This window comes from Mercenaria mercenaria, unplaced genomic scaffold, assembly GCF_021730395.1.
Source record: "Mercenaria mercenaria strain notata unplaced genomic scaffold, MADL_Memer_1 contig_3632, whole genome shotgun sequence".
Taxonomy (NCBI): domain Eukaryota; kingdom Metazoa; phylum Mollusca; class Bivalvia; order Venerida; family Veneridae; genus Mercenaria; species Mercenaria mercenaria.
Window position 1 is genome coordinate 1 of NW_026461790.1, and position 67355 is coordinate 67355.

Sequence of the window (67355 nt, forward strand, 5' to 3'; positions counted from 1 at the left end):
GGACGATTTTTTTATATTGGAATAATTATAGAACATATATACATTTAAAGTTGAAAGTTGATTGTTTTCTACAGGACGTTAAGCTGAAACAAGTAAGCACTTTTACTTTTTCAGCAATGTTCCTCAGGTGAACTTTGACATTGTTTACGAAGAGAAATCAGTTTTGTGTCATCTTGAAATGCGTTGCTCGGCTAAAATTTATAGTTCCCGGAAAAGTTCTAAAATGGTTTATTTTGGGGATTTTTGTTTTATTTATAAATTCAACACAATGTGCAATATTTCCAGTTTTTGAAAATGATTGAAATTCAACTTTATTTTAGAAAAAGTTCCGATCTTTCATTAGTATTTTGCAAGCGGATGCTTACAAAATTTAAATGAAACGGCTTCCTTGTCCAAGAGAGGTGTTTAAAGCGAAAAACTATCATTACACATTGCGTTTATTCTTTAAATGTGAAGGATCGGTAACAGATTAAGGAGATCGGACAGTGAAAAACTATACTAAATGGATATCTCTAACCATGAATAAGGAGACATACATATTTCAGTAAGGAAATCTGAGGTAAAAGAACAAACATATATTTTATTCCTTGAAATAAACATGGCGGCGAAATATTTTAGAAAAACTGTGCATGTGTTTTGTGCATTAGAATGTTTAACGACATTTTCTTGAAAAAGTAACGCTCGTGAGCACTATTTTGGCATTTCTTTGATTTAAAAATAAATATCTTATAGCAATTTAGGTTGCATGCGATACCAAAATATTGCACCAAAAATGTTCACTCATTTTTTCCCAAAGCACTGTGGAGATAGGGTTCAGCGTAGCTTTCATGCTCTCAAGTTTACCTACAGATATATCTTTTCAACTTTTGTCATATATATTTTATGTCTTTGCATTTCGAAAGCTGTTTCGAGGAATCTGATTTTTCACATGGATTTCTAATTTCATTTGCGGAAATACTTTAAGGTTTTCTTTATAGTCAATACGATTCAAAAGTAGTACAACTATTTTGTCAAGGATAATGGTTTCACTATCCGATTCCCCTTTTCTCAATAGTAACAATTAACATGTTATTGTTACAAATACCGTGCGAGAGTAGTATTAGGTTATGACGCCGGTGTCCGTCCGTCTGCCTGTCTGTCTGTCCGTCTGTCCATTAGCAATTTCGTGTCCGCTCTGTAACTCTTGAACCCCTTGAAGGATTTCGAAGAAACTTAACACAAATGTTCACCCCATCGAGACAACGTGCGGAGCGCATGTTCTGGACGGCTCGCTTCAAGGTCAAAGTCACACTTAGGGGTCAAAGGTCATATGACTTTGTTTCGTGTCCGTTCAGTAACTCTTGAACTGCTTGAAAGATTTTAAAGAAACTTGGCAACAATGTTCACCACATCAAGACGACGTGTAGAGCGCATGTTCTGGATGGCTCGCTTCAAGGTCAAGGTCGGTCCCTTGTGAACCCCCTTAAAGATTTCAAAGAAACTTGACACAAAAGTTCACCACACCAAGACAACGTACAGAGCGCATGTTCTCAGCGGCTCGATTTGAGGTCTAGGTCACACTTAGGGATCAAAGGTCATATGACTATGTTTCGTGTCCGCCTGTAACTCTTGAACTGCTTGAAGGAACTTGGCACAAATGTTCACCAGATCGAGACGACGTGTAGAGCGCATGTTCTGGATAGCTCTTTGCAAGGTTATTGTCACACTTAGGGGTCAAAGGTCATGCCTTCGGACGTATATTGCTTCGCATTGCGGTGCTTTAGTTTTATATATTTTTATGCAATGTATTTAAGAATGTAATCTGTCTGTGCAAAATTAGTATGCAAATAATTTGAGGGATGTATATGAAAAACAAAATATTGCTATGTATGCATTTATGTGATGCATGGGAAAACAAATAATATCCTCGTGATCTATGCTTTTGTGTAACCTATGTTTTTATGTGAAAAGCGTAAACAAATTTATACATGTCCCGCTTTGAATGAGAGTTGTACATTGTTTCTTTTTCTTTTGTAAGTTACTCGGTCTGTCAGTTTTCATGTGATTTTCTGTGGTCAGTAAATGGGCTGTTTTTAGTGTCAGTGTATGAGGGATCTAGTTTACAGTAACATCGGGTCTGGAAATTGTTTCTTATCAATATCTGATATAAACCTACATAGAAAGTACTTCCTTATTATGTTGGGAGAAAAAGTCACAGTGGAACTACAGCTTCAGACCTACAGCTGTCAATTGTTATGTGTTGACTGCCTGTAGCCAGTGCATGATCATTATTGTATTTTGCTTTAAGGTCATGGTCACATTGACCTTCATACTAAAACGTTTGTTTGACGTGGGGAAGGATTAGATCCATGGGAGCCACTCTTCTTAACATGACATTCAATTGTCAGTAGATGGCTCCTTTTTAATGCCGGGTGTATATAGTCGCCACCTTGTCCGTCCGTCACACTTCTTGTTGGTTTGGTTTGTGACCTGTAATTTTAAAAACCAAGAACAGAGTAATATCGAGACCGAAAATGAATTCCGGTTAATAACTAGATTGAATTTTGGGCTTAGACCCCAATCAATATTCATCGGATTGACTCTGGTCAGTAGAATGACCCCTTACATTTAACGGTCAATGTATCAAATGTCAAGGTAACAGTGAACAACAGTCTAGAAACCAATCACTAACAATAGAATACCTTCAAACTTTGTAGGATGATTTACTGTGTACAGTAGAAGATCACTGTTGATTCGGAGTCAGTATGTGAAAGTCCAGAGTCTTAAAGAACTTAAAACTGATAAAAGATTACATTATAAAATCCCCTATAAGCCATTTTGTGAGAGTGTATAAATTTTACAAACGACTCTTGTTATGTATGTTCTTGTACTGTATGCTAAATGCACAAACTTGTCTCTTATATAGTAATAAAATAGTAAAAAAGATGCGCAAGCTGGTCTGGATCCATGCTGGTTGCAAACGCACTATGTTGGTTTTCTCATGACGCGGCTCATATTATATGTGTCAACAAAGCATTTGTTGTATGCTTAGGGTCCACTGTCACAACAATCACAATAATGAAGCTGACTTGAATTAGAAGTACAAATGTTGTTTGATTTTCCCATACTGTAATTGGCGTGTATGGCCCAAAAGTACAATTGATTTCCAATAGAGTTACATAGAAATACGTGACAGAATTTTCTGGAGACAAAAGCAGAATATCTTCTCTTTTAAGGTACTTGCTTATTTGTGGACCGGTTACCTGAAGCCTGTTGTTCATACTGCCTCTAAGCGTATTGATTTCAATTTAATTGAACTTCTAATTCCCATTTTACTGATACGAGTACCTGTACGCTACACTGAAGGAGTTAAACAGTCGAATGAGTGTACTTCAAAATTAAAAACTGAGACAAAAAGTATCCTTTTATATGTCCACTCTAAGAAGGCCTAACATCATTGCCTAAAACAAGTAGAAAATATGTCCATGATAAATAACATTGATACTTTATGTGAATGATACTGTACTGTAAATGTTTGAATGTGTTTGAAAGTTTTCATTGTTTATAATACACCAACCTAATGCTAAAAAATAAAGACGTGCTTTATAAATAGGCATACATTATCAGAAAGAATGCTACAAGTACAAATATTTACATGTTGAATAGAGAAAAATGACTTAAGGATTACTATAGACTAGTATTTGTTTTGTCTGTTTACCTGGACAGCGACATTTTAATACATTTTTCATAGCTAATCATGAATTATTCAAAAAGATATGGAAACTACAAAGGTACCAAAACAGCAAGATGAAAGGGTTTAAAACATTTGTTAAAAGCTTTTGTAGACATAACACTAGCCTACAGACGATCCAGAAACCTAAGCCTCTCTGTTTTCTTCTAAGTATTTATTGATTATACATGAATGTAAAAGCTACCCATGGGTTATGAAGAATTCTAACACGACCAGTAAATAACTTATATACATGTAGAGCAAAATCTATCTCGGGTTATTCTGCAATATACCACGCACGGTCGTAAAAAGTAGTTACCATTTTTTTCTAACACTGTTGATACTAGTATGTCGTGTTAGAATCGACATAATAAGTTCCCAAGTGTGATTTATCATAGAATTACCCGAGTTTTTCGTTCTTATGCGAAACAATATATCACTTAGGCCTACGGCCTTCGTGATATATTCTTACGTATAACTCAAAACTCGGGTTATTCTACGATAAACCACGTTTGGGAACTTATCATTTCTTAAATAAAACTGAATGCATGATTCAAGTGTCTAACGTGGTTACTGAGCAGTGTTCCAGAAAGGGTGACTGTGCATAATATTCTAGACATAATGACTGAGCACGCGTTCCAGACAAGGTGACTGAGCATAGTGGTCAAGGAAAGGTGTCAGTACGTAGTGTTTCCGACAAACTGACGGAGCATAATGTTCCGGACAGGGTGGCTGAGCACAGTGTTCCCGAAGGCCTAATTGAGCATAATGTTCCGGACAGGGTGACTGAGCACAGTGTTCCCAAAGGCCTAATTTAGCATAATGTTCCAGACAGGGTGACTGAGTGTTGTGTACTGGAAGGGGTTGATGAGCATTGTGTTCTGGTAAAGGTGACTAGGCAGTGTTTCAGAAAGGATGACTAAACATTGTGTTCCAGAAGGGGTTACTGAGCATAGTGGCCTGGAAGGGGTGACTGGAGTAAAGTGTTCTGAAAGAGTTGACTAAGCATAGTGATCCGGTAAAGGTGACTAAGAATAGTGTTCAGGTAAGGATGACTGAGCATAGTGTTCTGGAAAGAATGACTGAGTAGTGTTCTAGAAAATGTGTATGGGCATAGTGTTCCAGACAAGTGTTCCGGAAAGGGTGACTGAGCAATGTGTTTAACAAAGGGTGACTTTGCAGTGTTCTGGAAAAGGTTACTCAGCATAGTGCTCAGGTAGGGATGACATGAGTATAGTGTTCTGGAAGGGGTAACTCAGAATAGTGTTCCGATAGGGTTGACTTGTATAAAGTGTTCTGGAAAGTGTGAATGATCAAATTTTTCTGGAAAGGGTAACTGAGCAAAGTGTTCAGGAAAAGATGACTGAGTACAGTGTTCGGAAAGGGTGACGGAGCATAATGTTCAGGAAAGGGTGACTAAGCATAGTGTTCTAGAAGGGGTGGCTTTAGTATAGTATTCTGGAAGGGATGAATGAGCAGTGTTCAGGAAATGGTAGCTATGCTTAGTGTTCTAGAAACGGTGACCGAGCAGTGTTCAGTAAAGGATCACTGAGCAGTGTTCAGTAAAAGATGGCTGAGAAAACCTTGGAAAGTGTGACTGAGCAGTGTACTGAAAAATGTGACCGAGCAAAGACTTCAGGAAAGGTTTCTTAGCATAGCGTTTTGGAAATGTTAACTTAGCATAGTGTTTCGGAAAGGGTTTTTGAACATAGTGTTCAGTAAAGGATGACTGGGCAGTGTTCCGGAAAGTGTGACTGGGTAAATTCTGGAACGTTTGACTAAGCATAGTGTTTTGGAAAGGGTGACTGAGCAAAGTGTTCCAGAAAGGATGACTGAGCAGTGGTCCGGAAAGTGCGACTGAGCAAAGTGTTCCAGAAAGGGTGACTGAGTAAAGTGTTCCGGGAAAGATTTATTGAGCAGTGTATCAGAAATGATGACTAAGCATAGTATTCTGGAAAAAGGTGTCTGAGTATAGTGTTATGGAAAGTGTGACTGAGCATAGTAAACAGGAAAGGATGAATGCGCAGTGTTTTGGAAAGTGTAACTGAGCATAGTGTACAGGAAAAAATGAGTGCGCAGTGTTCTAGAAATGCTGTCAAGGCATAGTGTTCCAAAAAGGATGACTGAGCGATGTTCTGGAAATGTGACTGAGCATAGTGTTCCAGAAAGTGTGACTGAGCTTAGTATTCAAGAAAGGGTAACTGAGCATAGTGTTATGAAAAGGGTGACTGTACAGTGTTCTTGAAAGGATGACGGAGCATACTATTCCGGTAGGGGTGACTTGAGTATAGTGTTCTGGAAGGGGTGACTGATCATAGTGTTCTGAAAAGAGTGATTGAGCATTGTGTCCTGGTAGGGGTGACTTAAGTATAGTGTACTTGAAAGGGTGACTGAGCATTGTGTTCCGGGAAGGGTGTCAGGGCATAGTGTTCCAGAAAGTCTGACTGAGCATAGTGTTCCAGAAAGTGTGACTGAGCATTGTGTTCCAAAAAGTGTGACTGAGCATAGTGTTCCAGAAAGTGTGACTGAGCACAGTGTTCCAGAAAGTGTGACTGAGCATAGTGTTCCAGAAAGTGTGACTGAGCATAGTGTCCAAGAAAGGGTAACTGAGCATAGTGTTATGAAAAGGGTGACTGGGCAGTGTTCCGGAAAGGGTGACTGAGCATATTGTTCCGGTAAGGGTAACTTGAGTATAGTATTCCGGAAGGAGTGACTGGCCGCAGTGTTCCGGAAAGGGTGACTGAGCATAGTGTTCCGGTAGGGGTGACTTGAATATAGTGTTCTGGAAGGTGTGATTGATCACAGTGTTCAGAAAGAGTGATTGAGCAATGTGTTACAGAAAGGACAACTGAGCAATGTTAAAGGTTGATGGAACATAATATTCCGGACAGGGTGACCAAGCAAAGTGTTCCTGACTGGGTGACTGAACATAGTGGTCTGCAAAAATTAGTGATCAGACGGAACAAGCCCGACTTTTAGATTATATCCGAGGAGTAGACGATAGAAGAAAGAGATACACAACAAGTGCAAATCGACCATACGAAACAGGTAACAGCTCCCCTGCAGTAATTAAAAGCTGTTCAATGCTCATCCCCGCAAGTAATCTTTGCAAGAAAAACTGATGGAACAGATCGTTACTTACTCAAGGCCTTATGTATCTTCGACGTGTACAAGGCCCGTGAACTCGCGGAGGATCTTATACAGTTCTTGAAGGAGTATTTTTTTATTGTTGCCTAGAGATCGAACAGACTCGCGTCAATGAAATATACGCGTTAGCTGGAGAAATTAAGAAGTTGACGTATTTTTCACATATACAGCCCATTACCTGTGCACTGACTATTGAAAAACATAAACAATGGAAAATAAATTTAAACCTTGGTTCAATGTTTACATGTACTATGTTTTCTTGTTCGCACCTATACATGTACATTTTCATGTTCGTACCTATCCATGTACATTTACATGTTCGTACCTATTCATGTTGTAAAGAAATTGATATAATTTCTTTTTGTTAAAAGAAAACACACTCTCTCCTTATATCTTTTCGTAAGTCAAGAAGCACTTTTCTTACAAAAAGGCGAAACTAAACAGGTTAAGATCTGGGTTAATTAATAAGTGCGTCACTATAGAAAAACATGTTGTTGCTTTTTTTCTCACGAAGTACACATAAAATGCATCTAAAGTTATTAGTCAGGTTATATAAGTACTATATTGCAGTAAAATGATGGACACTGGGTGTAACTTGAATGGCAATTTATCTATATTTTACGAGAACTATTTTTATTGTTTATTACTTTGGATTGACCAATCTGTATAAATATGGAGACAAAATGTGTATTGTCGGACTAAGCTGAAAGGGGACACCTGCTCACACAGCAACCACGTGGTGGCTCGGAAGCTTAAATGCCTTGCGATGCGCGCAGCCTGAAAACGTTTGCAGACGGAGATCTTGAGTTATGAAATGCTTGAAGGCTTATTTGTGCTAGATGGAACTTTGTTAGCTCTGTCAGTTAGAAGTTATACTATTGGTGACGGGAAATAAACTAGATAGAAACAGAAACAGTGTATCTAGTTATTAATGCAGAGAGGAGCGGCTACACTACAATATACATTTACATTAACTAGTAGCCTCCGATAGACGGGGCAAACTTTCGCTGGCCAGTTCGGACTATTCATTGGTATTTCACTATTTAAATTACAACCAAACCAGTGCAAGTTTTTATGCATGCTCTTTATAGTTTAGCGCCATTATTGTTTTCAACCTTGTTTCAGCTATGTAACGTCGGGCAGTTAACCTTGATGATCAAAACTTAGTTGTCGACAAAATGAATTCCTTTTATGTAAATATTGCACAAAAAAAAAAGAAAGAAAAAGAAAAATCATTGGTAGTGACTGGAGTTGATGGCATTTCCCTTCAAAATAACAAAGGCCGATAGTCCTAGTCTTACCTCCTCACTCATTTACTTCTATTGCAAACACAAGGGGATAATAAGGGGATAATTCGCGCTAAATAAAATTAAAAGACAAAGTTATGGACTGGACAGGAAAGCCTATTGACCTTTGAACTCCAATTGTGACATTGACCTTTGAGCTAGGTTTCTGGGTTTGCGCATGACACATCGCCTCCCTACAAAAATAAAGCAAGCTGTGACCCTATTTCTAAAAAAGATGACCCTTTTGTTGAAAAGAAAACTACAGACCCGTCAGCATCCTACCCACACTTTCAAATTTGAATGAAAGATTATAATCATAAGTAACCCACTCAACGAACAATTCAGCTTCGTTTCTCCACTTTTTCTATTTTACTAAATTTTGGCCAATGTTAATTCAGCTTCGTTTCTCCACTTTTTCTGTTTTATTAAATTTTGGCCAATGTTAAAGCAGCATGCCTCCAGATCGTTCGACAAAAAAAAAATATTTTTTTTAGATATCTTGAAATAAATGCTATATTTCTTAAGAAGGATTTAAAAGTTAATTACTGACAAACTTTATGTTACGGAAACACATGAGAATTTGCTGTTTTTACTACTTTGTACGATGAAAATTTACTTCAAGTAAACTGTCTCGACTATCAATATCTATAGTTTGAAGTCATTATTCACTAGTATTGGTCACGACGACGGGAAAATGTCTTTATTACCGCGGCGGTCCGAGGTTCGATTCCCGGCGCGGTCATATATTTTTTCTTGATTTGGAACTTTTAAAAAATTTTAGAAACAAAAATTCATATCCTAATGTTCATAATACGACCAAACTTCAATTTGAAAGAAAGACTATTTCTAGCCACATCTCGAGGAATGCTGCTTTAAAATAAAACTTACAAAAGCTCCCATTGTAGTTTACAATCCCTTTTATTGTGTGTTTACGTCTTACATTACATACGATCATTGCACAAGTTAATATCGAGTTTCTTTACCTGTGTATTTTTAAACCCTCTTTCAAAGGTATGAATAAAATATTGGAGCGTGTGTTGATACTTAGATATTTCATATACAGACGTAGTTAAACTGCGTGTCTTAACTGTTATTGAACGGAAGCTATGCAAGTCGGAGGGAAGACAGTTTCTGACAAATTTTCATGTTTCCTTTGCAAAGATCATGGAAAAGACACGCCAGCTGTCGGATTTTGCATTCAGTGTGGTGATTTTATTTGTCATAAGTGCTTTGATAATCATAAAAAATGGAAGCTCGCTAGAAAGCATATTCTTACAGACAGTGACAAACATAAACAAACGAAAGGAAATTATGAATGTAGTGATGACTTCGACGTATGTGCTAAACATGACAACGAAACCATAAAGTTTTATTGCCCATCTCACGAATTTGTCGGCTGTGGAGATTGCATGGTTTTAGAACACAAACCATGTGCAGTGGAGTACGTACGTAATAAAGCAAAAGTATTCAAGGACAGTCAAGAATTTAAGCAGCTAGTTGAAGGTATCAGTAAAAATCTAGAAGATGTAAACTTGCTTGAATCTTCTGTCAAACTTAATAAGACACAAATTAAAGACATAAATGACAAGTTCATTGAGGATGTGGAGACGTTTAAAGATGAAATCATTGCGAATGTTAAGAAACAATCTGATGAAATAATTAAAGAGGCAGAAAATATAAAGGCGGAGAACACGAAACAAATGGATGTTCTTGAGGAAAAATGTGGACGTGTTTCAAAAGACTTAGCTTCTCTGACACAGAAAGTAGATCTGTTGAGTGATAAACCAAATAAGTTGTTTGTAAGTTCTTTACAACTTAAGGAAACAATGAAGGACATTGATGATCAACTGGAAGAAATGAATAAAAGGAATGTAATTGAAAATTATCACTTCATACGAGACGGTCAGATAGAATGCACAAAACTTGGAAGTTTGCATAAAGATGACAAATTAGGTATTAAATTTATCTTAACATGATAAAAATTGATTGTCTCGTATTGCAGATATTTACCTAAATGCGAGTAGATAAATATTACCCTATAGAACATATTTTTCGACTGCATATGGTCTTTTGTCAGTCCATTGCTGGCTGAAGCTACTGGTTAAAGGATTGCGCTTTTCCGTCCGTCCGCAATTTCGTGTCCGATCCATCACTTTTACATTAATCAGGGGATTTTATTATAACATGGCAAAAATGTTACTCATGATGAGACGACGTTTTTATGTGCAAATCATTGACCCTCTAGCTCAAAGGTCACGGTCAAACTTGGAAGGTCAAATGTCAACAAGGCTTTGTCCTGTCCGGTCTGTAACTCAGGGATTTTGATATTACTTGGCACTAATGTACCCAGTAAGAAGATGACGTTAAAGGTCAAGGTCACACTTGGCAGTCAAATGTTAACATGGCATATACAGTGTCTGTTTCGTGTCCAGTCAATAACTCTGACATTCATCAAGGAATTTTATTAATACTTGGCACAAATATTTCCCATGATGAGGCGATGTGTCATGCGCAACACCCAGAAACCTAGCTCAAAGGTCAATGTCACAATTGGAGTTCAAAGGTCAATAGGCTTTTTTCCTGTCCAGTCCAAAACTTTGTCTTTAAATGTTATTTGGCGCGAATTATCCCCTGTATAAGACGACGTGTCATGCACAAAACCCAGGACCCTAACTGAAATGTCAAGGTCGCACTTGGAGGTCAAAAATCGGCAAAACTTTTCCTGTCCGATCTGCAACCCAACAATCCATAAAGGGATTTTTATATTACTTGGCCCAAATGTTCCCTAAATTAAGATGATGTGTCATGCGCAACACCCAGACCCCTTTCTCAAAGGTCAACGTCACACAGTTAAAATGTCAATAGAAAATCGAAATCTTTTGGGCACACATTTATACCAATTTCAGTTTCGTAACGTGATTAAATCTAGCATTGAATTCTGATTCAGGTAAAGAAGAGGCATGCAAGAATGAACAAATTATCCAAGAGGCAGACGTCATGGAAAATATGTGCAATGATATGTCCGAGGTAATACATGTATAAATTTATACATAAAGTTCAATATGCAAAAATATAATTTTATTTAGAAAGACGCATGTTTATGTTACAAATGAAGTTTTAAGATAAACAATGAGCATATTTTACTAAAATAGCTTATTTTATTTGCTATTACTTTAAATGTAAACGATCAAAAGATAAATTTGTCTTCACTAAATATAAAAACTAACTATTTGTAGTGCTATATTTTCACGTAAATAATATGAAGTAATTTTTAGCTCGACTATTCGAAGAAGAATAGTCTGGCTTTTCTACTCACCCTGGCGTCAGCGTCGGCGTCCTACTTTGGTTAAAGTTTTGCATGCAAGTACACATGGCTATCATGTAAAGGCATATAGCTTTGAACTTAAGTTTTCTTTTTCTAGGCCAAATACCAACCTCAATGTTTCAAGCCCCAGAACTATCAGCCACACCCATATGGAAGTCAGTATGGAGGCAGAGGTGGCTATGGAGTTTACGGTGGTTACGACTATTACCAACAATGGCCTGGTTACTCCAGTGGTGATGGCCGTGGCGGCCCATACAGAGGGGGGAAACATTAGAATCTTGCGCCCAGATAAAGGTTTTGCTAACACGTGGTCAAATTATTGTTAAATAGTTAAAATCCTGGTTATAGTTTTACATGCAAGTTACTATCTCCAAAACTAATGCAGACATTAAATTGAAACTTCACATGCGTCTTCAGGGTTATAAAACTAGTTGATAGCATCAAATCCCATAATTCTGACCTGCATTTTGGCCTACTAGTATTATGTCCTCTTTAAGACTTAGAAAATTCTGGTTTAAGTTTTGCGTGCAAGTGCATACAGCTTTTACTTGAAGGCATAAAAGTTTGAAACTTATTTTTTATTTTTCTAAATCAATTGCAAACCTCTCTGGGTCAAGTCCCATAACTCTGTGTCACTCTGTTAGTTCGTACTGTGTTGCCGTAATAATTGGCAGTATAACTAATAAGTGTTTATGGGGATGGGTTCTTCTTCTTATTCTTTTGTGGGTCAATGAGCCATACAATTGTATACAGTTTTCTATTTTAATATTGGTAGATCTATCTCCATAATGTATGGTAAAAACACATCCTGAAAATACATAATATGAACAATACTTACAATAAGCTATAAATACTTACAATCATGTAAAACACATAATTGTTGCACAAAATACCGTACAGTTCATATTAAGCATATCTCTTTAAATCAAATAATAACATTTCCGGATCAAACATATACATGTGTGTGTGTAGTGGCATATTACAGCTAAAATACCTATACTTAGGTAGTGTATAAACATAAATATACACAATTATACAATTAATTACAGGTTACAAATACAAATTATGCTTACCAGGTTGTGGACCTAAATGCACCATATGTTACAGTAGTACTCAGTCCAGCAAACACACACACACACAAACACACTGTGATCTGTTTAGGTCTGTAAATGATTAAATGGTTTATAGTGCAAATAGAGAATAAGACAGTGATGTAAGAAAGACTGCCCTTTAAGAAACATGGACTTTACTCAATATATAAACAAACTGTCTAAACAGAATGAGCCAAAAGCATAAAAGATAAAATCATTACTGAGCACTTTATGAGACCTTTGAATTGATAAGTACAAACTGTAATGAGTGAAATCAACAAACCTGTAATAATCCAATATAAATTAAACTATTCTTAAAATAAAAGCTCAATACATGTTTTCAGATACATGACAATCTAAACAATGACCAGATATCTTATCAGAGGCTAATCCAATGAAATTAAAGCATTTCAGAGGGAAAAATAGTGACCTAGGGTCAATGCACATGAATGCACACAAAACACAATAAAACTGTCAAAGGGAGGTAACTCTTGATTTTTAGATACTGCTATCCAAACCCTTAAAATCAGGACTGCCATACATGTATTTTGGGCAAATTATTAGAACAAATGCAGATATTTAATTGAAACTTCACATGTGCCTTCGGGGTTATAAAACTAGTTAATTGCTTCAAGTTCCATAACTTTAACATGCATTTTGGTACAATTATGTCTCCTTTTGATCTTAAAACTTTTGGTTAAAATTTTACATGCAAGTTACTAACTCCAAAACTAATGTAGATACTGGATTGAAACTCTGTTGATATTTTAACATTTAGGGTAATATTTTCCTGCTTTGGGGACAATAATTCGAGCATTGGCTGTGTTACGGATAGGTTTTTTGGGGTAGTAATACTGTGCTTATCTATACATCGTTACATGTGTATTATGTATATACTTTTTAAGACCTAACACACAGCTGTTTAAACACATAAACATGTAAACTTTATGTTTAGAAAATAAATTTTCCACGTTTTCAAATATGAATTTGTGTCAAAAGAAATATCTAATATATTATATATATAGATTATCTCTATGAATAATTGAAAGTTTGACAGGAAGAAAATTGGAAGTTCTTACATATATTAATTAATTAAAGCATGGTTCTGCTATATATTATTAAGTTGGGCCGGTGGTCTAGTACACGCTTGAGTGGCATTCCAGAGGTTCGGGATTCGAATCCCATTCCATTACTGGAAATTTCTGAGATGCTCTTGGGTGTCTCCAACCTAAGTGAGAGGCCTGTACAGGTTCTTCCAAAGAAAGACGGCTTCGCTTGTTTTGGTGCTATACATCGGGCACGTTTGAGAACCAGACTGTCTAATTTAATAATAATAATAATAATAATAATAATAACTTCTTAAATAAAAGGGGTAACCCTTCTTTGGGCCTCAGAAAATATAAAGTTGTTCGTATACGATTGAAAATTGTTATGAATTGATTATTGAATTTCTATTAAGAGAAGATGCAATGTCATGGCATTCAAATTGATTTAACTCATCCCAACAGCTCCATTTGTGCCATACAGTTTTATGAACCGTCCGAATTAAGTTGTTCAATTAGATTTCAATTTAAACAACAGGTCCAGAAAATGTTTTAACTTAAGATTTTTAACTTTCCCGTTTTCCTTTTGCATTTTTAACTATAATATTGATATTTGTCATTACTCATAATTAAGTAAATACACAAATGATGAAATTAATACATAAATTGTGAAACAATCACTTTGTGTTTACGAATGACATTCATTTTATTGTAGAATAGATTATACTGTCTCTTTTATCTGTCCATATACTTGTATTATGTTTCCCATTTGATTGCAGACAACGCTATCAAGTATGTCAGAACTGCATACTAACCCGAAGTGCTGTGTTTGCCATTTGGAACTAAATCAGTGGTCGTCTGGATATCAGCAGTATCAATATCAGGAGGGATGGCTCTCATGCAGTAACTGCAGTTCCACAGTTCATGTCCATTGTGTCACTAACTTGAACTACGATCGCTTTTGTCCAGTGTGCTTACATTTCTTGTAAAAGTATGTGTGGAAATTATTCAGAATAGAATATTCCGAAAGTCTTTAATGTCGCATTTTATCATAATTTGTTCATTTATTGGATATTGTGACTTGTTATTGTCAATAAAAACGTTATCCCATACTTTGACTTGGTTTCATTATACATGTATTTATTACATTAGTATATATTATTGTGACCATGAAGCCCGTTCAATATTTCTGCATGTAGCTACAGCCAATGCTACGTTCCTTGAGAGATGTCAACCATTTCATTACCGCTGACGAAGGTGAGACAACATCTTCCAACTTACAGGTCGTTTATGAAGCGACGAATATTCACCTCCACGACGAGGGCTCCATAACGAAACGAATTAGTCTCAGTTGAAGTGTCTTACTGTACAGTGGATCGGCTTTAATTACTTTGAGGGCCGCAACAGAATTAATGCAGAATACAAATTTTACTCGTTAAAATCTTCAAAGACTTACATATTTTTGTCATATTAAAGAATCAAATAAACATAAACATTTTTAAAAATGTCTTTATTTTCGCAAACCTATAACCTACTAACCTACTTTTCAGATTATATTATCTATACATACAGCCACATGATAACAAATTTGTATATATTGATATGATCATATCAAGTCTCTTTACTTGTGTACTTTAAACCCTATTTGAATGATAACAATGTGTCCGAGTGTAATAATCAACTTAACACTGCGTTATCTCATACATTCTTGAACCGTGTGTCTAAACTGCTTTTAAATTAATAGGTAAACGAAAATTATGCAAGTCGGAGGGAAGACAGTTTCTGACAAATTTTTTTATGTTTTCTTTGCAAAGATCATGGAAAAGACACGCCAGCTGTCGGATTTTGCATTCAGTGTGATGATTTTATTTGCCATAGGTGCTTTGAAAATCATAAAAAATGGAAGGTCGCTAGACAGCATACTCTTACAGAGAGTGACAAACACAAAAAAACGAGGTGACTGAGCATAATATTCCGGACAAGGTGACCAAAAGTGTTTCGGACAAGGTGACTGAACATAGTGCTTTACAAAAATTAATGACCAAATGGAACAAGTCCGACAGTTAGATTATATCCCAGGAGTGGACGAAAGAGTAGAGAGATACACAACAAGTGCCAATAAGTGAGTTTGACCATACGAGACAGGTAACAGTTCCTCTTGCCGGTGTAATGAAATATTTCGACCCCCATAGAATAATGACCCCATGGTCATTATTCTATAGAAAAAGTGACCCCCCGGTCATAGTATTATGACCTCCAGATCATAGTACTATGACTCCCCCAACGTGAAGTAAACTGAACCTCACGAAGAATATTGACTCCCATAAAAAAAACGACCCCCGGTCATTTGGTCAAATTTAGTGATAACTCGTGTATCTAAGGCCTAATTGCTGCATTTTATGCCCCCACTCGGGGGAGGGGGGCATATAGATTTGCCCTTGTCCGTCCGTCCGTCCGTCCTTCCGTTCGACCATTAGCCCCAGATACCATCGCTTGACACAGAAATCAGAGCATTCCGCAACGGGAAAAGGGATTCTATTTCTAGACGCTGTATCTTGGTGTATACATTTTTTTCAGGAAAATAACAATTCACAAAACGTTCACAAAACACACCAGTGTCAATAATCCCTGCAAACTTCGGTATGAAGTAATTCTTCAGAAGAAAACTGCACAAGAAACTGCTAGCATAGAACTTAGAATTAATAGAAGTTGCAATACTTAGCAGTGGCAGTAAAGTACGGTAGCGGCAACAATAGAAAGTAGTAGTAGTAGTAGTAGTAGTAGTGGCAGTGGTAGTGGCAGTTGCAGTAGCAGCAGCAGCAGCAGAGGAATAAGTGACAGCAACAACAGCAACAGGAGAAGAAGAGGTAGATGTACAAGACGTATTAGTGGAAGCAGGTATAGTAGTAGCAGTAGTAGCAGTTGGAGTAGTAGTAGAAGTAGTAGTAGTAGTAGTAGTAGAAGAAGAAGTGCATGTAGTAATAGCAATAGAAGTAGCGGCACCAGTAGTAGTACTACAATCAAAATGTTAATTATTGGCAATGGAGGGTATTAGAGTTGCAGATCTATTAAAATTGTCCGTTAGGTTTGGTGGGGATCACTTTTTAATAGATATTATCGTCGAAATTCTTTTTAGGAGCCGGTGTTTTACACGGAAAGAGTAACATTTTTAAATAGAATAATGTCCGGGAATCGATATTGTATGAGAGTTCGAATGTAGTAATTTCGGCAGTGAGAATTTTACATGGAAGGAGTCACTTTTTCTATAGAATAATAACCGGGGTCGTTATTCTATGAGATTCGAAGGGAGTCATCTTTAGGGAGTCAGTATTTTACTTGGAGGGGTCAGTTTTTCTATAGAATAATGACCGGGGTCGTTATTCTATAGAGTTTTCAAAGGGAGTCAGTTTTTTATAAGGGGAGTCAATATTTTACTGGAAAGGAGTCACATTTTCTATAAAATAATGACCGTGGGGGGCGGGGGTGTCGTTATTCTATGAGGGTCGAAATACCAAAAGCTGTCCAATGCTCATCCCCGCAAGTAATCTACGCAAGAAAATACAGCCAATGTCAATACCAGTGCATTTTCATTTTAACGACACTAACAATTGAAAAAAATAAACAATGGAAAATCTTGATTCACTGTTTACATGTACTATGTTTTCATGTTCGTACCTATTCACGTACATTTACATTAACACATAGCCTCCTATAGACATGACAAACTTTCACTGGCTGATTTCATCGTTAATGGTCGTTTAGGATGATTCATTGGTATTGGTAAATTGTTGGAGAAAATGCCCATATACTTAATGTTAAACATCTATTTTTGACAGTCTGAGCCTTTAAATAAAAATAACTAGTTTATATCCCAGTATAACTGTTAACATCCCTCCCCAATCACCCACCTCCTACACCCTAAACCTGATTCTTACGGGTCTTTAATGAGGATCACGCAGGAGGGATATCGTTAAGGAATAGTGTCTCAATCCAGTAACCGGAATCTTCTGGGAACAAGGTAGAAAAACATATATTCCTATACTGTAGACTCCTCTCAGTTGTCTCAGACACGTAAGCACACACACCACTTTTTGTCACGAGTTACCTTACGATACGTTAAACCTCGCAAGAGAAGACTGTACTGTATCCTCGCTTTCTTGCAGCCATCAGTTTCAGATATGATTAAATTTTCAAAGTTTTTGACAGAAGTTACTACTAAAATTGTATTCGTCATACATAGACACGTACAATACAACTACAAATTCAACGATACAATATGTAATGCCTAATCTGACAGTGGATAAAGCTACAACATCTTTCGAGAGTTTCTTCGTGCGTATAATGTTATCATTGCATCAATGTCAATAGCTATATCCTTATGGACATACTGCAGGGCGAGAACATTAAATCGTCATCTCCCATTGTGCTCCTTAATTTGTTCTTGATTAACTTTTGGGAAGAGTTTTCTCTCTCGACTGAGCTTGACGTAACTGATGTAAGCATCAGGATGTGCAAAATCGTGTAGATGGTGTGATATATCAGCTTGCACACACTCTCATCCACTAGTGTTGCTTGCAAGGAGTCTGTCTTCACTTCATTGTTTGACAAAAGCCGTTGCCACAACATTACCTCCTGGCGATGGCAAGTTCTCTATGAAATACTCATAGATAGCATCGCAGGTTTCTTCATTCATCAAATGGTGATACTTTAGGAATGAGAAATAGGGCCTGCACTGCTTGTTTGGAAAGGCTGCTAAACCTCATATTGACCTGGTTCAATAACGCGTCAACAAAGGAAAAACAAATTGCTCGATGATTTTAAGAGTAAACGGCAGTACGTTGCTTTGTGTCTACCTTCCACAACGTCTAGTGGAGGGGGTGGGGGTAAAGAGCAGGTATGTTAGCAGTTGATGCCATCTGTGTTGCCTTAGCAAAAACCTTGTCATATTCCTCCTCGTCATTTCTGAGCTCCGCCACAGTTCACTTGACATCTCAACCATTCTGTGTGCTTAGATTATGTCTAATGCTGCGTCCTGGTGCTTCCTGCTTAGTGCATTGAAATAGGAAAAATCTGATGAACAGTATGGAAACATATGGTGAAGGTTGGATCTTTCATCTTCTTCAGTACTCCGTCGGCGTCTACAACAGACTTGGTGTCCATGCCAGCTTCCAGTATACGAGATGACTTCTATGCGCATCAACAAAGCCTCTTACATCTCATCGAAATCGCCCAGGCATGACCATCTCGACTCACAAAACAGCTTGAACATGCTCTTCTTTATTTGCTCAACATGAGCCGTGTGACGGCTGTAAAAAGTCTCCCCGTACTTGGATTCAGTGTTGTTATATTTTCTGGTCCTTTGGGATCATGGAGTCCATTCAGCATATGTGTAATAGAGTTCCGCTTAAGCCGGTGCTAGGGGGCGTGAGAGGTGTTGCACATTTCATTACCTCTCATGAACAGACTCAATCAACCCGAGTCTGTTATTATTCTTCTTGGTTGCATTCTTTGCTTCCAAAGGATCTTTTTACAGATTTTATTATTTGTTCACCTCGTCTATTGCTAGTTCAAGTCTCCTGCTTCGTTTCGGAGAATATTCGAAAACCAAGCCTAGCTGTTTCAGTGAATCAAGCATGATGTGAACTTACTTGACTTGACAACTTTTGCTGAGTGCTAAGTTTAGATCAAGACTTGAACAGTAATGATATACAGCTGTATGGTATTGCTACGCAACCGTTGACTCTCCTTGCCATATTTGCGGCATCATCCTTGGTCTGTAATCGGCACATACTGGGAACGAGACTAACTTCTGTGAAAGCTTGAAGAATTTTCCCAGAAATTTCAGCATCTGTAATCTCTTTACATGCCACAAATTCTAAGAATCTCTCAACAGGTCTCGAATCAGGTGTAGTATACCGCAGAACACTGCCAAATTGTCTCTGATGCTGTTGTCAGTTACTTCATCACACAGACATCCAAAATAGGTGCCAATAGCGTGTGACGTAACTTCGTCCACAATTGTCTGTTAAATGAACGTCTTTATACAGTGCAGCAACTTACTATCTGCTGTATTTGACGTGTATGATGCGTTTTTATTGCACACGATGGAAGGTGTTCTTGCAGTAACTTGTCACTGGCATCAATACAAAACTAGCAATGCCTTGAAATTACCCATGTTTAAACTACTGGTTGATGAGGTATCGTCGTCCCGATGTGAACGAAGAGCAATTCCTTGTCTCCCACAAAATACCACACTATTCACAATTGATTAAAGTATTTAACGGATTCGTACCACTGTGTGTGAACTCTATGTGGTCATTTTTACATCTGTTTTTCGGAGTGGTGTCTTGTGGGTCTTCTTAAAACTTCTCCGCAGCGTTTTTTAAAAAGGTGATATATGCATAAGGAGTGTACTGTCATATCTTCAATAGTGTCTTTGCAGTTAGAGCAGGGTTCCGTGATGAACTTCTTTGAGTGTCTGTGTGATGTATCTGGAAACATAACACAGATCGATCAGACTCGATAATATACAATTCTGGGTGTTACGTACATGTTTAGATAAGTTCCTTTCAAATAAGGACTGAGTGTTATTGGTTTACTGAATCGTTTATAAAATAAGTGATGACAACTTGCCTAGTGTCGTAAGGACAGCCGGTGTTTGATTCGTTAAAACAATGTCGAAGTGCCGATGTAATGCAATAGGTCATGGACTCCGGATCATCAGTACTTTGTGACATCAACCCACTTCTTGAATACTAACATTCTAACCTGGCCTCCTAGTTCTACAAATCATTTTATTTCAGACATGAGCAAACAGTTACATCCTGTTGAAATCATGTTAAATAGTTCTGTTCCTTCCAACGTCTTCCTCTGTCCTAGAATATTCACCAAATACCAGGGATAAACCCGCCACTCACTAGATCTCCTTGGTGCATGCTTCCATTACAGATTCGCCAACCAAAGATATATACTTATTTAACAGGGAAACCAGTTATTTTATCGGCATAGTTTGTTGCATGGCTGTTAAAAAGAGTTTTATACTACGTAATATGTGTGTCCCGTATGAAGAGAAATAAACATGTGAATAAATAGTTCCACACAAAACAATTATTCTGAATACTACTTCAATAAACACTATCGCCGATTAAAACGAAAGCTGGCCGTTTATTAAAACAAACAGCACCAAGGATGTGACAACATCTTATTCACCCGCTTTACTAGTATTAGGTACATCCGGTATTCAGGCAACAGACCAGTGCTATATCGGCAACGAAAATGCATCCTAGAAACTATCTTACAAGGCAAAAGTAAACAAACCTTTTTCTTTCTTCCGCACCTTTCGAAACAAACAATCTTAAGTCTATCTGAGCGAACTACTGTACAGACCAAGTTTTAGGCTGAACACCACAAAATATGGTTGTTCTTTATTTCATATAAATCCACTTTGTTTATAACCGTTTTGTTTTTTTCTACTTTTTTAGCATATCATATCTTCAGAGACTTATATTCCCATAAAGAACTATATCGCTACTGTAGAAAAACAAAAAGAAAAGGGGGTGCTAACTTTTATATAAGAAATTTATAGTTGGTTAATACAACCCGCTGAATTTACTCCTTTTTGCTTCTTTAATTTCTCTTTTTGAGTCATTAAATTCTCACTCCGCCATTTTTACCTAGCATGCGATAAGAACATGCTGATTTAGAAAAAAATGCTAAGTGATACATTCTAAAATGCGGTAGAGTAAAAGAAAAAAAAACAGGATGCTATTTGGAAAGAGCAGTACATGGGAAAGTGGTATCTTTGAGTGATAATGGCCCTGGCAAGGTAATAATAGCCCGAGGGCTTTAGTCTGGGGGCTATTATCTTCTTCCAGGGCCATTATCACTCAAAGGCACCGCTCTCTCATTTATTAACCTATACGTTATACCCTAACTATTATGTAAAGTATGATAAACATGGCCATGCACGGGGAAAATACTATCCCATTTCAATGTTACATTTCTCATGTAAAATGCACAGTACAACAAAATGTGTACGGTGCATATTGAACAACTGATAATTTATCTTCCGTCGTGCACCAGTCACTTTTTCTCAATGCTTCTTATCGAAGAGACACTCACTCCGGGTGTTTTAAGTGTTCGTCTATGTCATAAACAAAACTTGTACAAAATCCCCATTGACGTTTAGGGTTCCTCTTATCAGTTTATTATTTATTGAACATTGCACAAGTTAATACCGAGTTTTCAGGTTTCGTTATCTCTGTAAAACAAACCTTTCTCGAAAGATACGAATTAAACTGTTTTCATACAGACAAACTACAGTGTCTTAACTGATATAAGAAGTGAATGGAAAATGCAAGTCGGAGGGAAGACAGTTTCTGACAAATTTTCATGTTTTCTTTGCAAAGATTATGGAAAACATACACCTTCTGTCGGATTTTGCATTCAGTGTGATGATTTTATTTGTCATACGTGCTTTGAAAATCATAAAAAATGGAAGGTTGCTAGGAAGCATACACTTAAAGGCAGCGACAACGAAGCTTCGGCGAAAGAAAAGTATGAATGTAGTGATGACTTCGACGTATGTGATAAACATGACAACGAAACCATTAAGTTTTATTGCCCATCTCACGAATGTGTTGGCTGTGGAGAGTGCATGGTTTTAGAACACAAGGCATGTATAGTGGAGTACGTACGTGATAAAGCAAAAGTATTCAAGGACAGTAAAGAATTTAAGCAGCTAGTTGAAGAAATCAGTGAAAGTCTAGAAGAAGTGAACATGCTTAAATCTTCTGTTAAACTTAATAAGACACAAATTAAAGACATAAATGACAAGTTCAATGAGGATGTGGAGACATTTAAAGATGAAATCATTGCGAATATTAAGAAACAATCTGATGAAATGATTAAAGAGGCAGAAATAATAAAAATGGAGAACGCAAAACAAACGGATGTTCTAGAGGAAGAATGTGGACGTGTTTCAAAAGACTTAGCTTCACTGACACAGACAGTAGATATGCTAAGTTATAAACCAAATAAGTTGTTTGTAAGTTCCTTACAACTTCATAAAACAAAGAAGGACATTCTTGATCAACTGGAAGAAATGAAAGAAAGAAATGTAATCGAAAATTATCACTTCATACGAGACAGTCAGATGGAATGCACAAAACTTGGAAGATTGCTTAAAGACGAGAGATCGGGTATTAAATTTATTTTAACATGATAGATATTTATTATATCGTATTGTAGAAAGGTTTTACCAAATATTTGACTAGATGCGAGTATAAATATTGCCATGTATATCACATTTTTCGACTGTCTATGGTCTTTGTTTAACTCTTTTTATGCCCCCGAAGGTGGGCATTTTAAATTCGCACCGTCCGTCCATGTGTGTGCGCTTGTATACATGTGTGTATGCGTGCGTCCGTCCGTGTAAATGCTTGTCCGAGTTATAACTTAACATTCGAAACAGGGGGATTAAAAATAACTTTGCATAAATGTTCCCCATAATGAGATTACGTGTCATGCGCAAGACTCAGACCCCTAGCTACAAGGTCAAGGTCACAAATAGAGGTCATATTTTAACAGGGTATATTTTGTGTCCGGTCCTCAGGTTACTCCGCCATTCCGCAAGGGATTTTGGAATTTCTTGGCACAAATATTCCCCATAATGGGACGACGTGTCCGGCGCAAGACCCAGACCCCTAGCTTTCAGGTCAATGTAACACTTAGAGGTCAAAGTTTAACAGTGTAGGCCCTATATTTCTTATCCGGGTTGTAGGCTAACTTCAACATTCAAAGTGTGGATTTGAAACTAATTGGACAAAAATGGTAACCATATTAAGGTGTGTCGCGCTTATGACCAGGATCTTTCAGGTCAAGGTCACAAAATTATTCATACCTAAACTATTCTGGCATATTTTGCGCAGACAACTGTATCATTCTATCATTCTTGGGCACGCATTTGTCACTGATAGTGACAGATCTTGTTTATATAATATTATTAGAGTTATGTCAGCTAAAATTGACTGTGACTGATTACGACTGTGTCTTAATAAGACAGAAAATTTTTTTGAAAGGGGAGAACTTTTTGAAACATAGCACCTTGAGACGCCAGAATTACGACATTACGAATGTCGTTTTTGACGTTACAACTAAAACAGAAGTCCCGCCATAGAATATCTTATCGTATCCGATTGGAGTTAAATATAGGGATCTTTTTATTCGTTTGTGAAATACATGCTTCTTTCAGACCAAAAATCGCAAGTATATATAAAAATCTAAATGTTTTAGACACACAGTTATATAACAATTTTCAGTTTCGTAAGGTGATTAAATCTATCGTTGAAATTTGATTCAGGTCAAAACGAGGCATGCGAAAATGAGCAAGAAGCACATGTACAGAACACGGAAAATATGTATGTGATACAGAACACGGAAAATATGTGGTAGTAGAAGTTTTTAACAATTTTCGTTTATATATTAAATTCAATATGCAAATTATAATTTTATTTAGGTCGGCGCGCCTTTGTGTTACAAGTGGAGTTTAAATACCCACCACAACCTAGTGACCAACGTTTTCCTCTTACATGAACTTCGTGAAAATTATTCTTTAAAACTGATATAATGCATTTACATGAAGACAGGTGGACAATTTAGGTTCTTCCTGAATAAATGTACTCACAGATTCATCTGCAAACTTATTCAGCCAATTTCTTTTCAGTATAGATTTACAACATAGATAAAAAACCTACCTCATATTGTAGGAAAGGGTGGTCTTAACTCGGCTTGATATATCAAATACTGTGTGCATTGCTACATTCATTCAATAAAATGTTTAGATATTAGCCTATTCTTGCATACCAGACGGGGATTTCCGGTATTTTTACTCCCCGGGGTGTAAGATGACTCGTGCCGTAAATGACGTATTTAGAACTATATATATGTAGAAGATTTATGTAGTAATTTATATAAATTGAATAAAAATCCAATACCTTGACAGTTCCTATTGGTTCCTGATAGTACATTTCTCGATTCAAATCACGTTATTTTATCAAAAATTTATAACGTTGCACTACAACTGATAAAACAAAACCGGAACTAAACGTTGTTATTTGTTTTGAAACGTCATGACGTCTTTCCTGTTTACAGACGTTGGTTTCCTGCGCTTTGCTTAAATACACTGCTGTAAGAAATAGTTCTAAAAAGAAAGCCGTTCGATTGATTTCATTTTTATTATTGCTTGAAATCGGTATGCAAGAAAAAGATTCTGTCACTGGTTAAATGTGCAGATGGAAATATCCGGCTGTCGGGTAACTGTTTAGGCGGTAAATCGGCAGGGAGCCTCGTTACCGCCTAAACAGTTACCCTCGAGGCCGGATATTCCCATCTGCACCTACAACCAGTGAAAGAATCTTATAATATATACCACAGTCAATTCGTTTTTCATGCAAATTGTGTATAATTACATTCATGGAAGTACTAAAGTATATTTTGTGGCGCGTCTTTTAAGGTATACATAGCGTATCTTTCACAAAATATCAGATGAATTTGACTAAATATACAAATGAAAGCAGCATGCCTCCAGATTTGGCTAAAAATAATCTTTCTTTAAATGAAGTTTGGTCATATTATGAACATTACAACATGAATTTTGTTTCTAAAATATCTAAAATCAAGAAAAAATATGACCGCGCCAAGAATAGAACCCCGGACCGCCGCGGCAATAATGACATTTTTTTTCGTTGTAACCAATAGCGCTATAGCTACAGTAGTAACATATAGATATTTATAATCGAGACAATTTACCTGGGGTAAAAGCGTGGCAAAAGCTTTTCGATTTTCGTCGTAAAAAAACCCAGCAATTTCTCATGAGTTTCGGTAACATAAAGTTCCTCAGTATTTAAGTTTTAAAGCCTTTCTTAAGAAATACAGCATTCATTTCAAGATACCTAATTTTTGTTGTTGTCGAACGATCTGGAGGCATACTGCTTTAACTATTTGTAGAGATATATTTTCACAATTGATATGCAAAATTCCAAGGTTAAGCCTCACCAAATTAAAAAGTTGTTCATCGGATTTGCCGTTCATATATTTTCAGAAACACACAAAAAAAATATTTTTTTTTTTTGTTTTTGGCTTGCGCTCGCCCCATTGAAAAAAATCAATCCAAAATTTTTTGGTGCGCCAGTTTTTACGGACGTAACCGTGTATAAATGCTTATAATTCCAGTCCCAGATTGTTCCCAAATGGATTTTAATCAAAATATATACATACTACGCTCACATCGTCTATAATTAATCATAACACTTATATTTAGTTGCACTAAAGTTATTTCCCCTTTATGCAGTTACGCCATTTTCTTCAAATGTTTACCAAATTACATGTTACAAAAATCGATTTATTTCATTGAAAACTGGATGAAGAAAAACATACTAATTTATTTGATAACATCAATCTACATTATTTTGGTAAGGGTATATACTTATTGATGCATGTCACTTATCTATTTTCTTGTTTTTCCTGTCCAAATGATCAGCATTTGCATACGAAAGTTGGTGGGGTAAGGAATTTACATTATGAGTTGTTTTCAGAACAGTTTCGATTTTCAAATTTTCCAATAATTTAGTAAACTAATGTTAATGCACGTTAATCTCCATTTCAGACCTTAATTGTGACTTTGTTTCAACAAATTTAATATATTATGAAAGTTTAAAGTTAGAAAAAGTGGCCGAGTGGTTAAGATCGGTTAAGGCCGCTGACTTCAAATCACTTGCCCATCATCGATGTGGGTTCGAGCCTCACTCGGGGCGTTGAATTCTTCATGTGAAGAAGCCATCCAGGTGCCGGTGTAATGAAGTATTTCGACCCCCATAGAATAATGACCCCCCGGTCATTATTCTATAGAAAAAGTGACCCCCCGGTCATAGTATTATGACCTCCAGATCATAGTACTATGACTCCCCCACGTGAAGTAAACTGAACCGCACGAAGAATATTGACTCCCATAAAAAAAAACGATCCCCGGTCATTTGGTCAAATTTAGTGATAACTCATGTATATAAGGCCTTATTGCTGCATTTTATGCCCCCACTCGAGGGAGGGGGGCATATAGATTTGCCCTTGTCCGTCCGTCCGTTTGACCATTAGCCCCAGATACCATCACTTGACACAGAAATCAGAGCATTCCGCAACGGGAAAAGGGATTCTATTTCTAGAAGCTGTATCTTGGTGTATACATTTTTTTTTATGAAAATAACAATTCACAATACTTTCACAAAACACACCAGTGTCAATAATCCCTGCAAACTTCGGTATGAAGTAATTCTTCAGAAGAAAACTGCACAAGAAACTGCTAGCATAGGACTTAGTATTAATAGAAGTTGCAATACTTAGCAGTGGCAGTAAAGTACGGTAGCGGCAACAACAGAAAGTAGTAGTAGTAGTAGTAGTGGCAGTGGTAGTGGCAGCAGAGGAATAAGTGACAGCAACAACAGCAGCAGGAGAAGAAGAAGTAGATGTACAAGACGTATATTAGTGGAAGCAGGTATAGTAGTATCAGTAGTAGCAGTTGTAGAAGTAGTAGTAGTAGAAGTAGTACTAGTAGTAGTAGTAGAAGAAGAAGTACATGTAGTAATAGGAATAGAAGTAGCGGCACCAGTAGTAGTAGTACAATCAAAATGTTAACTATTGGCAATGGAGGGTATTAGAGTTGCAGATCTAGTAAAATTGTCCGTTAGGTTTGGTGGGGATCACTTTTTAATAGATATTATCGTCGAAAGTCTTTTTAGGAGCCGGTGTTTTACACGGAAAGAGTAATTTTTTTAAATAGATTAATGTCCGGGAATCGATATTGTATGAGAGTTCGAATGTAGTAATTTCGGCAGTGAGTATTTTACATGGAAGGAGTCACTTTTTCTATAGAATAACAAGATTTAGCTTACCAAAAGGTTCCTTCTAGCGCATATTAAATATTCTTTTTTACGTGCATTCTTATCTATTTATTATGAGAATACTTAAAATTATTTCACACAAACATTTATTTAACCTAGAATAATAAAGAAAACACCTTTAAATGAGCGATTCTATCTAAATATTAGCGGACAATGAATAATGAATACTATCACTCTGTCAAAATTTCGGGAACCAAGTCGACAGTTGTCCTAGTGGCACAGATCAGAACTTGGTAGAATGCCTGCTTACTTTTAATAGCAATACAGTGGCAGCAAAGATCTGCCAAATGACGGTAAACGCATTGCATGAATGGATACTTACAGCTCCAGAACGACTAAATCAGGAGAAAAAATGCTTTTATATAAGTCGGCACCAAAAAACTAATGGGTTTGACAAAAAGTGCGTACAAAAAATTCACAACTTGAAAATTACAAAACAATTAATCAAAAGGTATGAAATTAAAAAGTTCAAAATTTTTATAGTTCAGTAAAGTGAAGAAATGCATTAAACAGTTCTAGAAAAACAAAACAAGGGAAGTAATTGAAATGTCGTAATCCGGCGACGGTACGTATCGTGCAATAGCATTCGCAGAAAAAAAATCTTGAATAACTTTATTAGTACAGTATGTTTTAATGGTTATACTTAAAATGTCAAAATAATAAAGTTGGTATGAAATAAAATCGTAAAAAGAACCTCTGGAAGCAGCAAAGAATGCAACCGAGAAAAATAATAGTAGACGATATTTTTGTGCGGGAGTCTATTTTTAGATGATGAATATTCATTTAGTTAATCTCGATTCTACAATATGACATGTAAGATTTAGGAGTTAGATAGTTTAAACTAAATTATTGTTTTTGTAGGTCTGTTTATTACGATGTTGTATTTCACTAAAGACTGACTTAAAGATGCGTAAAACACATTGGCAAAGAGGCTATTTTTAATGAATATGCATGAGTACAAAATGGCGGCGCCTACTGGAATTCGGATGCCTTTGATGATACCCTTGTATCCATTACCTGCTCAGTCAAGTGTGACATGTTCACCATAAGTGTTCCTTCTCATGAGAAGGAACAATAATCGGGGTCGTTATTCTATGAGATTCGAAGGGAGTATTCTTTAGGGAGTCAGTATTTTACTTGGAGGGGTCAGTTTTTCTATAGAATTTTATTCTATAGAGTTTTCAAGGTCACAATAGCCGAAATAGTTTTCCCTATATATTCTATATAAAACCAAAGAGCTATAAAAATAAATAGATTGGCAACTTGAAAGGCATATAGAGCAAATCTCGCCAACCTCCCGTGACGAAAAAACGAGAATCTCGTTTACCGGAAGTCACGTGTTCTCCACGCGCCATTTTGTATGCGAAAGAAGGACACGGTCATTTGTAAATCGGTAAATTAATTATCAACGTGTGACCACGCTTCTTTTGATGGTAAGAAAAGTGTATGTTGTGCCTTTAGATTATTTCAAAGTAAACTCATGTTGTTTTAGCAGCTAGCATATATTTTAAATGTAGTTTTAAAGGTACAAATTGTAACTCGATGCTCGCCGATGTTTGTTTTTACAGAAAGCAGAAGTGATAAAATTTTCGCCGTGAAAAACTTCTGTTAAGGTCATTTGCTAATAATGTTAATTGTGTTTTTTTAATCTTACTGATTTCTTCTACACGGAGAATGAAGGAATTTGTGTTTGCATTTCGGAGAAAGTAACAGTGGTTGTTTGAAATTTGGACATGATTTGTCATTTTTTAACAGAATTTTTCAGAAAGCAGAAGAATGAAAATTTGTGTCGTGAAAAAGTTTCTATCATATCGTTTGTTTATAATGTAAATTGTTTTTTTATTAATGTTGCTAATAATTTCTACACGGGAAAGGAATGAATTTTTGATTGTATATCTGAGAAATCAACAGTGGCCATTTGAATATTGGACCCAATGTTTTTCCTTTTTGATCAAATTGGGGAAGGTTTATTCAAATGTTTATATCAGAAGTTTGTATTTTCACAACGATCTTTTTGTTTGCTTCCTTGTGTCATGTATGAAGTTGACTATTTTATTGCAAAATAGTTTGCATTCAGATGTTGTTGTTTTTTTTTTTTTTTTTGTATTAAAGCAGTGTCTAGAGATATTTAATTGTAAACGTCAACACCATTATTGTTCTAAAATGGACTTAAAATTACATTCAAACATGACGTGGTTTGATTTCCAGTTAAACAAAGAAGGAATCAAGCTCTGTATATTCTGCGCTAAATAACGGTTGGCGCACGAGAGCATTATGACGTCAAATTGTCGTATGACGTCTGATACATTACTTCTCGTGTAAATGAAGTCTAGCATAATATTTATTAGAATATATCAATGAGCATGTCAGAATAATAATAAAAAAAACTACTGTAGGCCTTCTTGTGATTTCTTGTCTAATTTACCACGGTTCATCGTTCAAATGCTTTGAACCGTATTTAACCACTCAGGCTAACACCAACGTGGTTCAATGGCAGCATTCGGTGAGTTATCTTCCCAAATGATTTGATAGGTGTCGCTACGGGTGAATAGGTCCTATCATGCGGTGTAATCTCGGCTTTTATCATAGTGTTAAAACTATTTTGATAACCTTTCATGCGTTTGACAGCTGAATAAAAAAGTGATTAAATTATGCCTGAAACCAATTGTATTGTACCAAACTGTTCAAATAAAGGGGCACACCTCTTTCCTAAGGACAAAGCACGTAGAGATGTTTGGATACATGCTATAAAGCGTGGAAAAACAAACTTTAAGAAATGGTCACCTCCGAGCAAGTGGTGTTACGTTTGTAAACACCATTTTAAGGAAGACGATTGTTATGGATTGACTTATGCCGGTATGTTACATATGTTACATAATTATTTTGAGAATACCTCATGTTCATTTTATATCTTGCATTATATCAATTTTGTGAGAGCTTGGAACGCAGTGAGATGACAGGAAAATGTCCGACGTTCGGACTGTATCAGTTTTCGGACATAAATTTGAACGGGTTATCTAGAAGTCGGGTAAATCTAGCCAACGCCGTAGTAAAAAGCTTTTATACTGTTGTAGGCTATCAATATTTAAATTTTGTTGCTAAAACTAGATTTGTATTATAATTAATGTACACATTTGCAGACATACAGTTGTTGTTTTTTTTTATTTGAGCCGTGCCATGAGAAAACCAACATAGTGGGTTTGTGACCAGCATGGATCCAGAACAGCCTGCGCATCCGCGCAGTCTGGTCAGGATCCATGCTGGTTGCTAATGGTTTCTCTAATAACAATTGTCTTTGAAAGCATCCTGACCAGACTGCACAGATGCGCAGGCTGTTCTGGATCCATGCTGGTCACAAACCCCCTATGTTGGTTTTCTCATGGCACGGTTCATTTAAATGTACCTGTTGGAAATAAGCTGTACTTAAGGCTTTTACAGGCTTATCATAGTTTTTTATTTCTGTCATAATGCTTCACCACAGTCACCAGATATATGTCTGTGATATCAAACTGCGTTTTGATATGCTATATTATGTGATATTTCTTGTGACTGTATGATAAATAATTATATTTGCACAAAAAAATAAATCTATCTATCTACCTGTAATCAGTTTTTGTAAGGAATTTTGACAGATTGTTTTATTCTTTTTATATTCAGGTACTGATCGACATAAGATGTCGTTGAAGAAAACCGCTGTGCCTAGTATATTTTCATGGACTTGTCCCATTAAGCATTCTTTGTCAAAAGAACGGGGTGCTCGGTACAATGCAAGAAGTGCAGTGAAAAGAAGGAAACTGTTTGAAGATATTACGAACAAAATGGAGGAATCGGAGGCAAGAGAACAGTACTTCGCCACCAAAGTCGATCTGGTTCCTGTCGAGGAGATGGAGTTTGTCGCTGCAGTAGAAGAGGTCGTTTGTGAAGAACCAGCGTCTTTTGAGCAAGAAAGTGTACAATCTGAAATTATTGCCGAAACTACCATTGACATGGAAACACAGACACCTAAATGCCCAATGTATTCAATATACAACTTTGAAAAAGATGACCCAGCTGTTCATTTTTACACTGGCCTTGAAGGTTATGTTAAGTTTTTCTTCGTGTTGAATACGCTAGGACCTGCAGCATACTGTCTGAACTACGCATATCATTCAGTCACTAATATCAGTGTTCCTGATCAGTTTTTTCTCGTTCTCATTAAACTACGGAGACATACGACAAATTTTGAACTCTCAAGAATGTTCGGTATAGCAGAAAGTGTGATATGTAACATTTTTGTTACGTGGATTATTTTTATGTATAGGCAGTGGGGTGAACTAGACATTTGGCCCAGTCAAAAACTTGTTAGGTATTTTGCACCCACAAGCTTTAGACGACATTACCCAAATACCCAATAAAATAATTGACGGAACGGAATGCCCAATAAGGAAACCTAAAAATCCAACCGCGCAGCAAGCAACTTTCTCCACATACAAAAATAGAAACACTGTCAAGGTTCTTGTTGGTTGTACTCCAGGTGGGTTGGTGTCTTATGTGTCGCCATCATATGGTGGATCTACAAGTGATCGTCAAATAGTAGAGCGCAGTAGTTTAGTGAGAATGTGTGATCGAAATGACAGTGTCATGGCGGACAAAGGATTTAATGTGCAGGATATTTTTGCACCAAAAGATGTCCATATAAACATACCAACTTTCTTTAAAAAGAAAAACAGAATGTCGGGAGAGTCTGTTATTAGGGACAGGAAAATATCTAGTAAGCGTGTGCATATTGAACGGGTAATAGGTCTTGCAAAGACCTACAAAATTCTTGCTGAGCCATTGACTGCAACTGAAATTAAGCTATCATCAGAAATTATATTTAACTGTTTCATGCTGTGCAATTTTAGGACAGGAGTTGTTTCAAAATATGCTTAGAACCATTTTTTGTTATTGATGCAACAGGTTGTTTTCAGTTTGCATTTTTAATGTCCATAGGTTCAAGCTTGAACTATGATTGTTGTACAAATAGTAGCTTAGCAACCATAGAATTTACTGATTAATAGACCTTTCTAACGTAAACGTAATTACGAAACGGAATACTGAATCCGTAAAATTTTAGGCTAATTTGTGGTCTATGGGAGACAATTTCATCCAATAGTAATGCAAAAGTATCTCCCTTAGACCATTATTTGCAAATAACATTTACGGATTCAGTAATCCGTTTCCGATTTACGTTTACGTTAGAAATGTCTAGTAAGATACAACAGAAAAATAAATGATAAGTTCTAAAACTGTTCTTTTATATGTATTTTTTTATTTAGGTTAAGGTTCGACTGATTCTGCCTTTGTGACCAGTGTAGATCATGATCAGCCTGCACATCTGTGCAGTCTTATCAAGATCTGCACTGTTCAATATTCAGTCAGTATCTTTTTGTTAAGCACCCCTTTTAACATTTAATGGTACTGTCCAAAATGAAAGATGGACAAATTCATTATAGAAATTTAGCAGGGTTAGATAAAGCCTTTTGGAATTTTCATCAGCTCAAAATGCCGGCCAGTAATATAGAACTGAAATATTGTTATTTTAAAAATTCCAAATCAAAAACAAAGATGACCGCTTAGGGAATCAACCCCCCCACTCCCTTCCCAACTCAGCAATAAAAACATTTTCTGGATGTCGTAACCAATAGAGCTACAGCTGAAGTAGAGAATTTAAGACTTCGAAAAAGTAAAAAGTTGTAAAAAACATCAATTTCTCATGTATTTCGGTCACATTAAGTTTTTCAGTAAATTAAGGATTAAAACTTTCTTCAGAAATATATAGCATTTATTTAAAGATATCTAATTAAAATATTTATTTTGTAGTGGAACGATCTGGAGGCCAGTGGCTTTAACAGGACACGATTGATTCTGTCTTTGTGACCAGTGTAGATCATGATCAGCCTGCACATCTGTGCAGTCTTATCAAGATCTGCACTGTTCAATATTCAGTCAGTATCTTTTTGTTAAGCACCCCTTTTAACATTTAATGGTACTGTCCAAATTGAAAGATGGACAAATTCATTATAGAAATTTAGCAGGGTTAGATAAATCCTTTTGGAATTTTCATCAGTTCAAAATGCCGGCCAGTAATATAGAACTGAAATATTGTTGTAGCACTTATTTTTAGTAAGTCACATTTCCATTAATTTATGAGCAAAGTGGGGCTAGTTTAAAATACTGCTAAATTTTACTGCTGTATAGATGCTTTGTTTCAAATAGACAATGATTACTCTGGATATATTAAATTTGCATAAAATTTCCTATCCACTGGCTTCATATTGATTGTTATCATAAAAAATGTGCATGCCATGTGTCCTGTTCACTCTAGGGGGTTCAAGAAATATGTCATTGAAGCAGACTTTTCACTTCCTACTACCACTTTGGTGTTAATTCTTAATTGATTTCACACTTGCTCCTTTAATTAAATAATGAATGACAAAACAAACAAGAAGGCATAGGGTTTTTAAATCTGCATGTAGCATTTTGGTATCTTTTTGCAGTAATTTTGACAGTCTGATGTAAAGTAATGTGTATAATATGTTTCCTTAATACTTTTTAACGATGTGAAATAATGTCTAATAGGTCTCACATGTGTGTGTGTGTGTGTGGGGGGGGGGGGGGGGAGTTGATTGGGTTTTTTTAGCTTTGCAAATTTGTGATCTGTGTATTAAAAGTCCTTCGGATATTTTTATTAAATGTAAAGATTTATATTTTGACATTCTTGTTTTGTTTCTACAGTTACAAAAATAAACTTGTACACATTGTCAGTGCTTTTGTTGATTAACAGTACTTCAACTAATTGTTGTGTTGAACTGAAAAAGCAATACTTCAGGCCCGACAAAATATGTGAGTAACAACTTTCCCATAAGTACTGTGTCAAACCCACAGTGAACAATTTAAAAGACTGGATCAATGACCATCTAACTGGAAGTTTGTATTTCACTTTATATTGGCAAGTTGCTGTGATTTTATTTGACTGAAAATTAAAGAGGCAGCACCATAAAATTAAAATTAACAAGGGGTATGTCAACTTGTCAGTAGAAATCATTTATGTCTCATGGATGATATGTTCATGAAATATATGAGAAAATAGCTGTTATAATGAACTGGGCTAATGGAAAATTGAAGGGACATCTTATCACAAGGGCATATATCCTGATCATTATTTTAAGAATATAGTCTGAATACTTGCACAATGTTAAAAGGATTTTCCAAGGAAGGCATTTTTTTATTGAAAAGAAATATTTAAAAGCTAAATGAAATCATTTATTGTAACAATTAACAAATATAACAATCATACAGTCCATAAAATAAAATGATACAAAAAAATGCACATAAATAGTCCTTTCAGCTAGTTTCATATTTTTCAAAGCATAGAATATCAGTAAAGTCTCAGTACTGGATTTGCCCTCAAATGTTTTCATGCAAAAACTATATTTGATCTCTGTATAAGTATCTAGACCAGAGTGCAGACTTAAAAGGTTTTTGATAAAACGATGTTAGCCTCTCAACCATTTGCGATATGAAAGAATTGTCTCTTTGAATTCTCATATACTTAATGTCAGTAATAGTGTAAACAATAAAGTCACAGCACTGTCTGTCACTACAGAACAACTGTCCCTGAATCTGGTAATAATATGGATGTGTTGTTTTCAATGTCAATTTTTTCCATCAGTCAGAGTTAGGTATGGAACAGATTTTGTGTTAATGTCTTTGTTTTTTGCAGTAAGTGGACATTTAACTTCAACTATTAGAGTTTGGTTAACTACTCCATCTGGGGAAGCACCGAGATATGGGTGGGTGGATGACACAAATATTCCGCACGAATTAACTTTGACTTTGTTGTCTTTTTCATGCCTATGAATAGCTTCTTTCTCATATTTGTGTGCGTGTTTCATTGCCTCATTTTGTTTAAGTTTATTTGGATGCACCAAAGAAGCAGCAAGTTGATCATGATTAGTCCGTTCGGTCGCATGACATATTCTGTGGTAGTTTGAAGACTGAATCCGTTTTTCTCTCTCTTCAAACCATCTTTCATTTTTTTCCTGACCACGAGTATACACCTCTAGAGTTTCCCTTTGAGATTTCGATATTTTCGTCACCTGAATGGCATTTAAAAAAATGTCCTCTAATGTGTCTGACTGATAATCATGATCTAATGCATATGCACGCATGTTTGCTGGCTGAAATGCTTGAAAGATTGGTGTCTTTGAAATTCCTTTAAAATTCATACAAGTATTATAAAAATAATCTTTATAATTTTCCCTATTCTGAAACTCTTGTGGCCTGGGGTCAAACATTTTAATGTCACAGATTTCATCAGCACCTGCAATGTTCATATCTCTTGACTTCAAAGGTGACCCCGTATGTTTTTTTACTTTATGAAAAGACTGAAGTTTCTCAGTACAAGTCATCTCTACTTTTAATTTCCCAGATGAAGTAAACTTACAGCAAGCAAACAGGATTGTCCGTACATGTTTACAGTGTGCTGTTGGACCTTGACCAGCCCCACATTCACACTGGGCTTCATGAAATTGGCCATTCTTCTTCACACTTATGTCTATTGTGTATGACACTTTCTTTTTCATTTCTGCATAGCAGGCACCTTTTATATAATCCAGGTCTTCAGTAGAACAGTACCTCACATAACGAATGAAAGTTTCTTCATATAAATCACACACGACACGGTCAAAGTCCACACCGAACTGTGACATATAGTCACTTGCGCACTGGTTTGTGACAGGAGGTATTTTCATATCCGAGTTCAGATCCTTGTATTTTCCAGAAGGTGGAAGATCCATAAAATATTCTGGCACTGTATCATAGTCTTCAACGAAATTGTGATTTCTCTCATAAGCTTCAAGTCTGAAATGAACAAATGAAAAATACCTTAGTACACACAAATGAAACATGTCTACATGTACATTTAGCCAAGGTCTCGTTACCTCGACCTTTTTTCAATAGGTATAAGATAAATAATCAGTACAAGAAGAATATGCACACATGTTACGAACAACACTACTGTTGTTTAATGCTTTTACCCACTTACGAATTTCACGATCACAAGAAAGTATTTCTAAACTTAAGATCCGATTTTTGTTTGTAAACATACGTCCGTTCTACATTTTAACTAGACAAGCTTACTGTCGCTGAGTGACTGCTTTTTAATTTCTGACTTTTGCAGCCACAGTTTTACAGTTTGACCGTCACAATATAAAACAAACTGTATACGTCGGATTAGTTCGACTACATTTTAATGTACATGTGAATGTTAAATACCTTTCAATTAGCTCTTTCTTTCGACCAGATAGTTTAGCATTGCGGCGGCGAAGCTCTTTCCTCAATTGCTCCAGTGATAAACAACTGAATTTTGATGACATTGTCGGATACTTTCAAAATCTACTAGTATTTTGAAGTGACAGCAACTGAATAACGGTGTAAATAATGTAAACAAAGTTTTCTAGGACCTATTCGCACGTAGCGGCACCTAAACGCGCACCTGTTTAATCAGGGGAAATAACTGACCGATGTCGCCCATTCCTACGCATTTGAACTCTAAACCGTGGTAAATCAGACGATAAACCACTCGATGACCTAGCTTATTTGTTAATTAAATACATACAACTTACACATATCATGATAATTACAAGTTATATTTATTTAAAGTTATTTCCCCTTACACAGTTACACTATTTTCACCAAATGAATTGATTATGAATTTGTGCTGCTTAAAAAATCAGATTATTGTCATTGAATGTTAGATGAAACTCATTATTAGATAATTTATTTGATAACATCAGTCTACATTATTCTGGAGTGGTAAGGTTAAATACTTATTGATGTATTGATTGATTGATTGATTGATTGATTGATGTATGTCGATATCTTTTTTCTGTTTTGTTTTCTGTTTTCTTTTGAAAGAGGATGGGGTAGAGAATTTACATTATGAGTAGTATTCAGACCAATTCAGTTTTTTAAGTTCCGGAGTAGAATAATGTTAATGCGTGTTAATCTCCATTTGACGTTATTTGAGACTTTGTTTCAACAAATTTAATTCATTAGAAATTTAAAGTTTGTATAAGAGCTGTCCTTAAGACATCATGCTCGCCTTTTCAAATGCTATTTCATTGCATGGTACCGTATGCCAATGATATAACTGTTTTCCTGAGTTCACTCAGTTGTGCGCGTCTGCAGGTCAAAATGTACCAATGTTTTCTCAATCCCTGGCAAATTATTTTAATATAAAAGGTGTAATAGTATCACCTTTAATGAATGAACTCTATTCATATGACCTATGCCCTCTGTAAATTTCCACAGCATGCATCTCCACTCTCTGTTGTTGATTATATACATCAATGATTCCCGCCAAAGCTCAGTCCTTAGAATAAACTAGTACAGTCAACACACTTGTGTTTGCTTTTATTCTATATCCACATTTGTGGTATATACAGGACCAATAGTGATATGAACATCACAAAACAAAACATTACATGGTGTCAGAATAGTTGGAATTAATATTTAGTAAACTATTTACAATCTGTGAATTTATAAACATGGAATTAACAGGACTTTCTGTGCCTACTATGAAATGGGACTCTAGCAATTTGCCGGAACAATGGATTAAATTCCAGGGACATGTGGAACTAATGTTTTCGGGCCCACTGAGAGAAAAATCTAACGAGGAGAAGGTGTCCTACCTTTTAATCTGGGTAGGGGATAAAGGGCGAGAAATTCAAGCGACATGGGAGCCCTTCACTGGTGACGACGCCAAAAACCCCATTAAATACTATGAGAAGGTCAAGGCTCATGTTCAGCCGTCACTGAATCCAATATTCGCCAGATATAAATTTAACAATGAAGTACAAGGCAGTGACAGTATTGACGCCTACGTAACAAGGTTAAGACTCAGTGCACAGGATTGCAATTTTACAAATAAAGAAGAGATGATCCGAGACAGGATCGTATTCGGAACTAACTCCTCAAAAGTGAGAGAAAAATTAATCAACAAAGGAGAGTGACTAACTCTTGAAAACGCAATACAAATTGCACAGTCGCACGAATACTCGCAACAACAGCTACATTCTATGGCAGCAACAAATAATGACGTTCACTCCGTAAAACACAGATCAAAACAACGACCAAGAACCATCAACAAACATCTACAACAACAACCACACAACACTCCAAAGCAACATCATATGAGATCGCCAAACCAGGAAACGTGCAGCCATTGTGGACATAGAAAACACCAACAAAACAAAAAGTGTCCAGCACAGAATGTCACGTGCTACAAGTGTGGGAAACTCAATCACTTTGCTAATGTGTGTAAATCCAAAAACAGGAATGTAAATGCAGTGAATTATTCAAATTCAACAATGGACAATGAAACTAGTGATAGTGAGAATGAGGATTATCAAAACTTCTATGTAGACACGGTAATTTTTTCTTCTTCTCCTGAACGTGCATTTACCCAGATAAACGTTGGCCACTCACGAACCCCAGTAAAGTTCAAAATAGACACTGGAAGTGCAGTGGATATTTTGCCCTTGAGTCAATTTCAGAAACTTAAAGTTAAGCACCCCTTAGAGACCCCAGATAACAAGTTGACCTCATACACAGGCAACATTCTACCTGTTTGTGGCATGATTAGATTGCATTTGAGCTATAAAGATAAAACCTGTGATTCGATGTGCTATGTTGTTGATAGCCCTTCCGTAACCCTGCTGAGTTTGCAATCTTCTATTGATCTAGGTTTGATAAGATTGACCTACTCAGTTGATAACTCAATCTCTAACAGTACAGCTCCATATGATAAACAGAGAGTATGAGAATTTATTCCAAGGAGTAGGGGTCATCCCAGGTGAAAGCAAGCTTCACATTAAGCCTGACGCTGTTCCTGTAATAAACGCACCTAGACGTGTTCCCGAAGCATTAAGGGACAGGATATACAAAGAACTCCAACGCATGGAGAAAGAAAACATTATAACAAAGGTCACCGAACCTACCGACTGGGTTAACTCCCTTGTCATAGTAGAAAAACCTAAGACAGGAAAGCTAAGGATCTGTCTCGATCCGAAAGCCCTGAACGAGGCCATAAAAAGACCTCACTATCCAATGCGCACACTTGAAGACGTAACATCAAGACTGACGGACGCTAAATTCTTCAGTATACTTGACATTACGCATGCATATTGGAGTGTCAAACTTGACCATAAATCATCTCTTTTGATCACTTTCAGCACGTATTTGGCAGGTACCGTTGGCTGAGACTCCCATACGATATCTCAGCATCGAGCGACATATTCATGCAGAAAGTTGACGAGATCTTTGAAGGTCTCAATGGTCTCACAGCAATAGTAGACGAAATCTTGATTTATGGGAAATCTCGTGAAGAACATGACGCAAACTTGCGTAACGCTCTCGAAAGAGCTAAGTCTAAGGGAATCAAGTTCAATCCCGACAAGTGCATTATAGGAGTCACTGAAGTGTCATTTTTGGACACTTAATTACAGACACAGGACTCAAGCCAGACCCTACGAAATTAGAGGCAATATCGAAACTCGAGATCCCCAAGAACCGACAAGAATTAGAGAACGTACTTGGCATGGCAAACTACCTCCAGAAATTCTCACAAAATTTAGCTGAGGTTACAAGCCCCATGAGGTCTCTACTTAAAAAAGATGTAAAATTCACTTGGGATGCTGCTCAAACTGAGGCATTCTCAAAAATGAAAACAATCATTACACAGAGCCCTGTACTGGCATACTTTGACCATAAGCAGAGAGTCACGCTTGAATGTGATTCTTCCAAAAATGGAGTTGGTGCAGCCATCTTTCAAAATGGCCACCCGATTGCTTTTGCATCCAGGACATTAACAGAGACTGAATCCCGTTATGCCAATATAGAAAGAGAACTTTTGGCAATACTTTTTGGGTGCACGCGCTTCCATCAGTATGTATACGGTAGACATGTTATAGTACATTCAGACAATAAACCATTAAGCTCCATCATGAAAAAGAATCTGTCTGCATGTCCTCTAAGACTTCAAAGAATGAGGTTACAGCTGTCAAAATATGACATTGACGTACAACATGTTAGTGGTAAACAAGTACCAATCAGTGACTCGCTCTCAAGACAACGTCTTAAAGAAAAATTAAATATAGAAGGCCTTGACTTGCATGTTCACACTGTTTTGAAAGGGTTACACATTACTGATCGTAGATTCGACTCCTTGAGAAATGACACAAAAAGTGATGCAAACATGCAAATCTTGAAACAGACAATAATAAATGGTTGGCCTGATTCCCGCGCTGACTGTGACCCAGCTATTGTAGAATTCTGGAATCACAGGGATGAGCTATCATCAGCTGATGACCTTATCTTTAGAGATCAGACTATTGTTATACCTGTCTGTGCAAGACAACACCTTGTAGAATCAGTACATCAAGGTCACATGGGTGTGGAAAAATCCATACTAAGGGCCAAAGATGTAATGTTTTGACCTGGCATGTCAAAAAAATCACTGATTATGTTTTGCGATGTGCAGTCTGTCAAAAGCACAGATACACAAATACAAAAGAACCCCTAACACCTCATGAGTTACCGAATAGACCATGGTAAAACATTGCTGCTGATTTATTCTCATTTGACAACAATGACTACCTTGTTACAGTTGACTACTATAGTCGGTATTTTGAGGTAAACGCTCTACCGAATACACAAAGTATTACGGTAATAAGAAAACTCAAGGTTCATATGGCAAGATATGGTATATGTGACAAACTTGTCACTGACAACGGGCCTCAATTCTCCGCAGAATTATTTTCAGACTTTGCTAAAGAATGGGTATTCTCGCATGTTACATCCAGTCCCTTACATCCTATTAGCAATGGTCTTGCCGAGAAAACGGTTTCAATTGTCAAGCGCATTTTCACGAAAGCGCACGAAAGTGACAGGGACCCATGTTTAGCTATACTTGAGTATAGAAACACCCCTTTGGAATGTGGATTCTCCCCTAACCAATTATTAATGGGTAGAAAAACAAAATCCATTTTGCCCATTACAGACGCTCAACTTCAGCCCAAAACTGTCAGCCCAAAACTTGTCAGTGAGAAAATGCATCAAATAAAACAAAAACAGAAATCTCATTATGACAAGACCGCCAAAAAACTGCCGCCTCTCAGCTTAAATGAGTCTGTTCGAATACAGGTTAATAAGACATGGGAACCAGCCAAGGTTATCAAAATTCACAATGACCGATCCTACTCTGTGCAGACACCAAGGGGTGGTATTTATCGCAGAAACAGGTGTAAGCTAAACAAAACAAAGGAAAATTTCCCAGATATTCAAGAATTCTCTCCAGAAATCCTTGCCCAAAATCGCCATGAAGAACCCCTCCCTTTACAAAATGATAGGGAAATTCCTACAGCAGACGATGCTGACCCATCATCGACCCCTGATAAGCCCAGCCAAACTGAACATTATGTAACACGATCAGGCAGGGAAGTTAAATCCAATAGACGGTATTACAATGAGAACTAGATAAACAAATAAATGATTATCAGTGAAGCTTGGAGATTTATCATGCTGAACATTATAAAAACTGTGAAAGTCAGAACTATAGAAACATTAAATTGATATTTTAAATACTGTGATTGATGAACAATAGAATATATAAACTGCATAATGCAAAAGAGACACTTTTATATCTTTAATTTACTGATATATCTATTATATACTTTATACATTTGTTTCATCAATAATATTTACTAAAATATTTAATGGTTTAATGATTTGTTTGGATATATGAAATTGATATATTTGATTCATTCATTTTAAAATTTTATGAAGAGGGAAATGTAATAGTATCACTTTTAATGAATGAACTCTATTCATATGACCTATGACCTCTGTAAATTTCCACAGCATGCATCTCCACTCTCTGTTGTTGATTATATACATCAATGATTCCCGCCAAAGCTCAGTCCTTAGAATAAACTAGTACAGTCAACACACTTGTGTTTGCTTTTATTCTATATCCACATTTGTGGTATATACAGGACCAATAGTGATATGAACATCACAAAACAGAAAACATTACAAAAGGGATGTACATTCTATTTTAATGTTTTCATTAGTTAATCAAGAGCGAAAACAAGAAAATATATCTATTCGCTCTTTGCAACGTACTCTGATTTTCTCAAAGGCAAATTAGTATTTTTAAAATATTACGCTAACCTTGTCGTCTCAAGTTTTTAAGAAAAATATCCTATGAACTGTTTTTCAGTTTAGTGTGGTTTATTTGAATATGAAATGAAATAACAGTGATTTACGGTAGTCGCTCTTCACATTATGGCATACAATGTGCTATTTACTGATCTGGTGAGATATCTGGGCACAATTCAGCACATTGTATCCTGTACAAACAAGCGGAAGTGGAAGTAAATTTATTGTATTTGAAAATCTTTGCATGTTTGGCTTTAGTTTGTCGTTTTTCTTTGCTTTAGTGAAATATCAGTATGTCATTGATTTTTAATGTTGCTTGATGTTCCAGTAATCACTTCAGGAAAAGAATCCTTTCGTTCATTAGTTTCCACATCTGATATTTATGGGGAAAGAATAAAAATTGTTACTAAAATGATAGAACAAGTCAAAATAAGAAAGCATATGATTTTGAACAGTATCTTCGTGCAAATAATCGAGAAACAAAATATAAATTTAAAAAACAGTAAAATGTCTTCATTATATATGCCTATAAAGTAAGGGGACGAATGTTACATAATTTTTTTTAATTTATATCAAATTTTTTTCTATTAATTTTTTTATTATTAAATAGCTTAGCCATGCAAATCTTTCCTATGCATTTTAACATTTAATTCAATAAAAAAGGCCAAAACTTATATATTGCTTGGGGGCAAAAAGAGCAGCAAAGTATCAGGTGTGAAGGAAACCTGATCAATTAGTTATAAAAACACTGGACTTCAGGGGCATAAACTAATAAACAATTTCATCACCCCCCCCCCCCCCCCCCCCCTCACACACCCCCCATAAAATTTGAGATCAAAGGACCATTTTTATTACCTAATTGGATTACAGTTACCAATAAATGACCTTGCTCCTGTATGCAAATTTTAAAATCTAAACAAGCTTTGATTAGACAAATGGGTCATATCTCACACAAGGAGGGGAGGAGCTACCTGTCAGAATATGCTAATTAGATGAGTGACCAGTGTTTGGTAAGATTGAATGCTAAGTGCCTGTAAAATTGATATTAAGTGTTCTATATAACAAAGAAGTATAAAATATAAAATTACTTTTATAGCTCTTTGTACATACACACTAAAGGTTAGAGTTGGGTTTAACGTAGGTTTAATAGTGTACATTCAATGCGTGCATACACTCAGTTCAAGAGATTTAATGCTGACCACATGTTCTGCCGTACTGTCCCGTACGATGGATACTTAAAAGATTCTGAGTTGCTCCCCTTGAAAATGAATGCCAATTCTAAAGAAATGAAAATAAACAATTGCTGAAAATAGTGTTCCACCAAGTATTAATGTTAAAATTGAAATATTATAGTTGTTCCAATTAAACTCAATGTAGATTTAAAATCGTCTTGTCATTTTGTGTTCCGTGCAGACATGAAATAGCACATGGCAGGATACTTTCAACAGAACTTGACAGGCTAGTTAATGTTACGTCGTTATGAACCCCTTTCACACCTACTGGTGTGACACTAAGTTTTGTACTATGGCGAAGGGGTCTTCACCGCGGCAGCATTGCCTGTCTGCATGTGTTTTTCGGCCTACTATTTCACAAACTGGCGAGGGGGAAAGAAAATGAGCCTTGCCATGAGAAAACCAACATAGCGCAGTCTGGTCGGGATCCATGCTGTTCGCTAACAGTTTCTCCAATTCCAATAGGCTTTAAAAGCGAACAGCATGGATCCTGACCAGACTGCACAGATGTGCAGGCTGGTCTAGATCCATGCTGGTCCCAAACCTACTATGTTGGTTTTCCCATGGCGCGGTTCAAATATAAATAAAAGCGGTCGTACAATTTTTAAGCAGGTGATCTTAAGAAGTGCCAGTTAAATTAGAAATACTGACTATAGTTCTACAAGCAATGACAAGAGAACATGACTAAAGCTATGAATATAGATATAAACAAATGACTTTAACTTCTTAATATTTATATGTGACAGAATGTAAGTTGATATCATTCTTAATTATATAAGCCTTCCGTCCGTATGTTTCCGGTGGTTTCCATACAGTCTGATTCAGCTGTTTCTGTGGTATGGGCCAGGTTTTATTGATAACCAATAATAAGGTGCCTTCCATTTGGGGACTTTGTATTGCAATACTTCATTCACTTGTTTAATTATTTCTAATGATACAAATAATAAAGTAATATTATGAACTTGTATTCTTTTAGGTTTCATAATTACACGGTAGGAACTGCGTGTTGTGGAGCTAGAAGTGTTAGACCCTAAACCTGAAAAACATGAAAACGGCAGTGATCATACATACTTTAATAGAACAGATACTGTTGAGAAATACAATACAAACACTGATGAAGTTAATGATCTTGCTGACTCATCCATGAATGACCATTCATATGTCTCCCTGCCTGGAAATGATGTTCTGTCTGGGGCATGGGTTCCAATGGAAGATAGTGGTACAGAACCTGGAGAATGTATTTTTTCTGAAGAAAGTATGCACAGGAATGAGGAGTGTATTTCGTTTTGGGAGGAAGATTTTGTTTTTCTGTCATCTTTATGGGCAAGTTTCAGTTTCTTTTTAATAAGTTTTGCTACAGAAAAACCTCGCACTGACAGAAATAAGTGGAGTGTGTCCTCTAAAGTGTCCATTGCTGTCACTCTCTGCATCATCATTCTGCACTGAAAACAGTTTATTTTCATAATGTTTCACCATAAATGACTCCAAAACTTTTTCATTCAAGTTAGATTTTAAGAGGGAGGTAGAAACAAGATTTTCTGAGTCAATATTTTTACGGACTACACTTTCAAACTCTCGTATAAGTAAAAAGAAATCGTCACTTGGCTTTCTTAAACCTCCTCTATCTTTTTTATCAAACCAGGTAGTGAATTTAGCTGTGAATGTCTTTTCACTAGTTTTACTGTAAAGTGCCTTAACAGTCTCACTTTTTTACTCCCTTGTTAGTTTGTTTTTTATTTTAGAATACTTTTTCTCTAGAGCACGAATGATATATCCAGATATGTAATACAGTACTTTATTATCACTTTCAGATATTTCCTCTTGGCTGATGGTAGACTTTTTCTTTTCCAGTTTTATTCTTTCTTTAAAAAGTTCTCCTACAACGTCCAACATGAAAACTTGAATAAAGTTATTTACATTGCTAGCTGCAAACCCCCTAAGCTTTTCATTACTCGATTGGATTGTTTCAGTGATGTTTTGAACAATTGCCTTATCTGTCCTAAAAGTATGTAGCTTTTTGAATAGAAGCTCACGTTCTGTAGCTGAAGATGCACAGTTTTCATGAAAACACTGACTGATTATATTCTTGAAGGAGTTTTCTACTTCAGTTACGCCTTCACATGACAAAGCAATTCTAGCCTCAGTTGAAACACCAAATAAATTATAAAGCGGATCTTTCTGTATATTTGATAGGCATCTACTGTATGCAGTGTGAAATGTGGTATCGATGTTAAATGTTTCAGTCTCTGTTTTCTCTCCTTCATTGGCCTGTTTGTTACATAAATTTTCCTTTTTTATGTTATCCTTTCGGTAGTCAGCAGCTGCAAGAAAGAATTACTTTAAAATTACTATACAGTGTAATGCAATGTCACTCTGTTTCCATTTATTGGAATTTAACAAACATTTGTACAGGGTTATAACATGTTCAGTAAATATGACATTTTAGTTATTATTGATGTTGTTGCCATAGCATTTTGTACATTTAGTTCTGACATTAGTATGTCTCTTGAATCTGTCTATAATATACCATGTTTTCAATTTGATCTACACTATTGTGTAGATTATTTTCAAGTTTAGTAAGTAGCTCCAGTCAAAGGAAGTTTCAGACTAAAGCCCGAGGTCCAAAGGAAATTTTAACTATTGAATGGCAGGACAAAAATCATACTTTCTTTTTAATTCTTCAACTTTTGACTTGAGTGGACCAAGATCTAGTGTTGAGCTGTATACTGTTTTATTTTTTCAAAATTCTTCAAGTTTTAACTTGAGCCGAGCAAAATCGATTATTTTATGCACCTTGCATCAATTGTTATTAGTTTGGACTTTTTTAGTATGTCAACTGAATGTTATTATCTTTACTCATGTTACAATTTGATAGATATTCAAATTTTGAAAACGAACGCGGCCATTATTTTCTTTCCGGTATTTTTACCTTGCTTGTTTGAACCATGAATATTTTTATTTAATAATTACCCAATATTCTAACACGATCCGATTCATCTTACTGTTGAAAAGTAGGCAGAAAACAAGGGCTGGGATGATTTCGAAATTTTGAAACCGGTTAATCATTTGTAGGAAATCGAATCAAACCGGTTAATCGGCCGCCATATTTAAAATGCTGTTTTCTTTCGTAACGACCATATCAAGGTACTTCCAACAGCTGACTTCATCAGGAATTTTCGTACTTTTAACGTTTGCAAGCAGTGTGGTAATTAATCAGTCATATTTTGGTGTATTGTATTTTAAATATATCACGACAATCAAAGCCGATACAATTGATTCTGTTCAAGTTGATGTGTTTTAGCGGAAATATACTGGATGTCTCTCATATAGCACAAAATGTATGTGCCGGCCGAAGAAATGTATAAAGATGAAGTACAATTCTTGATGCTTACTGCTTTAGAGCAGTTAGCGCTTTTGCAAAATTGACATCGGTTTCGTCAAGTTATCTAATCGGACCTGAGTAATCATCCCAGTCCTACTGAAAACAGTGAATTATTATTCAACAATTCACTTTTCTGACATCACAATTATTACATCATAGCGTCAAACGGCAAAGTGGCCCGCTGGAAAAGAAACCAATTAATATTTAATGAATGCCGTCAAGGATGTACTTTAAAGTCCTTAGTAACGTGTTAGAATCAAATAATATATCTCATTTAGTGGTTTGCTCTTGAATAAAATCATTGTCGGTCAGATGCGTATGATTAAATCACTCGCACTGTGCCCTTGTGATATAATTCCTTCGCGTCTGAACTCTGAACAATGATTTATTCAGCAACAAATCGCTAATATGTAATACTTTCATTCTTTGAAAATCATATGATTACATGTATATTATATTATTATTATTTGTAGATACTTTGTCTTTATATAAAAAAATTTCATTACCCATTTACCACTATTTGACTTCCTCAAGCAGTGTATTGATTGGTACAATGTGGATACTAAAGATTTTGAAATGAATATTATGTTAAAATGTTCAGGTCTAGGCTTCATAAGCACTGTATAAAATTTCATGCAATTAACCATTTGAGACGTGCCATGAGAAAACCAACATAGTGGGTTTGCGACCAGCATGGATCCAGACCAGCCTGCGCATCCGCTGGTCGCTAATGGTTTCTCTAATAACAATGGTCTTTGAAAGCGAACAACATGGATCCTGATCAGACTGCGCGGAGGCTGTTCTGGATCCATGCTGGTCGCAAACCCACTATGTTGGTTTTCTCATGGCACGGCTCATTTTAAATGCTTCAGTTTGTTTAAGGTGTACTTTGACAGTAAATATCAACCAAAAAGAATGTTAAAATTTGTATTATGCAGTTAAATCCTGTTAATCCCTCACTTTGTGTGCAACTAAATGTAAGAAATAGTATTTTAAATAAATGTTGCATACCAGACTGGAATTTCTGGCAAGTTCATCTTTTCGAAAGATGACTCATGCTGTAAATGATCTATACCTAACTGCATCCTGGCTATAGATTTCTTTTTTAAACTATTTTCTTTACGTTAAACCGGTTAATAATAAAAAAAAATTTGAAACTTGTTCTTTGTATGTTTAATATTTTCCTGATTTCAAGTAACATCTTTTATTGGGGGTAGTGGGGGATGTAATGTTTAACTTTAGGTAATAAAACAAACTGGAACTATTACATTGCTTTTGTCTTTGTATCATAAAAACTTAAATACTCCCTGTTTACTGGTGTTAAGTTCATGCAGTTTAATATGTTATTTAAAGAAATATTTGCTATAGGAAAGCGATTTGTTTGAATTCATTTTAATGAAGAAATAATTTATAGCAAAAGAGTGTTTTAACACTATTTATGCACGATGGGCGGTTATATGTCAGCCGTAATAATTTCATGAGGACGCAGCTATTACCGGCCGAGTGTATAGTGTTACAACACGGTTTTGCGATAAATTATTTGGATTCTAAGTATGTCTTTTATCTAATCAGTAGAAAACGTGTAGAAGCGCTCCTTCTTGGTCGCAACAAAAACATTGACGTCAAAGCATGTTAACGTGACGTTATTCTAGCATAAGTGTGTTGTAACAGAGAGGAGCATATTAGAATTATTATTTGTTGAATGTGGCGTATAAGAAAAAGATTCTATCTCTGGTTGAAGGTGCAGATGGGGAGCCCATTACCACTGAAACAGTTGCCCACAAGCCAGATATTCTTATCTGCAGCTACCACCAGTCGTAGTGTTACTTGCGTAAATTGTAAATGTTAAAGTGAGAATTGAATTTTCACCACTATTCGGAGAATAGGCGAGCTATAGAACCTGCTATAGAACCTGCCCTAATTCGTCGTGAGATTTCTTGGTTACAAGTTTTTCAGCAACCAGCATACAAACAAAGTATGTTCAGGGGTTAGGTCAATTATGCAATAGGTCAAGGTTACCAAGGTGTTAATACTTATATTTTTTTAAAGCGACATGCCTCCAGATTTGGCTAAAAAATAATCTTTCTTTCAAATTGAAGTTTAGTCATATTATGAACAGTAGAATATGAATTTTTGTTTGTAAAATATCTTAAAAATTCCAAATCAAGAAAGAAAGATGACTGCGTCAGGAATAGAACCCCGGACTTCAGCGACAATAAAGACATTGTCGTAACCAATAGTGCTGTAGCTGAAGTAGTGGATAGTGACTTCAAAATATAGATATTTATAATAGAGACAGTTTACCTGGAGTAAAAGCGTGACAACCGCTTTTTGATTTTCATTTAGATTTTTCATTGTAAAAAGTAGTGAAAAGAGAAAATTCTCAGGTGTTTCCGTAACATTAAGTTTGTCAGTAATTAAGTTTTAAAGCTTTCTTGTGAAATACAGCAATTATTTCAAGATATCTAAAAAAAATTGTTTTACGATTTGGAGGCATGTCGCTTTAAGGTTAAGTTTTTTTAAGTAACCGTTGTTTTTCTTTCACAACTTTGTTACTGTAATCTTTGTTAAAATAGCTTTTATCTGTGAGATCACATAAATATTATTCAGCATACAATGTATGTGCAGAGGCTGGGTCCATTATACAAAAGGTCAAGGCCACCAAGGTGTTATACTTTGGTTATTTTTTAGGCAACCTATTTTTTTCTGTCATTTTTATAACCATAGCTTTGACCTTACCACAAGTTCACATAAAGATTGTCTATCATACAAGCAAAGTTTATGCAGGGGCTCGGCTCAATATACCAAAGGTCAAGGTCACCAAGTCTGTTATTGGCGGAATTAATTTCTTGTTTTTTCTTTTTTGAAAGATTCGTACTGTATAAAGTTACATCAAGTTAGCGCTCCAGTTAAAATTTTAATATACATAGAAAACACTAGAATTTGACAGTTATTGCAAGCATTGCACATATGGATTGGCAACTATTCATAAAAGCATTACTACTGTATATATATATATGTGTGTGTGTGTGTGTGAACACTGTTACATGTATGATTGTAATATTACCCTGTGTATAATATATAAGATAATTTTACACTAATAATTAAATGATATAATAAATGATATTTAAAACATCTGGATTTCCTTGTGTTTTTACAATGGTTTCCTGCATTACAGTGAGATATGCTATGTGCAAGATAAATTCTCTCATCTTCGAAAATTGAAAAGTTGTGTTCTGTGTAGCAGAAGACACGATTTCAGTCAATTTTATATTATAGTAGAAATAAATTGTTACCTTTTATGGTTCTGTCATGTTTTCTCATGACATGACCACGAAAACCAGGTATGCTTTTGTATTCCTTCTGACAATCAGGACAGACATACAAAATGTCCTGTACATTCGAATGTTCAGGCTTTTTTGCACTTTCTGTTTCATAGTCAGTATATTCGCCAAGAATTTCGTCCAAGTTCATGTCTTCTTCCCAATATAAAAAATCATCTTTTCTATTTTCGGCCATTTCAATTTGAAAGCTTTGTATGATCTGCCATGTAAAAAGCACTGGGCTTTTCATTTTATACATTACCTTGGTATATGCCCCATTGACAGGTGCCATCTGGTATATTGTAGTATTATGTTATTAATACTGCTGCCACCTTGTATATTGAATTCAAGGACATACATTTGTCAAAAAGGGTCCCTAGTTGGCGTAAATTCTTACAGTGTTGAAAGGAGAATCTACCTGTAATAAACGACCCCAAACGGTCTCAACAAGATTATGTCTAAAATTTTCTTTTATTAATAATGAAAATATCAATATATGTAAAAATGGTTTTATAGATAAAACAATATATTCCAGTAAAATTGGTTACATCGACATATCAACTCTGGTTTAGATTCGGAAAAAAACAACAACATGTCTACCAATTTTTTTTATTCTTCATGACAGTAAAGTCCGAAATTCAGACTTAAAACCACCAAACTCTAGCTGTCTTTATTAGAAAATTAGTGTCACACATTTAACACTATTGCTACCCTTAGAAATATCCGCGCAGACAAGGCTTTTGTTACGGATAAGTGACGGTACCCGTATATTCGCCAGTTTTAATACTTTAATAAGCGTCTCTTGATTTTGATCACGAGTGATCAAGTCAGCAAGCGCTTCACTAAGATAACGCCGATTCACGCTTCTGACACGAGAACACGTGAGATTAAGGCCAGTTGCCATTCTGTGTATTTTATACTTCTTTGCATTGACATATCAACTCTGGTTTAGATTCGGAAAAAAACAACAACATGTCTACCATTTTTTTTTTATTCTTCATGACAGTAAAGTCCGAAATTCAGACTTAAAACCACCAAACTCTAGCTGTCTTTATTAGAAAATTAGTGTCACACATTTAACACTATTGCTACCCTAAGAAATATTCGGTGTCGGCCCGGTACAATTTCTCCTTCTTTGCTGTATAGTAAAACAAGCACTTTTGGACATGGATTGTGAATTTCACAACAAAATTGCAGCATTGACAGCTCTGTATTTCTGAAGAGTAATACTATCCCAGTCAATATATCACAGAAAAACACCACTATCAACGATGAACTTTTTTGCTACACATCAAAGTATCTAGTCCATGTTTAAATTTCCCACTGACATCTGTCATGGTCTGGTGTAGTTTTTTAATCCTTCCGCACAGAAATGTAATCCTGAAAAACACACATAAAACAACTGTTAAAGACATCAGAAATGACAAAAAATGTACACAGTATCAATAAATACATTTGGAATATAACATGTCAAAGTAGGGATAGCGTTAAATTGGGAACTTCAAAATTTCAAAGAACTACTTTCTAGGATACAACGACCCGGAAATACCTCTATACCGGGGTGACACCATAAGCTATTGTTAGTAGGGTTTGGTAGGTGTTATACATTTCATTCCCGGTCGCAGGCAATCAAAACAAGTCTGCTATTTTATTTTGCTTTCGCATAATTAACCTCATCAATATCAATATACTCATCCTTTTATATATATTAAGAATCCTTGAGACTGTAGTATAAATCATTTTATCACAAGTTTGGCGTCTCAGGAGTGTAATAAAGCCATTACATAACATGAGGGTCATGATGACCCTGGATCGCTCACCTGAGTAATATGAGCTACATGTTTCAAATGTCAAACTGATGATTTTTAGAATTTTTTTGGAAGATTTTCCGATGTTCAATGAAGTAACCCCTGGGGCGGGGCCAATTTTAACCCGGGGATCATGATTTGAACAAAGTTTGTAGAAGTCTACTAGGCAATGTAACATATCAAATATCTAAGCTCTAGGCCTTCTGGTTTATTTTTAGCAAATTTATGAAGATTTCCCTATGTACAATCAAGTAACCCCTAGGCCTGGGTCAGTTTGACCCTGGGGGTCAAGATTTGAACAAATTTTCTAGAGGTCCACTAGGCTACATGTCAAATATCTAAGCTCTAGGCCTTCTGGTTTATTTTTAGAAATGTTTTGAAGATTTTCCTATGTACAATCAAGTAACCCTGTGGGGCGGGGTCAATTTGACCCCGAGGGTCATGATTTGAACAAATTTTGTAGAAGTCTAATAGGCAATGCTACACACCAAATATCTAAGCTCTAGGCCTTCTGGTTTATTTTTAGAAAATTTTGAAGATTTTTCTATGTACAATCAAGTAACCCCATGGGGCAGGGTCAATTTGACCCCGGGGGTCATGATTTGAACAACCTTTGTAGAGGTCCACCAGGCAATGCTACATGTGAAATATCTAAGCTCTAAGCCTTCTGGTTTATTTTTTAGAATTTTTTTAAAGATTTTCCTATGTAAAATCAAGTGACCCCAGGGGCGGGACAAATTTTAACCTGGGGTCATGATTTGAACAAAGTTTGTAGAAGTCTACTAGGCAATGTTACATGTCAAATATCTAAGATCAAGGCTTTCTGGGTTATTTTTAGAAAATTTTGAAGATTTTTCTGTGTACAATCAAGTAACCCCATGGGGCGGGGTCAATTTGACCCAGGGAGTCATGATTTGAACAAATTTTGTTGAGGTCCACTAGGCAATGCTACATGTCGAATATCTAAGCTCTAGGCCTTCTGGTTTATTTTTAGAAAATGTTGAAGATTTTTCTATCTACAATCAAGTAACCCCATGGGGCGAGGTCAATTTGACCCGGGAGGTCATGATTTGAACAAATTCTGTAGAAGTCTATTAGGCAATGCTACATGTAAAATATCTAAGACCTTGGCCTTCTGGTTTATTTTTAGAAAATTTTTGAAAAATTTCCTATGTAAAATCAATTTGACCCCGGGGGTCATGGTTTGAACAGATTTTGTAGAGGTCCACTAGGCAATGCTACATGTCAAATATCTAAGCTCTAGGCCTTCTGGTTTATTTTTAGATTTTTTTTAAAGATTTTCCTATGTAAAATCAAGTGACCCCAGGGGTCATGATTTGAACAAATTTTGTAGAGGTCCACTAGGCAATGTTACATGTCAAATATCTAAGCTCTAGGCCTTCTGGTTTATTTTTTAAACTTTTTTGAAGATTTTCTTATAGAAATCTATGTAAGATCAAGTGGTCCCTGGGGCGGGGTCAATTTTGATCCCGGGGTCATGATTTGAACAACTTTAGTAGAGGTCCACTAGGCAATGCTACATGTCAAATATCTAAGCTCTAGGGCTACTGGTTTTTGAGAAGATTTTTTAAAGATTTTCCTATGTAAAATCAAGTGACCCCTGGGGCGGGGTCAACTTTGACCCCGGGGTCATGATTTGAACAAATTTGGTAGAGGTCCACTAGGCAGTGCTTCACACCAAATATCTAAGCTCTAGGGCTTCTGGTTTTTGAGAAGAAGATTTTTAAAGTTTTTCCTTTCGGTTGCCATTGCAACCGGAGTTCTGCATGGAATTCAATTCTTTGAATAATTTTTGTAGAGTTTCACCCAAGGAACATTCTTGTGGAGTTTGGATGAAATTGGCCTAGTGGTTTATGAGGAGATGTCATTTAAAGTAAAAGTTTAAGGACGACTGACACCTGACGCCGGACAGTGAGTGATCAGAATAGCTCACCCTGAGCCTTTGGCTCTGGTGAGCTAAAAATGATAATACACTAGTGCAATAAAGCTTTGACGTCGATGTTTACAATATAGGAAACGTTGGTCGAATTGTTTTACTTATAATAGTTAAAGAAATTAATTTTTTTATAAGTTTCGACATGAAAAGCTTACATGTGATAAAAAGAAAAAAATACATTTGTGAATTCCCATACTGAGTTTGACGGAGTCTGCTTCAGAAACACGGATGCTCTAAAACGAACTGAGAAAATGAAATTTCCTCTTTTCCATGACATTTCCCTGACTAAACCATACTTTTCATTGACCAATACCACCATATATTTTTGGCCTCCTCCTCCACTACAGCCACCCAGTCCACCCTATTATATTTATTTTGTTACAGATATAACGCACTTTCATTCACAAATACCAAAAATATATGAGTGTAAACATTGTAATGATGATATTAGCCAGTGACAATAATGGACTTGATCGGACTTAACTTGGCTATAAACACTCCTCACCAGAGCACAAAGTTCACAAGGCGGGCTATTGTGGGCGTCCGTCGACGTCCGTCAATATTTGCCTTGCTGACACTCTAGAGGCCACATTTATGACCCAGTCTTTATGAAACTTGGTCAGAAGGTTTTTCTTGATGATCTCTAGGTAAAATTCAAAACTGGGTCATGTGGGATAAAAACAAGGTCAGTATGCCAGATCAAAGGAAAATCTTGTTAACCTATATTTATAGAGTCCACAGTTTATATTGGAAACTCATGAATATTGGTCAACATGTTTGTCTTGATGACCTCTAGGTCAAGTTCGAATCTGGGTCATGTGGGGTAAAAAACTAGGACACACTGTCAAATCAAAGAAAAAGCTTGTTAACATTCTAGAGGCCACACTTGTAACCCAATCTTTATGAAACTTTGTAAGAATATTTGTATAGATGATCTCTAAGTTTGAAACTGGGTCATGTGGGGCCAAAAACTAGGTCAGTAGGCCAGATCAAACGAAAATCTTGTTAACACTCTAGAGTCTACAGTTTATATTGTAAACTCATGAGAAATGGTCTGAGTGTTTGTCTTGATGACCTCTAGGTCAAATTCGAATCTGGGACATGTGTGGTCAAAAACTTGGTCACCCTGTCAAATCAAAGGAAAGCTTTTTAACACTCTAGAGGCCACAGTCGTAACCCAATCTTTATGAAACTTGGTCAGAATGTTTGTATAGATTATCTCTAAGTCAAGTTTTAAACTGGGTCATGTGGAGTCAAAAACTAGGTCAGTAACCTAGATCAAAGTTAAATTTTATTAACATTCTAGAGTTCACACTAAGTTTGAAACTCATGAGAATTGGTCAACATGTTTGTCTTGATGACCTCTAGGTCAAGTTTGAATCTAGGTCACCCGGTCAAATCAAAGGAAAAGCTCGGTAACACTCTAGAAGCCACAGTTGTAACCCAATCTTCATGAAAATTTGTCAGAACGTTTGTACAGATGATGTCCAAGTCAAGTTTGAAACTGGGTCATGCGGGATCAAAAACTAGGTCAGTAGGCCAGATCAAAGGAAAATCTTGTTAACACTCTATCTAGAGTCCACAGTTTTAAGTTTGAAACTCAGGAGAATTGGTCAGAATCTTCGTTTCGATTACCTTTTGGCCAAGTTCGATTCTGGGTCATGTGGGGTCAAAAACTAGGTCATCCGGTCAAATAAAAGGAAAAACTTGTTAACATTCTAGAGGCCACAGTTGTAATAAAATCTTTATGGAACTTAGTCAGAATATTTGTATAGATTATATTTACGTCAAGTTTGAAACTAGGTCATGTCGGGTCAAAAACTAGGCCAGATCAAAGGAAAATCTTGCTAACACTCCACAGTATAAGTTTGAAACTCATGAGAATTGGTCAGCATGCGTCTTGATGACCACTAGGTCAAGTTCAAATCTGGGTCATGTGGGGTCAGATACTAGGTCACCTGGTCAAATAAAAGGAAAAACTTGTTAACAGTCTAATGATGCAATCTTTATGAAAATTGGTCATTGTTTGTCTTGCTGATCTCTAGAAACTGGGTCATGCGAGGTCAAAAACTAGGTCAGTAGAACAGATCAACTCTGGTGAGCGATATATGGCCATCATGTCCCTCTTGTTCGAGTCCTTTCCTACCCATGTTGAAAACTTACCAACCATCATTAAATATTGTCTGTTTACTCATGTCTGAAACTACAATTTACTAAAGTCTATTGATCTATTTCTATTCATTTAAGTGAAGCATGCTTGATTGAAATATAAAATGTAAAACCAATACATCATCTGTTTGATAACTTATTGACTAACACATTGTACAGTCAGGAAGCATGTGTATTTCTGCACTGCCTCTGAAAAAAATAAGCAGTTTCAAATATTGAGTGCATGAAAGCACTGGGACTGCAGCTGCATATCCGACACCCCTTTAAAGCAGGAAATGTACAGGATAAGTCTGCTCTGGAGACAAGGGTTGCAAAGCCTTTCAGTCTTCGCAATTCCAAAGTTAACATAAAAACGAAAGTGTATACACAATTACCCAAAATGTGTTTGGAAACGCTTGAAAACTGTCATAGCCACTGAACATTTTAAACGTTGACCCAGAATTTTATTTTTCCCCGACCTTTCCCAAAATTTCATTTTTAACTGACCATTATCAAGATTTCCCTGACAATTCACTGACCTTGAAAAAAAATCATTCTCCCCTGACCTTTCAAGGTAAGTGGTAACCCTGGTATAAGATGACAGATGGACAGTAGAAATTTATCTAAATTTTCTTGAAAGCTCGACTTCGTGGTCAAGTGAGCTAAATCATCAATGATATCTAATTATCTCGCAAAACTTTACAATAAACAAAACTTTAAAATAATCTTTTTATTTCTTCTTCATTAGAAATTGACAGGTAAAACGTTATTACATTTTAGTATACTGTGAAATCATAAATATTCATGGGGGACTAATTTTTGTGGATTTTGTGGTCGAGTCAATCCCCGAAATTTTATCCCAACAAACAAGTAAAACTTCCATTCTTTTTAGAGTTCAAAAGTTGAAATCCACAAATTCATATACGGGGCGATTTGACTGGTTATCAAACCTGGCCAAGATATTATGCCCACAAACATTATCTGCAAGTTTGGTGAAGATCGGATGAAAACTGTTCGACTTTGAGAGCGGACAAGGCTAAATATGCAGATTTCGAGTAATTCAAGGGCCATAATCCATGAGTTCCTAAGGCGATTTGGCTGGTTATCTAATTTGGCAGAGATATTATGCCCACAAAGATTGTCACCAAGTTTGGTGAAGATCAGATGAAAACTATCCGACTTAGAGAGTGGACAAATGTAAATTCGTAGTGTTTTAGTGATTCAATGGTCATAATCCAAAAGTGTCTGGGGTAATTTGGCTGGTTATCGATCTTGGCTGAGATATTATGCCAACAAACATTGTCACCAACTTTGGTTAAGATCGGATGAAAGCTGGTTGACTTGGAGGGTGGACAAGGCTAAATTTGTGTTCACATAATATGGTCCGCTCTTCCAGAGACAGGCGTATAAAAATGTGTTTCGTTTGCTGCAATCTATACTGCAGCATTATTTGTTTGTGTTGACTTTATCACCGTTATTTCAATTACAAAATGTATGTAATACCAGGCAGTTAACATAACCAGTGTTCCTGGATTCTTTACCAGTAAAAACCTGTTACCCATAAGTTAGTGCCAACTTCCCCACATGAATCAAGGACAAATTGAGGACAAATGATATAAGCCACAATGTCTTTTATCAAGTCACGGAGAACATACGTTTTGCCCAGGGATTGAACTAATGACACCGCGATTCATAGATCTGCACTCTCCCTATTGAGCTAGGTAGGCAAATACTGCAGCATTATGAATGTGAATTGTTATATGAAACCTGTAAATGAAAGTAAATGAAAATTTATAACCTGAACCCCCCACCCCCCACCTCCCCGAAAAAAAAAAGAAATATAGGTACATGATATGCTTTTTTGAAAAGAAATAATCATTATAGCATAAAACAGCTCTTTTTGTAGTTTCAAAGGGTGTTTTCAGAGGAGAGAGAAGGTGTGTTAACAAGAAGCGCAAGCAATGCTGTTTACACATCTATTTGTATTTACTAGTTCAAACAAGCAAATTCGATCAATTGGCATCCCCCGCCGAAAGGGCTTGTGTCGAGGAATGGCAAAAAATATATCCTGCAAAATGTTAAGGATGTTACTAAGAAGCAAATAATTTCATTAGTCAAAATCATTTTAACAGAAAAAGAATGTTATTTTTTTTTTTTTTTGGGGGGGGGGGGGGGGGGGGGGGGTGATCCGGTGAGGGTACAAAACTTTACATGTTTATTATAAATATTGATGGAAAATTAACAACGAAAAAAAAAAGTAACTCTGGATTGCTCACCTGAGTAATATGAGCTATATGTTTCAAATGTTAAACTGATGATTTCTAGAAACTCTTTGGAAGATTTTCCTATGTACAATCAAGTAACCCCTGGGACGGGGCAAATTTTACCCTGGGGGTCATGATTTGTTTGTAAAAGTCTACTACGCAATGTTACATATCAAATATAAAGCTCTAGGCCTTCTGGTTTATTTTTAGAAACTTTTGAAGATTTTTCTATGTACAATCTAGTTACCCGTGGGGCGGGGTCAATTAGACCCCGGGGGTCATGATTTGAACAGAATTTGTAGAAGTCTACTAGGCAGTGCTACATGTCAAATATCTAAGACATAGGCTTTCTGGTTTATTTTTAGATTTTTTTTAAAGATTTTCCTATGTAAAATCAAGTGATCTCAGGGGCGGGGTCAATTTTGATCCAGGGGTTCATGATTTGAACAAGATATATTATAGAGGTCCAATAGGCAATGCTACATGTGAAATTTCTAAGCTCTAGGCCTTCTAGTTAATTTTAGAAACTTTTTGAAGATTTTCCTATGTAAAATCAAGTGACCCCTAGGGCGGGGTCAATTTTGATCCCCCTGGTCATGATTTAAACAACTTTAGTAGAGGTCTACTAGGCAATGCTACATGTCAAATATCTAAGCTCTAGGGCTTCTGGTTTTTGAGAAGAAGATTTTTTAATATTTTCCTATGTAAAATCAAGTGACCCCTGGGGCGAGGTCAATTTTGACCCTGGGAGTCATGATTTGAACAAATTTTGTAGAGGTCCACTAGGCAATGCTACATGTGAAAGCTCTAGGCCTTCTGGTTTATTTTTAGAAAATGTTTGAAGATTTTACAATGTAAAATCAAGTGACCCCTGGGGCGAGATCAATTTTGACCCCGTGGTCATGATTTGAACAATTTTCGTAGAGGTCCACTAGGCAATGCTACATGTCAAATATCTAAGCTCTAGGGCTTTTGGTTTTTGAGAAGAAGATTTTTAAAGATTTTCTTATGTAAAATCAAGTGACCCTTGCTTTTGGTTTTTGAGAAGAAGATTTTTAAAGATTTTCTTATGTAAAATCAAGTGACCCTTGCTTTTGGTTTTTGAGAAGAAGATTTTTAAAGATTTTCTTATGTAAAATCTAGTGATCCCTGGGGCGGGGTCAATTTTGACCCCGGGGTCATGATTTGAATAAACTTGGTAGAGGTCCACTAGGCAATGCTTCACACCAAATATCTAAGCTCTAGGGCTTCTGGTTTTTGAGAAGAAGATTTTTAAAGTTTTTCCTTTCGGTTGCCATGGCAACCAGAGTTCTGCATGGAATTCAATTCTTTGAACAATTTTGAAAGGGGGCCACCCAACGATCATTCCTGTGAAGTTTGGTGTAATTCTGCCCAGTGGTTTTCAAGAAGAACATTTTTTTACAAATTGTTGATGGACGACGCACAACACACGACGGACATCAAGAGCGGTCACAATAGCTCACCTTGTCACTTCGTGACAGGTAAGCTAAAAAAATTGGGTGGGAGGGAGTGCGGGGCGGATGCATGATCGGGATGGTGGGCATGACTGAGTGGAGAGTGAGGTGGGGCAATGGTACAACTTTGCATGTTGATGAAATATTCATGGAAGATTTGAAAATAAAATAAAATAAAAAGGAATGTTTTTGTTGTTGTTGTTTTTTGGGGGGTGGGGGTGGGGGTGGGGTTATAATAAATGTTTATGGAAATTTAATGAAATTCTACCAATTGGTTGGTTTCTTATGTACAAATCTGTGGATTTTTTAACAATTAAAGGGCAATAACTCTAAGGGAAACTGAATACAAAATAATAATTGACAGGCATCAGCGCAGTATTCTGGTTCATGTTTATTTCAAGTGTTATGAAAGTCTATCTGATAGTTACTGAGAAATGGCTGCAGACAGACATTTTTGGGCATTTTTCATTCAATAAAGGGCAATAACTCTAAGGGAAATGGACCAATCCAAAAAACAACTTAACGGGCATCATCACAGTATGTTGGTTCATCTTTATTTCAAATTTCATGAAATTCTACCGGCTAGTTACTGAGAAATGGCTGCGGACGGACATTTTTGGGCATTTTTCATTAAGTAAAGGGCAATAACTCTAAGGAAAATTGACCAATCAAAAAATAAACTTCATCACATCATCGCAGTATGTTGGTTCATGTTTATTTCAAGTTTCATGAAACTCTACCTGCTAGTTACTAAGAAATGGCTGCGGCCGAACGAATGCACGGACAACGCCATTCAATACCCCCCCCCCCCCCTCCCCCAGGGGATAATGAAAAACGTAAAGGCATAATGACCCTATAACGCAAAATTAAATAAAGAAAGGAAACTCTCCCTCCAGATCAATGTACATGTAATATTAACTTAATTTAGCTTTTTAAATATTTTGTGCTTTTGCCTGCAAGTTGTAAATTTTTAAATTCAAAGACTTCTTACTCACCCCCTACCCACCAACACCCCACATTCCAACTACGAAAAATTTGAATTTTGTAAAACTTGTGTACACATCTTGTAAAATAAAGCAGCAATTCACAAAAAAATTCAGTTTATCAAACAGCAGACATCCATAAATTCATACAAAACTAGAATGTGTCTGTAGGACACAGGATGTGCCACCCACTGGTACATTTGTCACAAATAAGGGAAAATCATTCAAATGTTTGCAGTCTTAATGCAGGGGTTTTTTTTTCGGCCGTTTTTATAGCCGTTATTCGGCTATATTCCCAATGCCAAAAAGTATGTTTTTTTTTCCCAAAATGAGTGCAAAAATTCCCAATCTACATTCTGAAAAAAATTTCATCAAAATTGCACAAAACATTGACCAAATTATGGACAATTTTGTAATGGAAGTATGTTAAAGAAGTTGTACAATGTGAAACAAGTGTATGAGAAAGTGCTTAAACACATCCTTACTATCTCCTATGGGACTAAATATTTCCAAATTTGGAAAATTTACACGTCAAAATTCCCAACTTTGGGGGTATAGGCTATGTTCCCAAATTGGCTAGAAAAAAACCCTGCTTAATGGGGTATAGCCTCAAAAAAAATCATGAAATGGATTCATTATTCTATACCATATACTTTTTGAGATATGAGCATCACAAACAAAAAATAAATGCTAAAATTCTCAAAAAGAATGCCAAGTGTGCAAGTTCACATTATGATAAAGACTCAAGCAAGGTTTCATGAATTTACATTAAATACTTTTTAGTGAGGCACATAATTAGGTGAAAATGTGCATTTTTTTTTTAACTATTTCAGGGGCCATAACTCTGAAAATAGGGGTGGACCCAGATCAAAAATAAGAGTGTGCAAGATTATATCATGATAAAGATTCATGCAAAGTTTCATCAATTTATATCAAATATTTTTTGAGCTAGGCGTGTCACAAGGTGAAAATGTGCACAAAGAAGTGTTTTTCTTCTATCAGTATCTCTTAGAATATTACCAACGCTACATTCATCATTGTTTTCTTCCTTAATTCGATGTCAGGGTGAGTAGAATAGCTAGACTGTTTTTTGAATAGTCGAGTATGGAATGATATTTAGGTAAATATTACACAATGCCTGCTGACTGTTACAATTTACTCACTGACACTCTCACTGTGCTTACTGGTATAGTAATCATGCATGCTGGCACCTTTAACACGCTTGTTGACAATGATACCACGCTTGTTGACAATGATACCATGCTTGCTGACAATGATACCATGCGTGCTGGAAGTTACAACTTCTTTGCTGCTTAGACCCTGATGTCTATATCATAATTTCATTTGGCAAAATGACAGTGCCGTGTACCGTATTGGAATATTTCAACATGCCGGGACTGTATATAAGCAACATTGCACAGTTACAATGCTCACAGAAGAAAATACAGGATGTGACCACACAATATGAAAGATGCAATCAGCCACTAGGCAAGTTGAAAGTAAGCATAATGCAAAGTGCAACATTGCACGTCACATTTTGATACCAGGGGGCAGGTTAGTACTGCCGCATGCATAGTGTCAAAACAGTCATCACTGACTCAAGTTCATAAAGAACATGTTCAAAATAACGGTTTGACACATTATTAGCAATCTGCAAAATTCTGTCCTTAACAGCCAGTTTAATTTGTGAAATCTCAGGAATTTCAAACTGTAAGTCTTCCATTTATATAACACGTCACTTGTAAATAAACGCAACATTAAAAATAAACAAGCAAATTCGAGGAATTGGTATCCCCCGCCGAAAGGGCTTGAGGTGAGGAAAGGCAAAAAAAAAAATATTTCTGGCAAAAAGTTAAGGATGTTACTAAGAAGCAAATAATTTCCTCAAAATCATTTTAACAGAAAATGAATGCTTTTTTTTTTTTGGAAGGGAGGGGGGGTCAGCGGAGAGGGGTGGGGGATGGGGACGTATGATCGGGGTGGTGGGCAAGACCGAGTGGAAAGTGAGGTGGGGGAATGGTACAACTTTGCATGCTAATAAATATTCATGGAAGGTTTGAAAAAAAAAAAAAAGGAATGATTTTTTTTTTTTGGGGGGGGGGGGGGGGGGGGAGAGGGGGGAGGGTGTGTGACCAAGGCAAGGTGATGACCAGGTGTGGGTACAAAACTTCACATGTTTATACTAAATGTTCATGGAAAAGAATGAAAGAAGTTTAATGAAATTCTACCAACGGGTTGGTTTGTTATGTACAAATCTGTAGATTTTTAAACAATTAAAGGACAATACCTCTAAGGAAAATTGACCAGCTGAAAAAAGAAAAATGAACGGCATCATCAAAGTATGTTGGTTCATATTTATTTCAAGTTTAATGAAATTCTACCACCTTGTTACTGAGAAATGGCTGCAGATATAGATTTTTCATTAAATCAAGGGCAATAACTCTAAGGAAAATTGACCAGTCCGATAAAAAATTTGACGGGCATCATCGCAGTATGCTGATGTATGTTTATGTCAAGTCTTATGAAATTCTACCTGATAGTTACTGAGAAATGGCTGCGGACGGACATTTTTGGGCATTTTTCATTAAATCAAGGGCAATAACTCTAAGGGAGATTGACCAATCTAAAAAACTTGACGGGCATCATCGCAGTATGTTGGTTCATGTTTATTTCAAGTTTCATGAAATTCTACCAGCTAGTTACTGAGAAATGGCTGCGGACGGACGGACGCATGCACGCACGCACGGACGGACAACGCCATTTCATTACCCCCCTCCCGATTTCATCGGCGGGGGATAATAAAGTTAAGACAAATGGCGATTTGCAAAAAGGGGAAGTAACTATTGTTAGATTTCTATACATATTCTGATATCCTCGATAATCTTTCCGGCAAATAATTATTCAAAGTACGGAAAAACACGACCACTTGAACATAGCGCCCCCCTGTTATCAAAATGTGACATATACTTTTGAAATGACATTATGCTTACTCCTATTTTGCCTAGTGCCTGATTACATTTTCCTTACTGGTTGATCACTTCATGAATTTTGTTCTTGGATGCATTACAGATTAACCAGTATAACCATAACATGTTGAAATATTCCAATACGGTACATGGCACTGTCATTTTGCCAAATGAAATTATGATATAGACATCAGGGTCTAAGCAGCAAAGAAGTTGTAACTTCCAGCACGCATGGTATCGTTGTCAGCAAGCATGGTATCATTGTCAACAAGCGTGGTATCATTGTCAACAAGCGTGTTAAAGGTGCCAGCATGCATGATTACTATACCAGTAAGCACAATGAGAGTGTCAGTGAGTAAATTGTAACAGTCAGCAGGCATTGTGTAATATTTACCTAAATATCATTCCATAGTCGAGCTAAAAATAAATTCTAACAGATAAATGAATTCCCATTGATCAATTTTCAATGTTGAGTTTTACTCCTCTCATTTTAGCTGTTCCCTTCAAAACCATGAAAACATGTCTACAAAAATGACATGATTTCATAATAATCTAAAAAGAGTAAATACATTGTATTTCAAAATCAAGATGATGCCATGTAGTTTCAGCAAAAATAATGGCACTGAAAAACGTTTTTTACATTACATTTATTTCATCCTTGACAATGTTAAATTTACAAAATACTGTGAAATCATTATTATTCGTGGGGGATTAATTTTCGTGGATTTCGCGGTTGAGCTCAACCACGAATTTAAGTCCCAACGAACAAATTATGCCCACGATATTTTTTAATTTTACGCAAAGTCGCCAAAATTGACACCACAGCCGTTCGATCTGATCCGTAGTTGTATGCATGCGGCAGTACTAACCTGCAGCTTTCGTGTAGTTTATGGAATCTCCATCAACGATAAACATAAGTATGCGTGGAAACAAAACCGACTATTTCATTTAGAAATGTACCCGTAGTTTGTTTAGGTGGCAGGGGAGCGGTTTCGTAGTTTGGCCCCGGCGATTTTCTGTATAAACAGGACAGGGTAGATATAAAGGCATATCTATCTTACTGGTTATTTATCATTATTAATTCTTTAATATATCTGGGGAATGAGGAACGGTTAATGATTCTACATGGCGGGTGTTTTAAAATTCCTAGCTCCGTACTTCCGGTTGAGGCTAAAACATAAACATCAGAACAAAAAGTCGGCCAGACGCTCGGCTGTCATCCATCCACTTTCTTCAATTGAAAATTAGGGAAATAAAGTGGTGGTTGGGAGACACATTCCACACCACCTGGGTATGCATCTATGTTCGCACTATACATATATGCTACGAAATTGGATTTAAAAATACAAAATGGATGAATGGCAGAGTGCAAAGTGAGGCCCGGTTAGGCTAATTTTGGTCTATAAAATTTGGGTGATTTGGCCAATTTTCACTACATCTGGCATGGAAAGCGGCAGGTGCATAGGACCAGAGAGTCGTCTTTATGTAGTCTATAGTATCTGCAATAGTCCATAGTAGTTTCAAAGAAAAATAAGCAAAAACGAGATTTCTATTGATATTTCAACACTGGTACCCACACGTCAATGTGGAATTCGCGAATCTGCACTCCCCTACCACCTTATGACATGTTTGTCGAAGTGAAAGTAGATACTAAATAAAGAAGTTTGACGTAGCGTCACGTGCCAACTACGCTATAATACGGCTGTTATATGATTTTTTACGGCCCCGCTATGCAATGTTTATACACTAGCCTTTATTTTAATGACATGTAGTAAAATACTACGACTTTGGAACTATTAAATATTAATTGTAAGATTTGTATCCGATGCATTTATACCTAATTCAGATTACACGTTTCTCGGCAGGAAATAGCACATGCACATTTCAACAGCTTGTAATTTTCGATACAGACGCGCATTCCTTTTGCCAAAAAAAGAAGTCGGACCCGTTTATAATAGTTTACGTAAGAATTATTATGGTTATACTAGCACTACATTATTTAAATCTTTAATAGTATGTTTTAATTTGCGGTAAAATAAGTAGTTCTTGTTTAAAACACGATCAAATGATCAACTTTATATTTGTTTCGATTATGAATGCTAATTGTGCAAAGTGTTACGGTTTTGACACTTTTAATTGGCGCCGACTTTTCTCATTAAATATTTCACAGTTCTAAAATGTTTTACAAATTAGGGTTCGTATAATTATAGATAACGTAGTCGTTAATTGGCACATGATCACTCGCTAATCTCCCGCGGCGTTGATTGCAAATTCTGTAACCATGGTAGCGCTGTTTGACACGTGTAGGTTTCACATGTGAGGACAGAAGTACTAGTAGATTTATTCCTGTGGAAATTATGATTTCTTTTTGATTTTTTTTTTTTTTCAAAAATTGAAAATCCACGAATTTACGTCCCCACGAAACAGCCGTTTTGGTCAAAACCACGAAATTTCGTGCCGACGAAATTAAATGATTTCACAGTATGCTGAAAAAGAAAAAAGAAAACAAGAGGACCATGATGGTCCTGAATCGCTCACCTGTCCCCACATGTCCCAGTTTTGAACTGAGTATGACGTCGTTTTTTTCTATTTTTTGACAAAGTGACCTTGTATTTGAGCTCAAGTGACCCAGTTTTGAACTTGACCTAGATATCATCGAGATAAAAATTCTGACCAAGTTTCATGAAGATGGCCTCTATAGAGGTCACAAGGTTTTTCTATTAATTGACCTAATGACCTAGTTTTTGAAGGCACATGACCCAGTTTCGAACTTGACCTAGATATCATCAAGGTGAACACTCTGACTAATTTTCATGAAGATCTCATGCAAAGTATGGCCTCTAGAGAGGTCACAAGGTTTTTCTATTTTACGACCTACTGACCTAGTTTTTGTCCATACATCACCCATTTTCGAACTTGACCAAGATATCATCAAGGTGAACATTCTGACCAATTTTCATGAAGATCCATTGAAAAATAAGGCCTCTAGAGAGGTCACAAGGTTTTTTTTATTTTTAGATC

The 67355-nt window shown here is 36.3% G+C and overlaps 4 protein-coding genes and 1 pseudogene across 6 annotated transcripts; 4 read left to right on the plus strand and 1 right to left on the minus strand.

Annotated features, from left to right (window-relative positions):
* The first annotated feature begins 9163 nt into the window (after positions 1-9163).
* On the plus strand, positions 9164-14713 carry LOC123565950 (E3 ubiquitin-protein ligase TRIM33-like). Of its 3 annotated transcripts, none has more exons than XM_045359706.2 (4): positions 9166-10095; positions 11090-11169; positions 11565-11761; positions 14381-14713. In XM_045359706.2, exons 1-3 carry the CDS (start codon positions 9249-9251, stop codon positions 11739-11741), a joined length of 1104 nt encoding a protein of 367 aa, XP_045215641.2. In that variant the 5' UTR covers positions 9166-9248; the 3' UTR covers positions 11742-11761; positions 14381-14713. The 3 variants fall into 3 exon arrangements, with proteins under 3 accessions (XP_045215638.2, XP_045215641.2, XP_045215642.2); XM_045359707.2 differs by having other exon boundaries at positions 11565-11700; XM_045359703.2 differs by lacking the exon at positions 11565-11761 and having other exon boundaries at positions 9164-10095.
* A 7241-nt stretch (positions 14714-21954) lies between these two features.
* Positions 21955-22824, plus strand: LOC128553252 (E3 ubiquitin-protein ligase TRIM33-like). The gene has a single exon (XM_053534379.1). The coding sequence runs from the start codon at positions 21955-21957 to the stop codon at positions 22822-22824; it is 870 nt and encodes a 289-aa protein (XP_053390354.1).
* An 8145-nt stretch (positions 22825-30969) lies between these two features.
* On the plus strand, positions 30970-32585 carry LOC128553250 (uncharacterized; annotated as a pseudogene).
* Positions 32586-35059: 2474 nt separating this feature from the next.
* On the minus strand, positions 35060-37042 carry LOC128553251 (uncharacterized). Its single transcript, XM_053534378.1, has 2 exons — positions 36851-37042; positions 35060-36436 (listed from the first exon to the last, which is right to left on the minus strand). The coding sequence occupies exons 1-2, from the start codon at positions 36949-36951 to the stop codon at positions 35230-35232; spliced, it is 1308 nt and encodes a 435-aa protein (XP_053390353.1). The 5' UTR covers positions 36952-37042; the 3' UTR covers positions 35060-35229.
* A 4284-nt stretch (positions 37043-41326) lies between these two features.
* Positions 41327-42112, plus strand: LOC128553253 (uncharacterized protein K02A2.6-like). Its single transcript, XM_053534380.1, has one exon. It carries the CDS (start codon positions 41327-41329, stop codon positions 42110-42112), a length of 786 nt encoding a protein of 261 aa, XP_053390355.1.
* The last annotated feature ends 25243 nt before the right edge of the window (positions 42113-67355 follow it).

Bases quoted from the DNA above. Each gene is read 5' to 3' on its own strand.
- LOC123565950 (XM_045359703.2), top strand. From the start codon at position 9,249: ATGCAAGTCGGAGGGAAGACAGTTTCTGACAAATTTTCATGTTTCCTT. The intron at 10,096-11,089 runs GTATTAAATTTA...ATTCTGATTCAG, and splicing joins GCATAAAGATGACAAATTAG to GTAAAGAAGAGGCATGCAAG. The intron at 11,170-14,380 runs GTAATACATGTA...ATTTGATTGCAG, and splicing joins TGTGCAATGATATGTCCGAG to ACAACGCTATCAAGTATGTC.
- LOC128553252 (XM_053534379.1), top strand. From the start codon at position 21,955: ATGCAAGTCGGAGGGAAGACAGTTTCTGACAAATTTTCATGTTTTCTT.
- LOC128553251 (XM_053534378.1), bottom strand. From the start codon at position 36,951: ATGTCATCAAAATTCAGTTGTTTATCACTGGAGCAATTGAGGAAAGAG. The intron at 36,437-36,850 runs GTATTTAACATT...TGTTCATTTCAG, and splicing joins AAGAAAGAGCTAATTGAAAG to ACTTGAAGCTTATGAGAGAA.
- LOC128553253 (XM_053534380.1), top strand. From the start codon at position 41,327: ATGGCAAGATATGGTATATGTGACAAACTTGTCACTGACAACGGGCCT.